Here is a 72,089-nt window from a genome sequence, read left to right as displayed (position 1 = left end):
TATGAGGTGTTGTCGGGAAAGGTTTTTGGTTTGGTTCTTGCCCCGGGTGGAAACCAGTCCAGTTGTGTCCCTGGCTTGCACGTGATTGGCAGAGACCTGCAAAATTCGCGGTTTCGATGGCCTTCAGGATAGACTCCACATACCCCTGTACACTCGGACAAATAACGCAAGTTCATTGGCTGCCGACTTGTAATTCGTCTCAAGCTGGTTTGTCTGTGATTCGATCCTTCTTTGGTTTAGGGTTTATAACTGGTTGAGATTCGTCCAGATGAACAGTAAGCCAATAGCAAAATTACCTAAGAGGTATATGTGTTTGAATTCTAGCCCATCACCGAATGAATCCGCGAATTTTGCAGGTCTCTAGTGATTGGGTAGCCAATTCTTATCCTTGTTTATGACTGGCTCGGGGTCGTCAAGTGCACTGCAGTCCAATCATGAACGTGGAGCAGACGTGCATGGGCTTCAGTTGCTTGACAGGGGGGGGGGGGGGGGGGTGAGTGTGAAAGTGGCGAAGACGTCGCCAGCGGTCCAAGTGGGGGTGGCGGGGCGGGAGGGCCGGGGGTGAGGGAACACGAGACGAGGCATTGTTATGGAGATGAGGGGCATCACGGGATCAGACCAGGCGGGCGGATGCTGCAGGCTTCTTACACGCGCTCTCCCCGCACCGGATGTAATTCGATGTGGAGGCCCCGGAGCGGGGAGAAAAGAACGAGAAATTTGATTACGCAGTCGCCCCTTTCCCCCCCTTTACCAACCCCTGTCCCACGTCCTAAGCCCTGCCATTCCTCGAGTCGGGAGTGGCTCGGAGGAAATTCGCTATCGGAAGTGTTAAATCTGGAACTGTGAATTGCGAGGTGGAAGGGTAAAAAAATAATTCCCCGGTTTGAAAAACACCACGAAGGAACGGGTAAGGAACGCAAAGTGATTGGTCACCTTTTATTCAAAAATAGGATTCTGAATCGACACTACAAAAGTTTGGCAAATTTAACACCGGATTTTTTTTTCTCATCATCTAAATTGAATTTTTTTTTTTTTTTGCTCCGGCAAAATGCTATTTTATTTTTCAATTCTTTACTCGTAGAAGGAATGAAATAATACGAAAAATTTGTAGGGGCCTACCTATATTTTAACTTATCTTCGATCATACGTAAGTTCTCTTACATAAAAATGTCAAAAGGTGTATTTATTATTAAAAATGGGAATTATTTTTATCTTGCGTATCAAATTTTTACGCTCGTGTTTTTAATTCTTTAAACCCCGATTTTTTATGCCTTCACGATATTATGAAATCTTTTTTTTGTATTTTTTTTTAAGAATAGGTGTTTCGAATATAGATATGGGATGGTCTCTATAATTTCGGTTCCTTAAGTTTGCCTTGTATTATTCTCAGTAATGGTCAAAACGTAGTATGACAGAATCTCTCAATTATTTTAAGCTACTACTTTATGTGAGTAGGAAATGTAATATCACATAGTTTTTTCTTCATACTTATATTTATGTAAACGTTTCTCTTTAATATCTAACTATATAAATAGTTACCTGCTAATGCTGAATGACTACGCATTGCTTCGACCACATACTGAAAATTTTGCTTTAATTTTTTTGTAATTAATAAGTTGAACTCAGTCAACGCAAGCAGATAAAATGTTATATTTTAGACCTCATCAAGTAGAAAAATTACTACCTTTAGTTTTTTTTAAATAACGATTTATAGATTTTTCAAGTTTCAATTTTTGTTCGGATTGGTTTTAACTTAATGTAACTGGAAGAGTGGATGTTTAGGGTATAAAATGCATGTACAGTATAGAAAATATCATTTGTTTAAATAATATATACTAACAGTTCGTCCTTTCAAAATAGTTTGCATTAAAAAGCAGAAATGTTATTTATGGATGAATGGTTGTAAATCAACTTCAGTGAGTGAGTCTGAATTACACTTTCCACCTGTTTAATGATGTTTTCCATTATGTTTTATACTGTGTAAATTTCAGTATAAGACAATGAAACTCCTTCAAATACCAGTGAACGTGCAGTTGTGGTACTGAAATAAGAGCAAATGAATAAATACAAAACCTGCTTTCTCGGATATCTATTCGGTTTTATTTTTAGTGTAGGTTATTCAAGCTTTGACATTCTATCGATAGAAAGTTCTGATAGAGAGAGGTAGCTTAAGAAGTCAGGGAGCAGGTGTGTGCATCTTTGCCATGTTAATAACTGAAGTCGAGAAATTATAACTGCCTTCCATCTAGACAGTAAAAAATTTCGCTTGGTTTTAATGTAGTTTAAGGCTGGTGTTTTTCTGATGGGTTGTTGGCATCTTTGTTTAACAATACTCACTTCATGGTTACAGTTTTACAATTCTACCCAGCTAGTTCCTCTCAAGCTATCAAACAAACTTGTAGCCAGGGGGTGGTCACCTCCGATTTTGTAGTGACAGAGTTGTTTCCATGTAAATATACGAATTTACAAATATATGTCATTTTAAATTAATATTTCTGATCCTTTATAAAAAAAAATTGGTTGTCTGTAAAGCAGACCCCCGACATCATTCTGTGGGCCCCGTTGCTAGAAGGTATGATGCCCCCCCCCCCATCCTTTTTTTTCTAACAGAGATTAAAAACAAGTTTTTCCTTTATGTATATTGTTTTAGTGAAAAAAAATTTTAAACCTTTCCACAATTATTTTTAAAACACATTAAAACTAATTTTAAATCAGTGTTTCGATTATCAAGGTAAATTGATTTTGAATATTGGCAAATAAATGAGTGTAAGTGTTCTGCACTGTCAACATGATGTCACGTCAATTGGTGGTGGTTTTGTTACGCACAGTTGTAGATTCAGACACGTTCTGTACGCACAGCATATTACGAATAATAATACTCTGGTGTGATATTTCATCGGTAACTAAATTTAGGCCTTACTATTTAATTGTTTTCTATGATTTATTTAAAATTGTCTACTTTTTTGTTTTATCTTTTTTTCCTTCGCAGGCCCCCTAGACCCATGGGCCACGTTGCCGTAGCAACGGTAGCACCGGCCATGTGGGGGCTCTGCTGTAAAGTCGGTTTACGGACGATAGTTTAACGTGACAACGTCATAGCAAAACATTTATTAAATGATTGCATACTTTTATGATTAAAATTGAATCATTTTTATTGAATTATCACTATTTTGTATGCATACAAAGGAGTGAAATGAAATCTACAATTTAATTGATAAAATTACTTTCATTTGCACTCATTAATTCAAATATGTTTATTACTTTAACGAACAGATTATTTTAACTATAAAACTTGTATACATGTTTGCTATTTGACTTCTTCCAATCTGTGTTATTCTGTTAAGGAAAGGACGATGATAGGAAAAGTAGGAAACGAATGGGAGTGTTTCAAGTTTAATGTGCCTCGAAAAAGTCAAATCGATGGTTGTTCCAATCGAGTGGAAGAGAGATAGATGCGGCGCAAGCGTACAATGAGCGTAACGGGACACAAGGTAACGGGACAATGAGCATAACGGGACACTTTTTTGTGCGTTGTCACGTCAAAAAAAATTAAGAGTTTGGCATGAAAACAGTTGTAACCAAAAAGGCGGGTCCCTGTTCCCATCGCTCCCCCCTCGACCTCGTGACGGTACAGTGGTTTATCAGGCGGGCATGTCGAGCACCTTTCCTTCTTGGCGAGCGGATAATCGCGCGGAGACATCGTGGGGACGGGGGGCAGAGAGGGGCGTTACTGCGCCGGAGCTGAAGGCGGCCGTGGTTCCTGTCGCGATAGTGGCGTGTGCCTGGTCGTGTTGCTTTGCTGTTGCTTCATGCATCTCGCGCTTCTCGCAAGAGAGCGGGAAACTAGCCGAACAACAGAGTAGTATATAATAGCCGGAACTAGATCAGGATGCAGGTAGTGGAGCCGGAGCCGGTGTCCGCCATCTTGGATTTGTGACGTCACGGCGGCAAAAATTCCTCAAAATTCCTCAAAATTGACTCAAAATGACTCAAAATTTCCCGTTTTAAGAAAAAATTTCCCGTTTCCGAGGGAAAAATTCCCGTTTCGAGGGAAAATTTCCCGTTTTATTCCTCAAAAATCCCAGCGGCTAGAAATGTCCTGATAGAGGCTTAAGCATCCTTAACTCAAGCCTCAGTTAAGCCTCTATCAGGATGTGACCTTGACCTTTGACCTTGACCTTGACCCCGACTGCCATTTTGGATGACGTCATTGTGTTCTCGAACATTCCGGCGATGTTTTATCCGCCATTTTGAATGATGACGTCACCGTTGCAATTTTCGTTACGTCCGCCATCTTGTAAATCCGCAATTTTTATGTTAGAAAATCGGGAAAAATTTTAAAAATCATTAAAAAAATTATTTAATCGAATAAATAATAAAAATCTTAAAAACCACTGTTGCAGTTATCGTTACGGTCGCCATCTTGGATTATATAAATGTTGCATATTTCGTTACACCCGCCATCTTGGTTAAGTACTATACCATCGTTACACTTTATGTTACGACCACCATATTGGATCCTATTAATGTTCCAATTATCGTTATGGTCGCCATCTTAAAATTTAGATGCCATCTTGAAAATCCATAATTTCAATGCTAGAGATTCGGGAAAAAATTTAAAAATCATTAAAAAAATTAACTAATCGAATTAAATAATAAAAAATCCTTAAAACCACCGTTGCACTTTTTCGTGACGGCCGCCATCTTGAAATCACCCGCTTGAGGTCACCATCTTGTTTTCATCCACTAGAGTGTGCTGATACCATGTTGGTATAATTATCTGGTCACCATACCTTTGTCCTCAACTGTTGACCTTAAACTTTGACCTTGACGTTGAAATTTGACCTTGACCTTGAACTTTGACCTTGACCTTGAAATTTGACCTTGACCTTGAACTTTGGCCTTGACCTTGAACTTTGGCCTTGACCTTGAAATTTGACCTTGACCTGGAACTTTGACCTTGACATTGAAATTTGACTTTGACCTTGACCTTGCAATTTGACCTTGACCTTGACCTTGAAATTTAACCTTGACCTTGAAAGTTGACCTTGACCTTGAAATTTGAACTTGACCTTGAACTTTGACCTTGGCCTTGAAATTTGACCTTGACTTTGAAATTTGACCTTGACCTTGAAATTTGACCTTGACCTTGAAATTTGACTTTGTCCTTGTCGACCATCATGGATCCGTCATTTTATGTTCAGTACATGCTACCAGGAGCGACCACCTGCTGGAGTACACCATCTTGTGTGTGTACTTGTATTATGGAGTACATTTACATCTGGATAATTTTATTCTAACCCGCTACAGCGCAGTAATCATTTATTACCGAGGTGCCCCCGCCATCTTGAAATTCGACCGCCATCTTGAAATCATGTAATAATGTAGCTATAAAAGCGAGAAAAAATCCAAAATTCATTAAATAAATCACTCATTAACTTACATATTGATTCGACCCGCTCCAGTCCTTGGTTCGATCCCTGAATGATGCAAAACATTTAATTTTATATAAAAAATAATAATTTCAATAAACCATGTTCAAAATTCTTAAAGAGGCTTTAAATCATCTACTACCATCATCCTATCAGACATCAAGACCACCATATTGGAAATTCGTAATTGTAATGCTAGAGATTCGGGAAAAAGTTCAAAATTCATTAAATAAATTTGTAATCTATATACTGATTGATTAGATCGACTAAGGTCCTTGGTTCGATCCCTGGCCGATACAAATCAACTTTAATTTTAAAAAAGTACCAGAAAAGTGTAAGGTTCGAGAAATAAAACACCTCAAAGTCTTTTACAAACATAATATTTATTACACAATTTCTATCCTACTACAGAATCACTTGCGAAAGCCAGCAATCTTATAAACATTTAGCCCTGCATAGACATGCAACGACTACTTCTTAGCTCCAAATGGCTCCAAATGCTTCAAAAGGCTCCAAATGCTCCAACAGCTCCAAAAAAAGGCTCCAAATGCTTAACACAGCTCCAAATGGCTCCAAATGCTCCAAACGAGCTCCAAATGGCTCCAACTGCCTCCAAATTCTTAACACAGCTCCAAATGGCTCCAAATGCTCCAAACGGCCTCCAAATTCTTGACAGCCTCCAAATGTTTGACAGCTCCAAATGGCTCCAAATGGCTCCAAATGCTCCAAACGGCTCCAAATGTCTCCAAAAGGCTCCAAATGCTTCAAAAGGCTCCAAATGCTCCAACAGCTCCAAAAAAGGCTCCAAATGCTCCAAATGGCTCCAAATGCTCCAAATGGCTCCAACAGCTCCAAAAGGCTCCAAATGCTTCAAAAGGCTCCAATTGTTCCAAGAGCTCCATCTTCAATTGGTTCCAACTGATTCCAATTACTTTTCTTATCGAACTTGGCATGATTACTGACATTTATTTTTTAGTATACATTTTGACTGGCAGTGGTAACGTATTTTGCACCTTCAAGTAACATGTGGCGACATCTGTTGTTGAAAAGCAGAACTACTTGCAACAAGTACCTTTGAATGAGATAAATTAATTCTCGCTGATGAAATAATTAAAAAATTCTATTTAAGTAATATATCTAATTTAAAACTCTTAGTTTGCATCTGGCATTAGTCTCAGTAACTAATATGAATCCTGAAACGAGATTTGTTGCTGTATCAAAACGTCATCACTGTAGAAACTGTAGCAAGGTGTTTACCTTGAGAAAGAATGATAAACGACATGAGAGAAGCGAGTGTAATTTGGGTCCTTGTCAAAAACCATTTCATTGCAGTCAGTGTCAGAAATCCTTTGGTAGAAGATATTACTTGGATAGACATTACAAGACCTGTACAATTAAGATGAATAAAGATAACGAAGACTGGGCTACAACATTGCGGAAGAGGAACGAAGGTGAAAAAGCTAATGCTAAAATTACTGATCTAGATCAAGATAATAATTTAAATTTTAAAACAAACGAAGGAAGTTGTAACCACACTAGAAATGAAAATATATTTACTCCAATATCTAGTCGTCTCCATGAAAATGAGAAAGATGGAGAACCATCTGAAGCTTACAAGGTCGAAGACTTTGATGAATCATCTGAAGCGGGCATGATTGAAGATTGTGGTGACACATCTGAGGCTGACATGATTGAGTACTCTACTGAAGCACCTAAAGCAGGCAAGATCGAAGACTGTGATGGCGGTCTGAGACCAAAACGATGGAAACGATGTAATAAAATAAATTATCCTGATCAAGTTTGTGGTGCTGACATGATTGAAGACTGTGGTGACACATCAGAAGCTGACATGAACGAAGACTGTGCTGACACATCTAAGGCTGACATGATTGAGTACTGTGCTGAAGCACCAAAAGCATGCAAGAGCGAAGACTGTGATGGTGGTTTGAGACCAAAACGATGGGAACTTCGTAATAAAATAAATTATCCTGATCAAGCTTGTGATAATCACTGGCACGATGAAGAAAGTGACCTTGAGGTTGGTGTTAAAACGATAGACACCAGAGATAATAATATTTATTATAAACATGCAAGGATGATGAACGCAGCAGAAGAGATTGATTATACCTCATGGGAAGATCCTAACATATTGGTTGACAGGCTACGACTACTACATGGATCGCTTTGTGCAGGAAACTATTCGAACATTAAAGAAATATCCTTCATACTCAAAGAACTGAGGGAAGCTGGCTACATACAATAATGGCTTAAATTAAATGTATGTGTATAAACTTGAAGATAAATTAATATATTGTATTTCCAAATGGTATCTACCATTTATAGAAATCTGATTTCTAAATAAAACTTATAACTTAAAGGTGCAAAATACGTTACCACTGCCAGTCAAAATGTATACTAAAAAATACATGTCAGTAATCATGCCAAGTTCGATAAGAAAAGTAATTGGAATCAGTTGGAACCAATTGAAGATGGAGCTCTTGGAACAATTGGAGCCTTTTGAAGCATTTGGAGCCTTTTGGAGCTGTTGGAGTCATTTGGAGCATTTGGAGCCTTTTGAAGCATTTGTAGCTGTCAAGCATTTGGAGCTGCTGGAGACATTTGGAGCTGTCAAGCATTTGGAGGCCGTTTGGAGCATTTGGAGCCTTTTGAAGCATTTGGAGCCTTTTGGAGACATTTGGAGCATTTGGAGTCCTTTAAGCATTTGGAGCCATTTGGAGCTGTCAAGCATTTGGAGGCTGTTGGAGCCATTTGGAGGCCGTTTGGAGCATTTGGAGCCGTTTGAAGCACTTGGAGCCATTTGGAGCTGTCAAGCATTTGGAGCCTTTTTTTGGAGCTGTTGGAGCATTTGGAGCCTTTTGAAGCATTTGGAGCCTTTTGGAGACATTTGGAGCCGTTTGGAGCATTTGGAGCCATTTGGAGCCATTTGGAGCTGTCAAGCATTTGGAGGCTGTCAAGAATTTGGAGGCCGTTTGGAGCATTTGTAGCCATTTTGAGCTGTGTTAAGAATTTGGAGGCAGTTGGAGCCATTTGGAGCTCGTTTGGAGCATTTGGAGCCATTTGGAGCTGTGTTAAGCATTTGGAGCCTTTTTTTGGAGCTGTTGGAGCATTTGGCGCCTTTTGTAGCATTTGGAGCCATTTAGAGCTGTCAAGCATTTGGAGGTTGTTGGGGCTGTTGGAGCCATTTGAAGGCCGTTTGGAGCATTTGGATCCATTTGGAGCTAAGAAGTAGTCGTTGCATGTCTATGCAGGGCTAAATGTTTATAAGATTGCTGGCTTTCGCAAGTGATTCTGTAGTAGGATAGAAATTGTGTAATAAATATTATGTTTGTAAAAGACTTTGAGGTGTTTTATTTCTCGAACCTTACACTTTTCTGGTACATTTTTAAAATTAAAGTTGATTTGTATCGGCCAGGGATCGAACCAAGGACCTTAGTCGATCTAATCAATCAGTATATAGATTACAAATTTATTTAATGAATTTTGAACTTTTCCCCGAATCTCTAGCATTACAATTACGAATTTCCAATATGGTGGTCTTGATGTCTGATAGGATGATGGTAGTAGATGATTTAAAGCCTCTTTAAGAATTTTTAACATGGTTTATTGAAATTATTATTTTTTATATAAAATTAAATGTTTTGCATCATTCAGGGATCGAACCAAGGACTGGAGCGGGTCGAATCAATATGTAAGTTAATGAGTGATTTATTTAATGAATTTTGGATTTTTTCTCGCTTTTATAGCTACATTATTACATGATTTCAAGATGGCGGTCGAATTTCAAGATGGCGGGGGCACCTCGGTAATAAATGATTACTGCGATGTAGCGGGTTAGAATAAAATTATCCAGATGTAAATGTACTCCATAATACAAGTACACACACAAGATGGTGTACTCCAGCAGGTGGTCGCTCCTGGTAGTATGTACTAAACATAAAATGACGGATCCATGATGGTCGACAAGGACAAAGTCAAATTTCAAGGTCAAGGTCAAATTTCAAGGTCAAGGTCAAATTTCAAAGTCAAGGTCAAATTTCAAGGCCAAGGTCAAAGTACAAGGTCAAGGTCAAATTTCAAGGTCAAGGTCGAATTTCAAGGTCAAGGTCAAATTTCAAGGTCAAGGACAAATTTCAAGGTCAAGGTCAAATTTCATGTTCAAGGTCAAAGTCAAATTTCAAGGTCAAGGTCAAAGTTCAAGTTCAAGGTCAAATTTCAAGGTCAAGGCCAAAGTTCAAGGTCAAGGTCAAGGTCAAGGTCAAATTTCAACGTCAAGGTCATAGTTCAAGGTCAACAGTTGAGGACAAAGGTATGGTGACCAGATAATTATACCAACATGGTATCAGCACACTCTAGTGGACGAAAACAAGATGGTGACCTCCAGCGGGTGATTTCAAGATGGCGGCCGTCACGAAAAAGTGCAACGGTGGTTTTAAGGATTTTTTATTATTTAATTCGATTAGTTATTTTTTTTTAATGATTTTTAAATTTTTTCCCGAATCTCTAGCATTGAAATTATGGATTTTCAAGATGGCGTCTAAATTTTAAGATGGCGACCATAACGATAATTGGAACATTAATAGGATCCAATATGGTGGTCGTAACATAAAGTGTAACGATGGTATAGTACTTAACCAAGATGGCGGGTGTAACGAAATATGCAACATTTATATAATCCAAGATGGCGACCGTAACGATAACTGCAACAGTGGTTTTTAAGATTTTTATTATTTATTCGATTAAATAATTTTTTTAATGATTTTTAAAAATTTTCCCGATTTTCTAACATAAAAATTGCGGATTTACAAGATGGCGGACGTAACGAAAATTGCAACGGTGACGTCATCATTCAAAATGGCGGATAAAACATCGCCGGAATGTTCGAGAACACAATGACGTCATCCAAAATGGCAGTCGGGGTCAAGGTCAAGGTCAAAGGTCAAGGTCACATCCTGATAGAGGCTTAACTGAGGCTTGAGTTAAGGATGCTTAAGCCTCTATCAGGACATTTCTAGCCGCTGGGATTTTTGAGGAATAAAACGGGAACATTTCCCTCAAAACGGGAATTTTTCCCTCGGAAACGGGAAATTTTTTCTTAAAACGGGAAATTTTGAGTCATTTTGAGTCAATTTTGAGGAATTTTGAGGAATTTTTGCCGCCGTGACGTCACAAATCCAAGATGGCGGACACCGGCTCCGGCTCCACTACCTGCATCCTGATCTAGTTCCGGCTATTATATACTACTCAACAGCCCGTCGCCTCTGTCCGTCATCCGTCCGTCCGTCCGTCACACTTTCGTCCGTCAAGCGATTTACAACCTGACTTCAACCGTCCGTAAGAATTTTTTTTTCCAAATTAACTCTGCCAAAAATACATGGTTTTCTCTCAGAGATTCATTTAGAAGTTGTTTGCTATTTATGTCGTACTTATGTAAGTATTGTATTAGCATTTTTTGGAAATGTCAGAGTCGTGATTAAGTTGTTTTGACATTAGTTTTAGGAACTGCAGTGTTATTATACAAAAACATCTGAACGACCTACACAAACACTAAAGGCCTGTGTTCATGTAACAATTGACTGCCGCGGCCGAAATCATAAATATAATCCGTCCGTCCGTCCGTCTATCGAAAGATAGCGCTTGCCAAGCTTTTGACGGACGGCGGATAGTATTTTTCGGGCCATCCGATTGGCTGCAGGTCACGTGACTGACGGACGCATGACGGACGGACGTAGGCGACGGACTATTGTAATTCCGCCTTCAATCCGTTTCCCTTCATTCACGTGGCCTCAAGCCAACCACAAGGCTCGTAAAATTCCATCCGACCGTCAAAATCTTCCCAAGTTTTAACTTTCGACGGACGAGCGGATGAAATTATAACCTCCAAGGAATCACCTTTAGCTTAGAAGGTTTTATAGTTTGTTTATTCGTTTAGCTGTTTTTGCTTCCATCGCATGTTTTGGAATTGCATTTGAAAACGCTTTGAAAATTTATATTTGTAACAACAATTTGACCTAGACAAACAAGAGTAATTTTAACGTACGGACATTTGAATACACATTGAAATAAATATTAGAACGAAAAAAAAAAAAGTGATTAGCTAACATGATCGCCAAAGTAAATTATCTTTAATTTTTCTAGTAAGTTGGAAAAATCCAAGTTGAAAAGTATTTTGACGTATGAACGGAGTGTTGTGAATCGGTCAGCTAGTTGACGGATGAGCGGATTAGCGGATTAACTGATGAAGGGCTGCCGGACAGACGCGACGGTCACTGAGAGACCACGTTTACCCTAAAACCCAGGAACTACCCTACCAGATCATCGAGATCATTAAGTACACCAGGCATTAAGTACACTGTCACATTCAAAACTAACATAGATTCGCAATTTTAAAAAAGTAACATTGAACATGGATCGTGCGCATATGATTTGACCGCCATGTTTTCGAACCTACTGATTCACAATAGCACATAAGACGGTCGTGTGCATGGGAGAGATCGTGCGCACAGGAGGGTAATGAATATGTTTTATTTCTGCTACGGAAGCATGGCGCAACAGCCATTTAAGACACTGTAGCATTTTGGCAGGTGTTGGGAACTGTCTGCATCAATCTGTCCTGGTGGAAAGTAATTGTAGAGATAAATGCATTACATTGCTCAGGTGATTTTGGAGTTAAAAATATGACATTTATATCGATAATATTTTAAGTTATTAAAAAATAAGTAATTCGTTCGTGGTTAATATTGTTTACAGAAATAACTTTACAAATCTCTTTAGTTGATCATTAGGCCTATGTGTTAAAAAAACAGTGTTTATAGACTGCTCGCTCGTTTTCACGAAATAATCAGTTCCAGGTAGTTGCGATAGATACTAATTTAATAACATTATCAACAGATGTCAGTCACACCGCGAAATTTCACTAGCGTAAATTAACGTATAATATTCTATTAAACCTTATTTTCTCACAGTTCGCGAGCACAGGCGTGTGTGTACCTTGATAGGCACTCGCTTGTGTTTTTATCATTGTGAACCCAGATGTGCCGTTGCGATTCCCTCTGCGTATTCCAAGACGTAATAAAGCATAATGCTCGGTGAAATCTCTACATTCAGTGGCACGCTATGACACACAGAATGACTACTGTCAAAAAATTAATAGATCTCGTTGATGACATTTGAATTTGCGAGACCAAATAATAGTTTAAACTTTTCAGAGGTGAAATGCGTGCTTAACGCAAAGCTGCAAAATTGATCACTTACATAACTAAGTTCCGGGGCACCTAATTTGTTGCCGTACATGACTGATCACAGTTCTGTTGTTGCCACTTTTTAATAATTTATTTATGAATTTCTGTTTTCAGGATCGACGGCAGCTGAGTGGAGTCGACCCTCCTCAGTGAAGTCGGCAACGCACCGGGTCTCGGTGCGGGGGCTCTGGGTTAGAGTACCGGGTAAGACATGGCTGTTACCCATATACCAACAGCTACAACAAAAACTGAAATTACACAACAACTCGGGGCTACATTTAAAAAAAACACTAAGGGGAGGGGGAGAAGGTTGGCTTACTGGTGACTATCGAACTTGTCACTGTGCCACTTATCATTGCAAATACGTTAAAGTTCATTCGCCTCCCGCCACGGGGTTCGAATCCCGGCACGTGTTTGACCCGGAATTTTCCCGTGTTGTAAACGTGGTGGACGTTTCCGTGAACGAGTGGGTTTTATCGGAGTGCTTCCGCTTCCTCGCTCATACATTACGTCGTTGCTCCAGTGTTCTATTCACCCATAGTCGTCTCTGATGACTCCGATGTTGAAGATACATTAGGCCTTAATTCCTCATCGTAGTTAATTTTTTTCCTTCTTTAAATTGCATTGGCTTTGCCTGCCCGGGTACACATACTGTGTGCAGAGCTTCATAAAAAAACCCACGTGATTTAAAAAGAGCTCACGATATCCGAGTAGTTTCTGTTTATGAAAATAATACGTTGAGGGTGGATCAATAGTTCTGTTTTCGTGTTTGCATTTCAAACTGAATGTTTAGAAGTGTGAAAAATGACTTAAACGTGTGTTTTCAGAATAACTCTTTGGCATGAAACTTTCTTGGAAGCAATCAATAAACATGCATTATACATTTTTTCCCGTCATATTATGTTATGGTTGCCACTCAAAACGCATAGTTACCTATGCATGACGATAAGAAAGCGCGCCAGTTCAAGGCCTATCGCTTGGAGGCGATGCCGCGCTAGAAGCACCAGCGAGCGTCGCACTAACGCACATACGACCCTGACTAGGTGGTGTTTCAGGGGCACTACGCAACCCGCGTTAACCTCATAAGATTCAATGCTATTTTCATTTTGCTTATAACTTATAAACTAATATAGATTTCGAAATGATGCTTGCTTGATATGTAAGACAACGATGTTCTTATCAAAGCCCTTTTCTACAAAAACGTGCATAAATTATGGTTTTATACTAATCTTTACTAATATGCATAAGTGTGTTGTCTAGGTTTGAACCATAATTTATGCACATTTTTGAAGAAAGGGGTTGCCATTGCTAAGCAATGGCGTATGTCCAAAAGCCTACATCAAGAAAGGAAAAGATGTTTACTAGTGTTTACTTGTCGGAATTTGAAAGATTTTTTTTCCGAAGTCTCTATTGTGGGGGCCCTCCGTTTGTGGGGGCCCTCCGTTTGTGGAGGCCCCGGGGCTTTCGCCCCGGTTGCCCTCCCCTACATCCGGCCGTGGGCGAAAAGATAAGTGCGACGCTCGCTGGTGCTTCTAGCGCGGTATCGCCTCTGAGCGATAGGCCTTGAACTGGCGTGCAGTCTTCTCGTCGTCCATAGGACGACTGTGAAATTTTAGCGGCTATCGTAACATTATATGGCATAGAAATGAAGTTAAAAGGTGTAATACAAGTCCCTTAATTACTTTCAAGAATCTTTATGTTTTTTTTAAGCTTAAAAATTACACCTTTTAGCCATTTTAACTCTTTTTAAAATACAGTTCAAAAACTAAATCCAAAATCATCAGTACATTTCGGCCGTCAACGAATTCATAATTGATTTTCATAAACAGATTTCACTCGGGTATCATTAGTAGTTTTCATGTAAATCGCGTTGCTTTACCTGAAGCTCTACAAACCGTGTGTGTGCCCGGGTATACGGGACCCTCGTACGAGATGTGCGTTCGCAGGAGTTTAAGGATTGTGTGCTGTTCGTCATACCGCGTTGTCTTATTGCTATTCAAGTAACACGCCATCCTGTTGTTCCGACTTGTTTCCATTTTGTTTTTCTTAACTTTCTCACTGATTTTTATTTGCCCATGTTGTATGCGAAAGCAAGTAATCCAAACGGTTTCAATGTATAATTAAAATAGTTTCGTGTGAATAATTTTCGTGTGGTGGTGTTGAAAATAACTTTATCTAGTTCCGGAAGCAAACGAAATTCCTTTCTTGTAAACTTGTGCGTTCGTAAAACGTTTTCAGCCATTCCGGTGTTCCAGTTTTAATGCTGTGAATTTTTAATTGTCCAAGTTTTGGTTCGAGGAAGTTTTAAGCAGATTTCGTATAAAATATGGCATTTTGGGTGGTTGGGCTTCGTTGGTGGAAGAGGGTAGGTGTTAAAGGGTTAGAGGGCGGAGGGTGACGGGGAAGGGAGGGGAGTGCGCGCTGCTATGTTCACCGAGTGTAGGTCAATTTTCCAGCGCATGGGCAAAGTGTAACAAGTTTCTTGTTGCCAGGGCAACGAGATACCGTCTCTCACATTCCAACACTGTTCTCCGTCCTTCTTTCTCTATACGCCGGCAGCAGAGCATTACCCCGAAATCCGTGCGTGCGAGGGAGACGGAAACAGCGAGGAACAGAGACGGCAGAAAGGGTAGATGTTTGGGCGAGGGGAACTCGGAGGGATGACTGAGAAGGAAACGAGAGAGAAACAAACACGCAACGGAAGAGAAATTCACATCGAGAACGGAGAGAGAGAGAAAGTTTTGAGTGTACGACACACAAGCCCAGACGACAAAGAGAGACACACGGTAAAAGTTTTTTTTTTAATATAATTCTTTCGGCATTAGTGAAGCAGTAAAACTTCTTTGTGAAAAATAACCCAGTATTTTTTCTTCTTCTGTTGTAAAGTCGTAGTGTATACACGCGAAACAGAAAGTAATTTAGTAAGTACTTTTTTTCTACCTTTCACACTCTCACGAAAATCCACCCTAGGTTTAAAATACAATTCTTTGGTTAGCAAAAAAAAAAGTCAATTTCTGAAGTACGAATTTTTTTTGTTTAGAAACCATCATAACCACGTGGTTATAACAATAAAACAAGTAGGCCTACCGAAAGTGACGAAAAACACATTTTTAAAAGCGTGTAAGAAAAATAAATATTTACGCTTGTTACAACATCAAAGCCGAATGAAAGAGCTTGAACGATGAAATGTAAAAGCCCAACACTGTTTTCATTTCACGCCATTCGTCCGTTCTCCTGATGATATATATTCATAGCCATCGTAAAATACTGTCAACACGACCAATATTTCCGGAATAATTGACTGCCCTTCTTCGTCAGTAACGTCCGAATGTTGTGGTACGATAAGCCAGAAGAGATATCTCTCTTTTAATGCCTGCTTATACTGTACGTAGGATACGACATAAGCTATTTATTTGTTTTTAATGCGATCACAGATAGTAACAGAATTAGTAATTTAACAACTTCCTGAGCACATATTCAACAGACATTTTTATAGATTCCAATAATTATTATGTTGTAAAGTTGTTCTATAGACCTAATTCCCGTTTATTTTCAAGAAAAAAGGACAAAAGGTTTTTAAAAAATTATTAATATAAAAAACTTAAATACACCGAAAACCTTTTTTTTTTCTATTCTAAACATTTTATGGGAAATATTCTAAATTTTTTGTGAGCATACATAGTAGATAGCCTACTCCATGGATTCATGGAAAATACCTTTAACATTATTATTGATTTCTTGTTAATCCTGAACCATTTCTTGCACTGTACATCTAACGTTACTCTGGACTCTTGTGTTTGAAATATACATACTTACGAATATACGATTAGTTATACATGTCAAGCTACCCAACCATTCAAACATTTTCAACAGAGTCCCAGTTAAGAAACCTAAAATTTATAAAACGTGCATTTATAAAAAGAGTATATTCTGTGTTAAACACGAAGTTTGGTAAAAACTAGAGAATTTTGATGATAAATAATTATCAATGACCTGAATTTTTGTACAGAAAAGTGTGTAGTAAATGTAAGTTTTTCTTTCTTATGTCAATATTGATTTTTTAATCGTGTATTTTAATGGTATTAAATGACAAAATAAATAGTTATAGTCAAACTACAGTTGGTAATTGTATCCAAAATCTAATCTTTTGAAAAAGTGGATCAAAATCCCATGAATTAAAATTACTTTTAGAAATGTACTAACTAAAACATAATTGTGGTCAGAGCAATGGATCGTCAAAATATGACATTGATAAGTCGACACAAAAATAATTTTTATTTAAGATAACAGTTTTCTTTGAAATTAATATTTCACATTTATCGCACAAATTTCTAGACGGTTCTCAGGTACCTTTTTTAATTATAACCCATTCATATTTAAATAAGGATGGTAATCCTTCCGGGTTTTTTTGTACGTTAGGGGATAATAGGAATGAAAGGGTAAACTGGATAATTTCACGAAGATAAAACACTTAATTTATTTTACACAAATGCTCATGGTCTGAAAATTATTTTTCGTTACGGCTTGTGAGACAGAATATTTCGGCCCTACATGAAGACTGGTGGTGTAGCTTCATACTTACCTACGATTTTCTAGTGGTTGCTATCGAAGAGCGATGTGTTTGAGAGGCACACTCGAAAAAAATCCCTTTCGGCACAGCCTACAGGCGTAGGTAGATTTCGAAGTACCTATTTCTTCTGGAAATGTTTTGGCGACTTCTATAAACTCCTGGAACATTTTAAGAAATTAATGTACATAACATTTTATTATGTTCGCCGATATTAAATAAATATCGAGTAAACATTTTCTTATATTCCATGCAGCAAATATTTGAATGTTCTTTAAGTCAAATGCATCCACCATTGAATGTCTTAACGAATTTTATATTATGCCTATCAAGGTAGTGATGCAATTGTTTTTGACTTTCAAATACTATTTTTCATCCCTTGAACTTATACGTGGTCGTATATTTTTTAAAAGTTTAAAGTAATATTAAGATAGTTAAAAATAATTTCAAACAATTTTGATACTGAGAAATTTTTAATTGTTAAAAATTTTACCCCAATTTTTTTTGTAACAGTTCGTTTCTACAAAAATTGTTTCAGCCAAAGTTTTTATATCAAGTTTAGGAGTTTTATAATATTTATAACGGATTTGATAGTATATCCATTACAAAAAGGAATTACTTCTTATTTTCACCCTTTTCAGTAATCGTTTGTTAAATAAAATTTAATTTACACAAAAGTTTTCAGAATATTTAAAAATTTAAGCAAAAATAAACATTAATTGGATAGAGCACATGATAAGGAAGTTTTATTTTCTTATTTCCACTCCAGGTTTCGATAATAATTATAAGATTTACAAACAATGTGATCGAATTTGATAGTGTCTCTACCAAGGGGTTATATATTCTTCTCTGGTGCGCTTCCCCTTCGTTCCCGGACGGACCAGACGGTGCGAGTTTCTCCTACTTCCGCGGGGTGGGAAGGAGGGGCGGTAGTCACGTGACCAGCCACGTGGTTACCCCCACCACTCCACTGCCTCAGACGAGGCGCGCGAAATGTAATGAGAAGCCTTGCCGAAAGGACAGGCCACCCGAACACGCAGATGTTCGAAAGAAGTAAGATCATCCAGGGACAAACCAGGTCCAGTCCAAGAAAAAAAAATCTTCCGTTGTAGGCCGCGAATAGCAACCGCAACACTGTATCTAGATACATGCCGTCTATATGGGTTGAGCGACAAAAAAAAAAAAAGGAGGAGAATGGTCGCTCCTCAAAGATTAAATTTGTAAACAAGTGTTTACTTGTTAGGTATTTTTTAGCATGGAAATGTAAGTGATAAGTTCTGTTGCCACGTTCAAAAGAGGCAGATGTATTGCAATAATGTAATGATATTATGTATGAGGATGGCAGAAATGACGTAATTGTTCTACGGGCTAAGGTTGTTGTGGTCAGCTTGACCACAGAACTGTTAAGGATGCCACCATGCAGCGGTGAAGGTTTGAAAACAGTTGCGGTTGGAAGCAGGGGCGCAACAACTAAATTTCCAAAAAGGGGGGGGGGGGGGGGGGGGAATATACCTTTTTATAAAGAATCATCGATCCCCCGGGAAAATTTGTATTTCAAGGTGGAAAATGGTGCTATTTAAGCAGTTTTACTATCTAAAAATTGATTACACAGCACTCTCTTTGCCCCCATTTGCCCCCCCACTTCAAGGTTTCAGAGGGGGGGGGGCAAAACACCCTTCCCCCCCCCCCCCCTGTTGTTGCGCCCTGGTTGGAAGTGAGAGCTCATGTGTGTTTCGTTCCGGAAAGAAGAAAAAGAAGACGTCTTAACCCTCTGTGGGTGCACAACCAGCCGGTAGTTATAGTCATCGGTGCGTGCCAGACCGCGCCTCGCAGTAGACGCGAAGTTCCGTGCAGCCGGAGGGGCAGCGGCAACCCCCTTTCATCTTCTGTCGACCCGCCGTCCGCCACCTCCTCCCCGCCCACCAACTAACACCGTCACCCCCTCCCCCCAGGGTCCAACCCCACCCTTGCCACGGAACACCGCGCCTCCCAGGATCTCCTATCTCCTCCGTAACTACTCCAGCTGGAACTGCTTCTTACTTCGCTGCATTGCGATCCCCGGCTGCCTAGTACAACACGAGACACGCAACAACGCGCAAACTTCCCATGAGAAGCACCTGAATTTAGATACATCCAAAGTTTGTTTGTCGTTCAGTGGCAACCATTTTTGGATTTCGCAAAACATGACGGGGTGGGAAGTAACACGAAAAACCCCGATAAATAAATAAATAAATAAATAAATAAATAAATAACACACCACGAAACAACTTATTGATTTAATTTTCAATTATTTTCATCACCGCGGACCAAAACAAATTTCTGCTGCTATTCCGATAGTCGCCCAATTCATACAGCCAGTCAACACTGACTTACATTGTACTATAAATCAACCTAAATGAGAATATTAATTTGAAGTTATTAAAATATACATTGTTAGGGTATAATTGGGGGCATGTATTTTTCGCGGAAAATTATGATCGTTCATTAAACTGCAATAAGATATGCCTACGCTAGCGATTGTTTCCTTGTAATTGGAGCCCGTCTTCGAGAGAAGCCATTGCCCAATTTGGCCGGGCCATTCAGGATGAATTTGCTTCCGCACTGGATGGCTGTGATTGGTGTGCTGACAGTAGACATGCACCTGACATAAACCCAGCCAATCACGAAATACACACAATGATACAAAGTTGTAACGCACAGCTGGCCTGGGAATATTTTCGTGAAAAATACATGGCCCTAGGTAAAATTCGTAAACATAACTTGAAGAGATGAAGGTTAATCCAAAAAAGGTATTTTTTGAATATGTTTTTACAAATCTCTCTCATAAATAGATCTTAAAATATTTCTAAATGCGTAATTTCAAAATGCTCATATTTATTTTATTCGACACTACACAGTTAAAAGTTACTACTTTACCTTTTCCATAATAAACTGTATGGCTTAAATATATTCAAAATAACTTAATAATAAAGTATCTCAACCCTTAAGCGCAATTACTTAATTGTGAATATTCGACCAGCATGACATATGTAGGTACATTTACAGATTTAAAATTGTCTAACCTAATCTCAAACATGCACTCATTGTTAACTACGGGCAGTTATAAATACATGAACAATGTTTCAGCGTATACCTACAGGATGAGTCATGTCTCCATACAAATAGTGAAAGCTGTGATTAATGTTAGTTTTATTCGTCAAATGGTATCTGTTTCGTACTGAAACTGTTACCAGATAACATGAAAGTCAAAACCGATAGCCGGACGTCCGATGACGCCGGTACCAGACGAACTACTGAGTCTTTCCTGATGGCAACCAGGATCGCTTGAGTTAATGGCAGCGAAATGGCGCCAAATTTGAATTATGAAGCGTCCAACACTTGGATTAGTTAACATAAATCTAGGGTAAGCACTATTTACAAATCCAACATACCGCCCACCAAAATGCATATTTTAAACATTTATTGGGCGGGCAACGGGCACAGCTTCACCACAGGCCGTAGAAAGGTGCCTCGTTGGGTCTTCACCTCAGCCACTCTCACGACACCATCTGAGCCAGGAAAAGTCTTCACAATACGGCCTAACTTCCAGCACAGTGGTGGTAGATTCGGATCTTTGATGAGAACCAAGGTGCCAACACTGAGGATGTCTTGGTCAGTTAGGCTCTTGGGTCGTTGCTGCAGCTGTTGTAGATAATCCTGGTGCCAGCGCTTCCAGAATGACTGATGCGCTTGCTGGATGAGTTGCCATCGAGACAAACGATTTAGCTTGAGGTGGGACAAATCTGGTTCGGGCACTAGTGCAGGAGGCCCCAAGACTAGAAAATGACTGGGTGTCAGAGCAGCCATGTCGTTTGGATTATTTGAGAGAGCACACAGAGGCCGTGAGTTGAGAATGGCCTCCACTTGTGTCATGAGAGTGTATAATTCCTCATAAGTGAGTACCTGAGCACCTACACTCTTTATGAGGAGAGACTTCACAGACTTTACACCTGCCTCCCACAGGCCTCCAAAATGTGGTGCTGATGGGGGATTGAAATGTCAGGTAACTTGGTGTTCAACCAGCGACTGAGCAAAGGAGTCATGTGTATCCTTGCTTGACATGAAGGCTCTTAGTCCAGTCAAAAAGCGACTGGCACCGACAAAGTTAGTCCCGCAATCGCTGTGAAGGTCAGAGCATCGCCCCCGACGAGACAAGAAACGGCGAAAGCAGCTATGAAAGCATCTGTCGTCAGATCAGAGGCCAGCTCCAAGTGGATTGCCTTGGTGGCAAAGCATACAAACAGGCACAAGTAGGCATCCTGGATGCGGGCCTTCCGCAGTCGGGACATGGTGATTTTAAAGGGTCCAGCATAGTCGACTCCTGTCTTGAGAAATGGCTTGGCTTGTGTGACACGGTCGACTGGAAGATTACCCATGGGTGGGTTTCGAGGCACAGGGCGAACTCGAAAGCATAAAGTAAACTTCTTCAGCCGTTGACGAATGAGGCCCCGAGCACCTACAATCCAGAAGTCACGTTGCACAGCAAACTGTAGTATGGTGGGACCACAGTGCATCAGATGGATGTGAAGATGGTCAATTACAAGGTCTGTCAATCTGTGGTGTTTGGGCAGTAGAATTGGATGTCGTTGGTTGTAAGCCAAGTCTGATAGTTCCAAACCTCCACCCACCCTGAGGATGCCAGCAGGATCCAAGAAGGGAGACAGCTTGAAGAGTGGACCCCGATATGGTTGGTTAGCTTGCAGAGCTTTGATATCAAATGCGAATGCTGAAGCCTGGGCTAAATGAACCCATACCATCATGGCATCTTTAAGCTCATTAGCATCTGGTGGACTATGGGGGGGAAGTTTCTTGAAGCGCAAACGTTGCACAAAGCGGAGACAATAGGCCGTAATGCGTTTGACCTTGCTTAAAGATGAGAACCTTTCCAGCAGCGTAGTGTCTGCCAGAGGGTTGACACTATGCAAGGTAAAGATCCGTTGTTCCATCACTGTTTCGTCCATGCTGTCCATCAAGCCGGTGAGTTGTGGCCATTCCTCTGGTGGCTTATACAGCCATGATGGACCGGTCCACCACAGCGAGTGGTCAGCTATCTCACTTGGAAACAAGCCCCTAGAGGCACAATCAGCTGGGTTGCTGTCTGACAACACATGATTCCAATGCTTTGCTGGGACAAGGTCATGGATTTGGCCGACACGATTTGCAACAAAAGTTTTCCATTTATGAGAAGATCCACGAATCCAGTGGAGGACAACTGTAGAGTCTGTCCAGGCAAATATTTGGTCTAAGTTCACATGAGGTCCATAATTTTGCAAGATTCTATGCATTGTGCGAGCAAGCAGCAAAGCACCACAGAGTTCCAGGCGAGGCAATGACACTCTTTTAGTTGGGGCTACCTTTGACCTTCCAACCAGAAGGTATACAGATACTGAGCCATCAGGTGAAGTGGCTCTGAGATAAACAACTGCCGCATAACCTTGCTCCGAACTATCAGAGAATCCATGGATCTCTAGTAAGAGTTCTCTTTGGGTCACTGGGACAAATCTTGAAATAGTGATGCTAGCCAGACTAGGAAGCTCTCGCTGGAACCGCTGCCACGTTGCAAGGATGTCGGCAGGAGGAGGGTCATCCCAATCTATGCATCGAATCCACAAGTGCTGAATGAGGCATTTTGCAAGCAGGACCACAGGTGACAGCCAACCTAGAGGGTCAAATATTCGCGCCAAGTCGGACAGTATGCTCCGCTTCATAGCTGTCAAGGAAGTAGGTTGAACATTGTAAGCGAATGCATCCACTTCAGATTGCCACTGCAGACCCAATATTTTGACGGTGGGAAGTCCACAAGTGTTGTCCAAGGGGAGAGCCTTGCTGCCCTGCACCAAGTCTTCGGAAAGCCAAGAGAGCAGAGATAAATCATTACTGGCAAATTTTCGCAACTGAAAACCACCAGCCTTGAGGAGGTCAATTAACTCTCTTTGCAATGAGATAGCATCACGTGCATTGGGTGCTCCAGTTACAACAAAATCAACATACGTGTCTTTTAGGAGGACTGATGATGCCCGAGGGAATCTATCTTTCTCATCTGCAGCCAGTTGATGGAGTGTGCGGATAGCAAGGTAGGGTGCAGATGACACGCCATAGGTCACAGTGTTGAGCCTGTACTCACAAACTGGATCATCATCAGATGGTCGCCACAGAATTCGTTGACAGTCGCGGAATTCCTCTTGAACTAGAATCTGATGGTACATCTGTCGTATGTCAGCAGTAAATGCAACTGCATGATCTCGAAATGAGAGAAGAACGTCAGCTATGTCTCTCTGCAGTTTGGGTCCCGTAAGTAATTTATCATTCAGAGAAGTTCCTTTGCTGTCCTTGGCCGATGCATCAAAGACCACACGTAACTTTGTTGTACTACTGTCTGGTTTCAAAACTCCATGATGCGGAATATAAAACGACGGTGTAGTCAACTGGGGTTCTTGAACCATTGACATATGACCCTGGTCAATGTAATCTGACATAAATTCTACATAGGATGCCTTAAAATGAGGGTTTTTGTTCATCTTGCGTTCAAGGTAGTGAAAACGCTTTAGTGCTTGAACACGTGATTCCTCAAAATGAGGTGAAGGCTCCTTGAAAGGGAAGGCCACACTATATCTACCATTCTCATCTCTTCTGCAAGTCTCGAGAAAGATCTGTTCACATCGAATGTCCTCAGAGGAAGGCTTTGGGGGTACAATAACCTCTTCCACCTCCCAAAACTGCCGAACTGTGTCGTCAAGTGTTGGTGTAATAGAATGAAGTGATACACAACTGAGCGATACTGCAGATGTGGGTACTCTCCCCATCACTACCCATCCAAAGACAGTGTCAATCGCTACAGGGACCTGGGTACTGAGACTTAGTGTGCGCCCGCTCAGCACATAGGGAAACAGATCTGCCCCAATTAGCACGTCAATAGGCCCAGGCTGTGCATAGTGAGGGTCAGCTAGTTGCAAATGGGAAAGATGATCCCATGAATGAGGGTTCAGTTGTGTTGTAGGCAGTGAGCCAGTGATCTTAGGCAAAATGAAGGCAGTGAGTGACAATCGCGGACCCTCCTGACCAACTGGTTTCACTAAACAGTCAACTACTCCCCTAGCGACATGCACTGGTACCTGGGAAACACCGTAGACTGGCAGAGCTGCCTTTCGATGTATTAAGCCTAGCCTCTTCACACAACCTTCTGTCATGAAGCTGGATTGGCTGGCAGAGTCCAAGAGTGCTCGAACTGTGTGAGTCCTGCCAGAGCTGACTGGAATTTCTATGAGTGCAGTGGACAGCAAAATCGTAGATGGACTATCTTGATTATGCAGTTCGGATGCAGACAAATATTGTCCAGGAGATGAAGCACACAACGCATTCACACCATCATGGTCTGGTGACTGTGGTCGCATGTCACTAAAATGAAGTAGTGTGTGATGTCGAGAGTCACAAGACCGACAATGAGAAGACGAAAGGCATGCACTTGCATGATGAGACGTTCGCAAGCAGTTCAAACAGAGGTTTCCTGACCTCACCATCTGATACCTTTCCTTTGGGGATGACTCAAGGAACTTGGGGCACTGATATATTTCGTGAGGTCCACTGCATATGACACACTTCACTGACTTGGAAACAGTGTTTCCTGCGAATGACTGATGTTGCACATATCTAGAAGCTGGCTTAGAATAAATAGACGACTTGCTCTTAAAGGTTTTCCCAGACGTCACTAACTGTGACTCAGCTGCACGGCGGTAACCCTCTAAAAATAACAAAAACTCGGTAAGCTTGGGTAAATCTGCTCCCTTGTCATTAATAAACAGCTCCCACTGGTTACGCAAAACCTTATCCAGCTTAGCTTCAATGATATGCAGCAACAGCGGGTCCCATTTTTCAACATTGACATCCAGCACTCGCAATGCCGCAATGTGCTCTGCCAGAAGAGACATCATCTTATTCACTGATGCTGGCGCCTCTAATGATACAGATGGTATTTGCATAATTGCTTCAATGTGCAATGAAACAATCAAGCGCTTGTTACTGTACCTCTTAGACAGTAGTTCTCAAGCAATACTATAGTTCGAATCAGTCAAGGGTAATGCCTGAATTACTGCCAATGCGTCACCAGACAAAGATGACTTTAGGTAAGATAGTCTCTCTACATTGGTGAGACTTCTGTTGTCTACAACTAGAGCCTCAAACAGATTTGAGAAGCTGAGCCATTCTGTTGGATTACCCTGAAAGTGGGGTAAATCAATAGCTGGCCGACGGGGTGACGACCCAGCTGCACATTGATTACGTGTTTCTTTGTTCCGGTTCTTAGAATCCTGCACTAATGTGTCCCAGATTGCATTAACTTCATAATAAAGATCGTCGAAGTGATTTAGCCTACTTGTATGCCTTGTGTCATCAAAATCAACTTGCTCCTTGCATGCCAATTCATAAGCCAAATGGTCATCTTCAAACCCATTACGAAGCTGAGATAAGTCCCGACAGGTTGCAAAGAATAATGACTGCTTGGAAGTGTCTGTAGTAACCCTTTTGGCCAGATCCGCGGCACGCTGTAATCGGTTTTCGGCACGCTCCAGACATCGCTCCAGAGCTGAAACACTGTCAGTCATGGTTGTGTTTATTCTACTTAAGTACACTCAGTCAAAAATGGGAGCACCAACTAAAAACTTTAAATGTAAACGATTTTTCAGCAAAAATCGATTCTGAACCGAGTGGTGTTTATAAAATCGATTTTATAACTAAATCGATTCTAAACCGAGTAGTTTGAATAATCGATTTTCCATGTCCTGCGAATCGATTTTGTATCGATATGTGTAGTAATGCCGAACAAAGACTTGGCAAAATCTATGTTAACGGTCTACTTAATAATTCAAAGTCATATTTCACCGCCAGTCTTAGAAAACACGCAATCTTATAGCAGACCGGTCATTATCAGTATCTGGTTACCGTGGAAAGATAAGAAATAATAGTGCGGCACGACACAAAAGGCTTCGTCAGCACCAACACCGTCAGTGTGATAAAGGCAGTTCTTATCTTCCCTTACGCACTCAGTTCTTATCTTCCCTTACGCACTCAGTTGTTATCTTCCTTTCCACGGGGAAACTAATAGCACATTAAGATGATAACCCGTTCACGTTTTTATGGCGGGGCAACGACGGACAAAGGAGACTCGGTACAATGAACGACGCAAACAAACACTCCGAATCTCTCCACGTAACTAGAACTGAGCCCGATAGCTCAGTAATCGCGGTTAGCGGATTGATCCGGCCCGGAGGACCAAATGTTTCGTACTGAAACTGTTAACAGATAACATGAAAGTCAAAAACGATAGCCGGACGTCCGATGACGCCGGTACCAGACGAACCACTGAGTCTTTCCTGATGGCCACCAGGATCGCTTGAGTTAATGGCAGCGAAATGGCGCCATATTTGAATTTTGAAGCGTCCAACACTTGGATTAGTTAACATAAATCTAGGGTAAGCACTATTTACAAATCCAACAGTATCATATAGTTACAGGATACAATATGACAGTCGTTCTAAAAAAATTTGGAAATACGTGACAACGTCTTCCAGATCTAATTGCATCGGCAACGGAAGCTGTCCTTTTGGATTTCTTGATACCTTTTCTCATGGTGTCATGGGTTATAGGTAGAGACCTGCAAAATTCGCGGATTCATTGACCTCTAGGATAGACTCCACAGTCCTTTAAATACTCGCGGAAATGACACCTGTTCATTGGCTTACTGACGCGTGAGACGTCTCAACTAGGCTGTCCGTAATTCGGCACTTTCTTGGTTTAGTGTTTCCCATTGGCTCACAGTTCCCCGGATAAAATGTGGGCCAATCTCAGAAGCGGTACGAAGATATAGTTGTTTTGATGCTAGCCTATTGCGAAATGTATCCGCGAATTTTGCACGTCTCTAGTTATAGGTAGAGACCTGCAAAATTCGCGGATTCATTCGGTGATAGGCTAGAAGTCAAACACATATACCTCTTAGATAATTTTGCTATTGGCTTACTGTTCATATGGACGAATCTCAATCAGTTATAAACCCTCAACCAAAGAAGGATCGAATCACAGAAAAACCAGCTGAGACGACTTACTCGGCAGCCAATGAACTTGGCGTTATTTGTCCGAGTGTACAGGGGTATGTGAAGTCTATCCTGAAGGCCATCGAAACCGCGAATTTTACAGGTCTCTAGTTATAGGCGTTTGTGCGTTGCATTGAATGTACGCGTTTCATGATGGGTGGTACCTCTTCCAGTCAACAAAATAATGTCAATCCATTCTTTCTTCGTTGGTGGTATCTCTTTTCAAATGATTCATCTCCCTGAAAACGAAAAAAAAAAAAAAAAATTATCTCCGCTTTCACCATTTGTAAGGGGACTTATGACTCACTCTATATACAAATAAATTATGCACTTTTGCAAAAGATTACTTTAACAACTATTTGCCAAGATATAGTTTTTAATACTGCAAGAAAAATATTGTAACTTTGTACCACACATGACTGTGGTTATTTTTACATATATGAAATACGTTCTTCGAGATAATACTGAGTATTTCTTACAAAAATTGGTGCATAAATTTATATTTTTATTGACGTTTAATTTAAGAATATTTTTTTTAACCCATGGAAACGATAATTAAAAATTCAGATAATTGGGGCTTGTTTTGTTATATTACGTACTTGAACAACACAAAGCATAAATGGCCGGGTAAGAATCCGAAACAGTATTACTTCGAACGTTATTATTTAGTGAGATGTAGCTGTTTTCAAGTAAAAGTACAGATTTAAAAATATCATTCACAAAAAAAAAATAACAGTGCAATCAGTACACAGATGCATCGTAATCAGTCCTGACAGTCCCGTAGCCGCTAGATCCAGAGTTGTATCTCCCGCAGGAAGCAAGATGGCGCAGTGGTAAAAGTCAATGAACTCGCGTTCCTTTTAGACCCGAATCCGAATCCTAGTTCGGCCGTTCTGATTTCGGTTTCCCTTGGCCACTCGAGGATAATCTAGAGACTGCCGTGTCCTAACCTTCACCCCGACATCCCTGACAGGAGTGGTTCTCTGAGGGCCGTGCCCACAAGGAGACACGGGAAACAATCCCCTGCAACAAACAAAAAACACTCCCATACAGCGAGATTCTGAACGTCGACAATGGCGGACAAGTATTCCTTTCGAGAAAATAATATTGTTACGAACGCGAGAGACAAGACCGCGATGCCAGGTTCGGAGCTGGCTGGCGGCCACGCACGGCCACTGACGTCACGCGTCGTCCACTGACGTAAGGCATGTCATGCATGCCTGGTAGGATTACAAAGGGTCCTCGCTACCCATTCCCCTCCGCCCCCCCCCCTCAACGTCCCGTCATGGACTATTATCACTGACACTTGAAGCGGCCTGGAAATTCTGCGGGTTTCCCGAGGCCCCGTGCGCGGAGTGGTGCGAATAGACACCGCCTTTCTGGACTTTTCGGGCGTCGGGTCGGCCCAGGATCACGCGACACATCACAGCTGCTCCCGTCTTTTCGAGAAGGATGCCAAAGGTATTTAAGCAGCAACGTCTGCCTCCGCGGGAGTTCCGAGCGATTTCCGAGAGTTTGGAGAGTTCTGCAAGTGAAGGGAAGTGCGGCATCGGCCGGCAAAGAGGGTGAGAGACCCCCTCGAGAGTCGTGCGACGTGGAGCGACGGAATCGAGAGAGTGCGACCGAGTGGCACGAGACTGTGTGTGTGGACAGGCGCGAGGTAAGGGGCGAACCAGAGCTTAGCTCCAGTGAGGAGTGCGAACTGCGGATCTTGAGTGACTTGGGAATAAACAATTTTTAAGTGCGAGTGATTGGTGATGAGACATCTTAAGTACAATCGTTTATTAGTAATGTAAATATTAGCAATTAATAAAACTGTAATAAAACTTAATTGGGTTATCCCATACGAACACAGTTCTCCCCTCATTATACTCGTTACAATATATAATTTTTTTACAACAATATAACTAAAATGGTTACGATGCTACTATGATTCTAATTAAAAAGGATTAAAGTAATCAATAAGTAAGAACATATGAGAAATAAGTTATCTGTCATTAAAAATCAAATTTTAGAACACATTTTTAACTAATTATCGAACATTATTTGCACCTAAGCAACAAATCTGCGAATGATGTTTATTATAACATATGTAGATCTTGCTTGTGAGAACAAGGTTTACATATCTATTCCGCTTCGTTGAAAGTGGCCCAAAATTGTTGAAACGTAGTTTTTATAACTCTTAATTTTATTTAATTTGTTACGCAATTACGCACTGCGTAACTATACGACTACCAGACAGCGCCCCTGCCTATCTGATGGATACCACCCGCAGCACAGGGGCGCGCAATGTTCGATTCCTGCGCGCCGGACGGCAATGCATCGGGGCCGCTCGGGCTGCTTCAACTCCGCCCGGCTTCGCGGGCTTCGTCCGGAACTACCAACGATGACGTACTTCCGCCGGCGGGTATCCAGACTGTTCCTCGGTCGGGCCGCAGCGGACTATATAAACCGGCCCAGCCAGCGCTGGAACTGTCTCGTGAAGGTCACGGGATAAGCAAATGTTTGACTGGTGTTGAAAGTAAAACGGCAGTGGGGCAGTGTGTCAAGTGACGGAGGAGAGGTCGAGTATCCACATAACGTAAAGTGTCCCAACTTGCAATACGTTGAGGCTTACCGTAACGTAACCAACTGACACGTCCGTAACCAACGTAGCCTTTACGTAACGGGATTAGACTGAACTGTTATAAGTTCCCGAACAACACGATCAATGTAACGAGCACTCCTGTGTGAACTTCAGTACGCAGCTACTTCGTAGAACGACTGACGAGGCGAGTAAAGATAAAGACGGCTCGCCGCAATATTGGCGGGGCACCACGGAATACCGCTGTCAGTAATCAGGAGACATTTGAATACGACTCGCTGACTAAAGGTGTGTGTAAGAACGTAAACATTTTAAGAGTCATAAATGGTGTTATTTGAGACTTACACCAGAAACACTGTTTAATAACTTTAAAGTAATCAGAACACTATGAGAGAGAATGTATTTCTGTTTAATCGATATTTCTTTATTATCTGGGTAAACTAGTTACAGATAATATTTAACTGTAATATAAGCGATTTCATGTCAGTTCTTGATACTATTCTTTAGCTTTTCCTATTCTCTAATTGTAAATTGAATTTGTTTGGCTAATGTTAAATTCATGTTAGTACAGATATTGAATGTAATATTGAATGTGCCAAAAACCAAATAATTTGACGATCATAATTTAGCTTGCTGTTTGCTTTATAAGGCATTACTTAAATGTGTGTAAAATATATATGTGATCCAATATTGTTAATTATATTATTCTGTTCACAGACATCGTGGGCACTTGCTGTAATCATCAAAATAAGAAATCAGATGGTTGTAATATCTGATCATGCGTGTATTGAAGGATGTGATGTTGTTATTACAAGTTTTGTTAATAAAAGAACTTTTGTTCACGAACTTTAGAACCACTTTCTGAGATTCTAACCATTGTCCTCCCGCCCTTCCGGACTGGAGGTAACAAATTGTCTATTTGCGTTTAATGCCTGAGCCTAAATCTCCAATCATTCGAGTTTTCATCCATGCAGGAAAAGCATAGTCCATGTCATGTAAATCTTCTTAAATTTGACAGTTCTGTAAAGTAGTATCAGTAATCTACCTATCATTCTGCCTCTGTTGTCATGACAACAGTGTTTGTAAACATCTTCACGTGTTTTCTGTGTTCGTTAACAAACATAATGTTGAGCTTGGCAAGAGGCAGTCGGAAAATGGGGTACTAATGGGATTACTTTTGGAAGGTGTAAAATTTGAGACCTGTCACGTGACCATGCCAGACTTCAGCAGGCATAATGAGCTTTGTCTGGAGATTGGCCAGCTGTGGCAGTGGTCTGGGTCGAACCGTCGCGACAGTAGTGCTGGCCGCAACTGATCCTGGCGAACAGTCACACGGGTTACGCAACTGTTAAGAAGTGGACGAATCGGGACGGAAGATGCACCAACAACGGTTCAAGATATTATTTACAATGTAATACGGTGATCATACCATAGTCTCGATCGCTAAGTATAAATACAATGTTACACATGCAGCTCATATAAAAACTTTTACGTTTGCCCAGTTAAAGTTTACAATTAAAAGAATTAAAGTTTGATGACTTTCTAACCAGACTTCTAATAAAAACTTTTTTTTTTTTTTAGAAACGGCTAGCTACTATTTTCATCGAAAATTTTTGTTAAGTCATCGTTCATTACGTTATGGGCGATTTCACCACATTGCCTCAAATTTATAACCTCTGTAGCGTTTCTATCGCAACTAAGTCCAACCCATATTAGACATAGCGTATTTACATGGAAGTGGTTAGTTTTCAAGCCAAACCTCACTAAGCTCTATGGAATAAACTGGAAGTTGATGTCCTTTATTTAAAAAAAAAAAAAAGAGATTACCTACACGTTGCCAGAACTAATATTTATTAATTCATCGTCTTGTGGTATATTGCAAACAAAAGTTCATTTTTCTCACATATAAGTTTATCAACGTTTTAAATTCAATATCTTAACATTCTTCCGTTATTTCTGTGAAATGGCCCACTGGTGACTGGTTGGCAAGCCCAGTTCTTTGAAAAACCAAGTAACTTATTTAACTGAAAGTGATAATCAGTTGTAAATGAAAGCTAATATCTGACATGGATCTACAATCTAATCGGTAATGGGATAGACTATACTGATATTTTATACTTAAGGCTCGGTATTGTGGCCACCAGGCCACATTTATATTATTTTATTTTGGCTTTATTGATTTTACTCGTTTATTTCCATTTTAAATTACCCTTTTAATCTGTAAAAGCCAGTCGCTGTATTTTTTTAAATTATTTAATTATTGTGATTAGTTCTTTTATTGGTTAGTCTTTGTTTGGTTTCTTTCAAGTATCGTAAATTCTTTATATATCGATTTTGTTTCTATGGCCGGCTACTGGGAGCAGTAACTTCGCTTTGCGGCTGACGTCACTAGCGCCTGAGTGCCGCGGAGGAGTGAACTGTGTGCCGCCGAGTGTGTTGGACTGCGAGTCGCCGCGCGCGGACATGTTGAGGAGCTCCGCCGCGAGACAAGTCGGGATCAGCATGCATGGGCCCGTGCTGCCACGCTACCGAAAACTACGATAAGGTAAAGAGGCGACTCGTAGTATTTGTTTTCTGGATTTGGGACACGAAACGAATTTTCGTAAGAAGCATACATTTGGAACGGGCTCTCATCTATGAAGCACGATTACAGTTGGCATGTGCTGATTAGACATACTTGTTTGATATGCTGAACATATAACGAGTCTACGATCCCTAGTATGACGTTGAGTAACTTTAAGTGCTGCCGCAATTTTGTATGACTTTACGTCAAGATTAATTGCAATTTAAACTTTGATTTTGCATTTCCTTTTGTCCACGGAACTAAACATCTTGTAGTGTGGCAATATGCGGCGCTTTTGACTGCACTGTCATTTATTCGTGAAGGTCATGGCAATCAGCTGTTCGTCTATAACCAGGAAGACGATAAACCGTATACTTGCGTGTGCAAACATTTAAATCCGGCCCCCAGTAGGACACTTAAACTTTTGTAATTTATATATGTATGGTTTTTGTCTTATTTATTCATATGGTATCACTAGGTATTCATTTTGTAATCAGTGCTGACTTATAATGCTTAATGATTTTCTATTACTTTATATTTCCGTAATATAAATTTTATATTAGAAGCAAGTAACTGCTATAAACGTATCTCTACAACTTTATATGAAGTTTCGAGATGAAATTGGCTCTATTAAAACTCTGCTTAGTATTACTCTGCTTTTTTTCATTATTTTTTGCCAAAGACTAGCCTTTAATTTGTCTGAATATAGTCCTATTTTTTGCTCGACCACTTGGGTAGATTTTCTAGAGCTGTTTACGTATTTCAGGTATTCCTTTTTTTATTTTTAGCTACCCAAGGTGTGTCGGGAATGAGACCCACCTTCTTTTTTGGTCGGAAGGCGGGTTACAGTATCACACGCAAAGTTGGTTATTTCATTTCCTCTTGTCATTACAATTGAAATGGTATTTTCTTGTAAATCTACTCCGATAACTCTCTTTCACAGGTTTTTGATGGACCACAAACTTTCTTACCAGATATCTACTAAAATATATTTTCGAGTTTTGAAAGGTCACGCACGCACAGAACCTAAAATACACAAGAGCTATTGAGATAAATTTTCAGGTAAAGCCCTAAAATAATAGTAATGACAAAGAAAAGGATAATGGCGTGTGAGACCAAATATTTTAATGTGAGACCAAGCCTAAATATTAAAAATTAATATCCTGTTAAATTATTACACCGTATTTATTTCTAAATGACAGATAAATATTTATGTAAAATTACAAAATAGTGTTCGCAGTAATTTTGGATTCGGATTATTACCCGGGCATTTATGCTTTGTGTTGTCCCAGTACCTCTACTAGTTAAAGTTATTTGTAATCCGTTTACTGAATATCTTTCCAGTAATAACTGCGCACATAGTAAGCATTTACAACAAAAGAATGTCAAATTATTGAATATTCTATTGTTTTAAACATTGTTTTAAAAAAAATTGCTTGAAAGAAACATCAATTAAAATATATAATTATGCATCAATTTTCGTAATAAATGCTAAGTATTACTTATAAAAACGTATTTCATATATGCAAAAATAACCAGAGCGGTGTGTTGTATAAAGTAACAATATCTTTCTTGTAGTAATACAAACCATTTCTTGGCAACTAGTTTCCAAAGGAATCTTTTGTAAAAGTACAAAAAACCTTCTTTTTTTCCTGGTAGTAAGTAACATGCATAGGTTTTCTCCGCTGGCAAGATCTGCATTAGCAGTAATCAAACCTTAAGTCAACGTTTATGTTCCGTTCTTTCTGCCCCATCGTCCGCTGAGACTCGCTTCTCGCCTGGCGAGTGGAGTAGCCGCAAGAGATTCGAGAGACGAAGTGTGGGGAAAAGAAAGAGTGGGAGGAAGAAAAAAAAATACGGCGGGGGCGAGCTACACCTCGTAATTAATCTCCATTTAAACGGCAGTCGCTTTAAAAGCTTTCTAATGACGCATTTTTTCCCCAATGAAAATCTGCGCGCGGCAGATATCGACTGCGCCCGTGGCTTTCCATTCTTCTTCCAGCGCCGCTCCTCTCGCTCCACCCCTTGTCCTTCTCTTTCTCTCTCTCTCTCTCTCTCTCTTCTTCCACCTCCTTCGCGAGCCAGCTGCTCGACGACCCAGCCCCCGGCGTGTATCTCCGGCCTACCAGCGATCCTGTCAGTCGCTGTCCGCGCTACGCGATCTGCGAAGTCGGCGGGTGTCCCTCAAGGTTCCTGTGATCACATCACCAGCCCCGGAGCAGTTCCACTCGAGCCTCGTCCGACACCGGCACTGCTGCCGAAACGTAAATCGTTTAACATAAACAAACAATCACTGGCATTTCAATCCACTATAGACACAAGAGAAAAAAAAGGGGGGGTTTCTGTAAAGTCGGTTTAAGGACGATAGTTTAACGTGACAACGTCATAACAAAACATTGATGAAACGATTGCAAACTTTATGAATAAAATTGAATCATTTTTATTTTAATAATAAAGGAATACTTGAAATTATACTAGTAATCAGATTTTTAAAATGCAAGAATAATTAACCTTTATTGCCGAAATTGTTGTTGTAATAAGCAATGAAAACCACATTAACTTTTCACTTCGCTTTATAAACAGTCGAGTGGAAGAGAGATAGATGCGGCGCAAGCGTACAATGAGCGTAACGGGACACAGCGTAACGAAACAATGTGCGTAACGGAAAAATGTGCGTAACGGAACAATGTGCGTAACGGGACACTTTTTCGTGCGTGCAGCCGGCGTTCTTCGATTTATTAGACGTTGTCACATCAATTAGTTGATTCTGTATACTTACGATGAAATCAGTAAAGTTCTAAACGTTTGCTTTAGTTTTACCGTCAATACGGGATGAGGTAGAAGTATTTTAATTATTTAATTTTTTTATTGCAATCTTACAATCTGTCTTATAATCACGCCACTTAAATAACACATCAGACGATAAAAAAAACTAGCGAGTTAACCACTCCTGGGGGCCGTACTTCTTTTGTTCGTCGTAAATGATTTCATATACACGTGTAAGTTACTAATTACGAAAAAGGCTATAAAACTCTGTAATTAGTTGAAAAACTTCATAATCCCTCAAAAATAAGATTACTTAATTGATAGAGTAAGTGTAATGTAACTAGTAGAATATAATAGCCGGTCCTGCTACAGGAGAAGGAGAGGTGTGTATAGGGTCAGAGACCGATCGACCTCTACCGTCACGGCGGCCATCTTGAACTCAAAATTCCTCAAACAAAACTAAACATACCTATCAAATGACTCAAAATATTAAAAAAAAAAAAAAAAAAAACAATCCTATTTCGAGGGGAAAATTCCCATTATAAGGGAAAATTTCCCATTTTTAATCCAGAAAAAAAAAAATAAAAAATTCGAAATGTTTCCACTAGACTTGAATTCCCAATGGGCAAGCCTCCAGTAAGAGTCTTCGGGGAACTTTCCAAAAAAACTTGAAGTTATTATAATTCAACCAAACCAATCCCAAAAACTTATACACATATATATATATATATGCTTGCTTCAAATGTTTAGTTATCGAATCCATCTCAGTCCTAGGTGTGATTCCGGGTGAGAGTAAACATATAATTTATGCATAAAAATTAAAAATTATTCTTAATAGAAGTTTAAATAAAATTTTAATAAAAATGCTTACGTCATGCCAGCCACCACATACCACGCCTGTAGCTGGACCGGCTATTATAAACTACTGTAACTCATTTTCTACATAAACACGAAATCTTTGAAACTGAATGCACAGAAAAACAATACCACGTAAATTGATTAACTCATTTACTCTTTCAACTTTAAAAAACTTTTTTTTTCAATCTTTCCTTCACTATTACGTGTTACTTCCTTAAAAGATGTGGTTTGAAAATAAACCATCAAAATGTATGATTCCACGAAATTTGCTAAAATTAGTTTCTTATTATAATATATTCTAATATTTTTAAAACAAATCATGGAAAAAATATTCTCGTAGTGGATATTTCTTGTAAACAAATTCTAATTATTAGGTTAACTAAGTATAACTAAGTACAATTTTAAAAGTTTTCATAATCAACTTACGAAGAACGCTGGTTACATTATCCAAGGATCTTCGTAAATTTACTGACACCGAGTTTTTTTACGTTGAACCTAAATTCAATAGAATATTCTTCGTATATTAACAAAACATTCAAAAACTGGTTAAAGTCTACAGAAATAACACTATTGCTTTGTCCACGTGTGTATTTACATTTTTTCAGAACAAAAATTGCCAATCGGAAGTCGAAATACGACTATTTGAAATAACGAAGAATTTTTTTTAGTTACTTTTTTCGTTGAAAAATCCGTAAATTTATTGTGATTTATAACAGTGTAGGTGCAAAACGAAAAGCAATAGCTTAAAGTTTGACACTAAATTTTGCGTGCAAGAAGGCTATTATGCTATCAGCAACCGAATAAAATATTCATTAAAATCCATGTGCAGGTGTCTATGAGTATCGATGTCGTTTAAAATATCGAAATCCTTTCTTGGCGAAAGATCGTGTGTGACAGTCCCTATTAACACGTTTCTTTTCGAGTGATTAGCTCTCATACACGTCACGTCAACGAGATACGAGGCAATTATTTAGCTATGCAATAGCATTCAGCTATCGTTCAGTGGGTAGAACGATAGCAGACTCGTTAGAAAACGTATAAGATAACGATAAATCTATTTCCTGTACGACACTGTTCAGAGATTTATTTACAACGTGTAACTCCTAGGTTGCACATTCTGTCAGGTCTCAACTCTGCATAGTGGTCATGTAAGTATAGTCATGTCCGTTAGTAATCTGTAGAGACCTGCAAAATTTGCGGATTCATTCGGTGATAGGCTAGAATTCAAACACATAGGTATACCTCTGAGATAATTTTTCTATTGGCTTACTGTTCATCTGGACGAATATCAACCAGTTATAAACCCTCAACCACAGACAAACCAGCTGAGACGACTTACATGTCGGCAGTCAATGAACTTGCGTTATTTGCCCGAGTGTACAGGGGTATGTGCAGTCTATCCTGAAGGCCATCAAAACCGCGAATTTTGCGGGTCTCTAGTAATATGTTAGGTACTGAGCGTGATGACGCAGTGGTAATGCGCTGGACTCGCAATACAAGGGAAACGGGTTAGAATACCTGTCATAGAGGTTTACTTGGTCTCACTGGAATTACTACACTGTTAAAATTTTCCACCTTAATTTTACGAAGAACGCTGGTTACAAATTATCCAGGGATCTTTGTTAATTTACGTTATCTTCGTAAATATTGGCTAATGATTTCACTTACATTGAGCACGAATCTACAACAATAATCTTAGTACACTACAAAAAAAATTAAAAACTTAAGTCAATAGCACCTTACCTTACACCTGCCTGTTTACCCTTTTCAAAGCGGGTCACAAGATCTTGGAATTTGGATTATGGTGTAGTTGTTTATGAAGATTCAGTTATTTGAGATTACGAAGAGCTCTCTGTTTATTTCTATAAATTTCTTCGTTGAAAAGTTCGTTAAGTTTACTGTAATTGCAAACAGTGTACAGGCCAATATTGAGATGGATCATTGCAACATGACATGTCTGATCCCGGTCACAACATCCCTGATATGTGCTGTTGTGTGTTTTTGTCTTACGCCATAATATTAATAACTCATGGGAGGAGAGCTTAACAATTCGCGTTATTTTCTTGTACCAGGATGAACTCCACACTATTGTACACAAGTAAGTGGGTGTTCATTGGCTGCTGTCACATTTAGCCTTCCTGTCGGATTGCATGTGATTGGATCATTTGAATTCTGTGATGTTATTGGTCTCTTGACCTTGGAGGCAGGTAAAAACTACCTACGGTCCAACGAGGAAGCATTCCAAGTGAATAATGGTAGGCAGACCAGCCTTTCTCCAAACAATAACGTGAATTTTTCAGGTCTTCAAAATCACATTATTACAAACACCGATTGATTATGACTGCCAGTCAAAAATGACCATGTGATAAATGAGTGGTTTAATAACCAAATTTTCTCATGTATACTGAAGTAACTTGGAAACTAGCGCTTAAATTTACATTTTCTATAATATATTTTAATATATAAAATAATTTAATTCTTGTATCATAATAAATATTTTTGATTTTGATAATTTGAATAATTTAATAATTGGTCTGAATAGCTTCCTGTCGAAATTTAAATTCTAATAGTAAGTTAAAAATATAAATAAATTGCAACTATAAATAGTTTTTTTAAGGAGAGGTGGGTGATTAAACTGCATTAAGCGCTTTGGAAGTAAAATATGCTTAAAGATTATAAGGTGCACGGTACATCCTTCCTAAATGCAGATATAAACTCTTCTAATTATTTTATATTTTTCAGGTCGTGGAAGTTGTGCGCTTTGATACTTCAGTTGTACTGGACGTCTACACATTCAGACGATAAGCCAAAGTAAGTTATTTTCAAATTCATTACTGACATGTCTACCTTATTTTTTACTTAAGAGGAAAGAGAGAGACAATTAAGACGCCTTATATGCGTAAACAGCTTTAACACAATTACAGTTGCTTTTTTTTATCTTTTAATATTACAGATAATTTCTTCATTAGAGCAGTGATAGTCAAAGAGTATAACATAAGTTTCTATTGATATTATTACAGTTGTAAACATTTCCAAGAGAAATGCCCTTCACAGGTGAAGATCATTTCTAGCAGCCAGTTAACTATTGATTTCAGGCATCCCACTAAAGACGTAATTACAATTGCCTGTCGCTTACGCCTGTCCGTCATCCGTCCGTCAGTCATGTGACCGGTTGACAATGGGATGGACCGAAAAATTCTATCCGTCCGTCAAAAGCTTTGCAAGCACTAACACTTAACGGACGGACGGACGGATTATATTTATGTTTTCGGCCGCGGTATTACATTGTTACCATAACCCAAGCCAGTATTGTTTGTGTAAGTCGTTCAGATGTTTTTATATGATGATGTTGAAGTTCTTAAAAATAATGTCCAAACAATTCATTCACAACTCTGACATTTACAAGTAAAGCCTAATACAATACTTACATAAATACGACATAAATAGCAAACATCATCTAAATAAATCTCTGAGAGAAAACCATGGACTGTTAGCAGAACGTATTTGGAAAAATATTCTTACGGACGGATGAAGTCAAGTTGTAAATCGCTTGACGGACGAAAATGTGACGGATGGACGGACGGATGACGGACAGAGGTGACGGGCTGTTGCAGTTCCGCCTTAAGTTATATATGCACTATTCTTTAATGAAGCCAAATTTTGGCAAATGAAACGATACTAAGATGTCCTCGTTTCCTGTCCGTCCCTACTGAATCTATCATTGCACAACTGCAGACACGGCATGTTGTATGTTCCCTCGTGTTGCAAGGCTCTACAAGGACGAAGAAGAATACTTCTTGAGATTCAGCTCCCACAGCAAACGGGAAGAGTACCTGCAGTGCATACTCAAGAAAGGAACCAACGTCATTTTCTACGGCAACTACACGAACTATGGCCACATCCTCCGAACTCACAGCGAGTGCTTCAACCAGTCAGAACTGGACAGCGTATGGGACTTGAAGCGTGAGTGACGATACATTAGGGCATGCATTTTTCGCGAAAAAGTCTGAACGCCTATTAGACTGCAACAAGGTTTGCCCGTACCAGCGGTTTCTTCGTTGTGATTGGCACCCCTCTGCGAGAGAGTTACTGTCTTATTTGACAGAGCCGCATTCAAGACGCGTTTGTTTCTACACGGAATTACTGTGATTGGTGCTGTAACAATCGACGTGTACCTGAAAGAAACTCACCCAATCACGTAACAGAGACAATGCTACAGTGTTTAAACTTTCAGCGAGTCTCGAAATGTTTTCGCGATACATTATTTGCCCTGGGACTGCAGTTGTTTGTAGCGCAGTCGGGTGCGCGTTGGCTTGCGGTGCGAATGGGTTCTGGGTTCAAGTCTCGAGTAAAGAATGGCTGTGAATTTGTGTCTGTTATAAACTGTCACAAATATGCCATATAGTTAGACACCCAGAAAATTCGTGAATTATTTTGGCACCGGGCTAAAATTCAATAACTTAGGTTTTCTGTACCAACTTTTGCTTACCCATTGGCTGATTCCTAAGTGAGAACCTTTTTTATTCCTTTTAATCGGCACTACCTGATTCACTTATTTCTCTCCTAGCTGAGTATCGTTGGTTCACGGTCGTAGAGGGGCGTGTCCAAATTACTGCGGTCCAATCATGAACACAGTGCGAGAGTGTGAAGATTTGCATTCTAACTTGCGATTAATGAATGCACAAAATTTACGTAGCTCTAGTTATAATTCTTTTGATTTTATTATTTAGTGGTTTTGTGCATGATTTAAAATAAATTATTAAAATAACTATTTTTAATTGCTTATAAAATACTTTTTTTCTACTAAGCAAGTTTTTATTTATGTTTTTTTATGAACTTAAAACTACTGAAAACATGAAATCATGTAGTGTACAGTTTTGGATTATCAGTTAGTATATAGCCTGCGTCGTAAAACTTTTTAGTTTTAGTATACATTTATTTAATATATAAATTAAAATTAAGTTTCGTCAAAACTGTGGAAACCTGAGTTTTTTAGGGTTTTATAAAAACCTAATTATTTATTAATTTAATGAATGATGCATGCGTACAGGCAGTACCGCATGAGATGCATTGTCAAGCGTCGCTCTCTGAAGTCTCCATCGAACCCGTGCTATCACTCGCACAAGCTGTGTAGCTGTGTGGTTCCCGAACCCGCCACCTGGGGCGCTGCTTAACACACCACTGGATGACTCGCGAGCAGTTGCGCGTGTTTGGTGCTCGCCAGTTGTTCGTCTCGCTGGTCGAAACTGCCCGTGGCCAGCAGGGGTCGCCCGCGCCAAGAGCTTCTCCTTGGAGAATTGCCTAACTGTTGCGTACGAGCGCTCATTTCTACACGCTGCCCGAAGCGATCATCTACCATGTACCAGAGTGCGTCCTCGAACCTTCAAATACCGTCCATTATTTAGTTTCCGAAGGATTTGAATTTTAAAAAAATAGTATTTGAAGAAAAATATTTAAGAAAGTGAAATTCAGAAATTCAAACACTAGCACCTGTGTAGTTGAAAAGTACTACATTATAGATCTCTAATATCAAAAAAAGTTTGTATCTGTCACCAAATATAACGCTCTAGGAATGTTTGTTTAGCACAAAATTATATATATACATATATTATATATACACATATTCTAAACATGCGTGTTTTTTTATCTTAAGAACAAAATCAAAATGTGTTCACTGATTCTTCAAATATTAAATAAGTGTATATTATTGCTATTTATTATATTCCTGACTCTTTTGAGATCTACAACCGGATTCCAGGCAAGTTTTTTTAGAATTAATTCAAGATTTGTATTTGCGAAAATGTATGTTCAAGTCGTCACTACAGATTATTATTTCTTAGAAAGATACTTCGACAGTTGTTTAGCAAATACTTGATTTTTTTTTCTCAGGAAAAAATTTAAATTACTTGGAAAAATGTATTGGCATAGCCTGTAAGTATATACGTTAAATATTTATTATAAGCAAAGACATGATAAAAAGTTGAACTAAAAGCTAAATATTAGGATTTATTTATGTACGTGGAACATAATATTTGAAATGTATTAATGCTACATATGCTAAATAAAATTAGATGCATAATGGTATTTGCGTACTTGTACGGAAATAAGTTTTAAAGCCTTTTTCGTATATATTTGCATGGGTGAACAATGAAAAGCCACAACTTATTTCTACCTTTTTTTTCGTTCACTGGTACTACTAATAACCTGCAATCGGGATTTCAGCGCAAGAAAAGTAAAGAGTTGCAAAGGGACATGTCATAATTCTGTTTGGACAACCATACAAGCCTCTATCTGGCATATTTGTTTAATTATATTTTTTAATTTAATCTGAAGTTCATGTTCAGGTGTATAGCTTCACCAGTGGTGTATGAGCTTTGGTAGTCTTGCGATTTATTGGCTATGTGCTACTTCGAACTTCCATTGATTCATGGAGTTTCAAAATAACGTCACTCTAAGCATGTGTGGTCAGAACCTACTCATTTGTTGGCCTGTATGTATACGGAAATTTGATTTTAATATTAACATTAATTTTTTTTATAATTTAGGTATTGATTACTTAAGGATATCTTTAGAAGTAGCTTTCTGCTTGGTCTTGAAGACATTCGCTAATACAATGCTCCTTAGTTTCCACCTCTTCTGCAATTAGTTTTTATGCAGTGACGGGAGGAGGAATAAGTGAGGTTACTTGCTTAAGAAGGAGATATAGGGACAGAAATTTTAGTTTCAAACATTTTTAAGTATAACTTGGGATATAGGTATATTTGACAGGAGTAATTTTGTGAATGAAACGGAAATGTGAACAAAAGTTCTTAAAGCCAAAAGGAAACTTTATAGTATTAACGGTTTTATAAATTTGAAAAAATATGGGCAGTATTTTAATAAAATTCCTTGTCGAAAATCAGGTCCAAGACAGAGGTTTCGTTCTTTTTTTCCACTATTATTCGCTTTTATCGTAGCCATTTCATTTTATAGTTTAACATTTCTATCTGCAAGTATAATGATTCAATAGTCGACGTAGCTGCTCCGGCAACGAATTCTAGCGGCGGGTGCGGAAACCAGGTGTGATTCGCGTCAAGAAATATAGTTGAAAACCCAATTTTCTTATGACTAGTTCTAAGGAAAATGATAAAAATGAATTTTCAAAATAAAAATATATATAATTTGCTTTAATTGACAACTTTTGTATAAAATACACAGTACACAAGTGCCTTACCTCAACTGACTATGTGGTCGCCAACATTTCTCTCAATTTAATTGAAAATAGTATGGACATGAAAAATATCAATTATAAGGGAATGATTATATAGGTGAGGGAAGGAGGTTTTTTATATTATTGCTAAATTTACATTAAATTCAAATAAAAATCAACTTTTTCTTTAGTCATGAATTTTTTTTGCAAAAAAAAACTTTTATTAACATTTGAATAAATATATTCCTTTAAATTTACTGAGATCTTCAATATTTTATTGTTATTCCCTCATAAATTCTCATTCCCTCATTAATAATTTTGATGCGGGGATTATAGTGAGATGATGATAAATTCGAACATAGCCTACAAAAAATGGTTGTGCATAGCCTCAAATTAAATTGCAACTTAAGGCAAGTTGTTTACTCTTCAAAACATGTAAAACAATATAATAATTATTGAAAAATAAAATAGTTACCTTGTTCTAATTTGAGGTGAAGGAATCATACATAAAAAATGTAAAATTTAAATAATGAAACGAAAATTAGTTGACTGCAATACATCTCTTCGCGCCGTACAACAATGCTGATCTTGTTACATTAGCAGTACTGCCAACTACAAAATGTTATATGCATGGCAATATACTATCTAATTCAAAAGTACAATGCAAGTGTTAATAAATAAGTGAGGGAATATTTTTTTTGGGACCCAGATAAAAATTAAATTTTTTAATGATTTTGTCCTTGGTATATAATTGAAAGGATATTTACTGTAAAATACAGTATTTTTAAAGAAATTAATGATATCAAAATAGTTATTTTCATAAAACAAAATAAATTAGTGATATAATATCATTGTAATATTGAGAATGGGACACGATGAGGGAATGATATTTAAAGTATTCAGTCAACTGCCATTTTTTATTTTGAGATTAATTCACTAAAATTATGTATGGTTCGAGTAGCTATAATGGTACAGTTTTCATAAAAAAAATACGATACGTATGACATAATGTTTATAACACATAAAACTGAGTGTGGACACGTTTTTCGTAAATTTCTGAGAACCAGTCTTATATGTATATTTATCAAGCTCGGCATAATTTTAAAGAGTTCAGCATTAAATTTCGTGTCCGAGTTTTGTATTATAAGTATATTTGAAACATGAGAGCACATATATTTTCCCGTTACCGAGGCTAGATGAACACATCATTGGCGAGTAATGGATGACTCGCTCACATTTTTTATGCCGTAATTTTAGTTGTTTAGTATGGTATACTTTTTTCCGTCGAGATAGAGTTTCAAAGACCATAAAACAGTGTATATCAACAGTATTATTGTAGATGTGGAGTTTCCCAAAACTTAATCCAATAATAAATATCAACGACTTCACAGCGGAAGCTATTTGTTGCAGCCAGTAACTATTAACTTCAGAAATTCCACTTAATTAAATACTAGGCTTTAGCGAACCTGAATTTTGAAAATTAAAGATATGACATGTGTTCTATTGTTTTTTTGGGTTATCTTATTTTTCTCAGTATCCTGATTTTTCAGTCCTTGTACAAGGATAAACTTACTAAAATGATTCTAGTGCCGAGAAGCTCTATGGTTAGTTAAAGTTTTTATTTTATTATTTATCTGAGCTACACATTTAAGAAGAGGGAAACTCCCCCCCCCCCACCCTGAAAATGAGACGTGACAGAAATGGCTACACTCTGGCTCATCGCTGTTGGTAGTCATCTCACAATATTAATAAATCAATAATAAATAATGTTTATGGTATGTAATATGTTGGAACCAATTGTATTCCTTTTCCAATATCTCCCTCTTAACGTATTCAGGCATTGTTTCCAAAGTATTTATATTGGAAATAAAGTATTGCGTAGGGTGCATTATTATTTCATACATCAAAAAACTAAAATAACATGAGTATTTGTTTAATTTTGGTTCAGGTGTGTTCAGAGATTACGAGACCTTGCAGTACTACATGGACGGCGAGTATCACGACTGCAACAACGGGACCGAGGCGACCCTTCAGACGAGCCTCACCGGCATGGACACTGATTTCCACGTCAATGTCCACTGCATGGACGCCTTCAGGGACCGAGTGGTCAACTTTCAAGGTACTTTAGTTACTTTCGACGTGCCATTTATACTGTGCATAGCTTCCCCGTGAGATGAAAACACTCGAGCTAACTATAACCTCAGCAATTAGACAGTTTCGTGTGCCATTACACAAGTTTTTGATGTTGTAGTTGGTGAGTAATCCTTTCGATTTTAGATACACCAATTTTTAACTGCCAATAAGCATGTGCGGTATATATAGTTACAGTGAATATGTAACTGATTCGCGTCCAAACCTTAAATATATTGTCGTGCGGGGTTTAAATAAATAATTCAATTGTGGTGGTTATTAAATAAATAAATTTTATCAAGGAATTCGTTGGTTTTACCATCAAATTTTGTGAGTTACTGGCCATAAGAAAAACTGCATAATAATCATCTCTTTCTCAAAACTTAGGGGTAAACGTAGACTCATAATTCTGCAATCATTCGGTAGAGCCAAAGTTTGTGCAAGAGATACTTACCAGGTCGAATTTTCCTCGTTCTTTACAGGACGTTCTCTGAAGGAAGTTTAACCACTTACATCAAACTCAGAACATGCTCCCAGCCCGTGACGGGTCAGCAAAGTAAAATACCTCCATCTTCCTCTGCCACTCCACCATTACCATTCCTCCTCTTTCACTCTATTCCAGCCTTCTACTCTCTCCTGTACTTCTTTAACTATCTGCTCTTCCTACTTTCTCCTTGATCTTCCTTGGGGTCTGGTCTAGCAATTGGTTAAATCATCATGCAAAAATTATTAAATGAATGTCGTTCGGATTTCGAACTGAGGTAGCCCATACAATTAACAGCTATTTTATTTTAAATCTCGAAATGTAAAGAATGAATTTGAAATAGAGAATATTTAAATTTAAGTGTTATATACGAAGCGCATAACACTTAGCGTTGGAATTCAGACATACGAAGAGCTACGAGAATTTTATAACCTCAACAACGCTACATCCGCGTCCGTCATGACACGTATTCGACCGTTGCATTGGCAAATTGACCGTTATTTGTTGGCCACAGAAAAATATTAACTGTGCAGCTTGAGCGCGCGGTTTAACAGCAATTGTTAGACCACGGTCAAGAGCCCCGCCTAGTCAGGGGTGTATTTATTTAAAGTGAGGCGAGATGACAAGGTCGACGCTCGCTGGTGTTTCTAGCGTGGTATCGCCTCAAAGCGCAAGGCTCTGAACTGGCGCGCAGTCTTCTCGTAGTGCACGGGGCAACTATGAAATTTGAGTGGTGACCATAACATTAGATGGAGCAGAAATTAAGATAAAGAAGTAATCCATGGCCCTTGGATGCTTTCAAGAATATTTACAGGGCGCTTAATTTATAAAACAATTACTCTGAGAACATGAATGTTAGCGTGTTTCACTGTTCTAAAAAAAAATTGTTTAAAAGCTTAATACGGAAACAAAATTACCCATCCGCCCTCAGCGCATTTTCTAATGCTTTCCGTAAACAGGAGCCACTCGGATAACTCTAGCAGTTTTCAAATGGCGTGGTTTCTTCTGAAGCTTTGCTCACCGCAAGTGTGCCCGGGTAGGCGGGAGACCTTAAGAAGAGAATACCGCGGTAGCGTGTCTCGCCAACTGTATTGTCGTCACAGCCTCGTGGTCCGACTGCCAGCACCCGGCGTCGAACCCAGACCGACGGACTGTCGCCCAATTACATCAGTAAGTGATATAACTGCGGTAGAAATACAAGTAATTTTGATTGAAGTGTAATTGAGCGGGGTACCGCACGGAAACGGGGCGGGAAATATGTTAATGATAATTGCACTGTAAATGTTTGTTTTTTTTAGTTATACTTCTGTAGGCGCGTTATGGGAAAATGATGATGGTGAATTTTTACGATGCGCGCGCACAAAAAAAAAGATTAATTTTTACAGAAAGATGGCGGACGGGCCTGTATGAACATAAACCCATATATAATTACTTTCATAAAAATTAGGGGACATTCCAAACGTATTGGTGGGCCAAGTTAAACTTTATGATAGTGAAACTACCCTGCGATACATTTGGTAAACTAAAATAGTCATAGTAATGAGTATTTTTATTTAAAAAACTTTAGGATACTGGTATTGCAAAAATCATCATTCATATTCTCCTTACAATCTTCTGTCAGGCTACGTAGTGCAGTAGTTATAGTTCGCAGTTAATTAGTTAAAGTAACGTATCTCAAATCTCGACAGTGGAACCTTTTTTTACTGGACCTGCATTCCCCTGCGTCATCCTGCATCCCCCTGCGTCGCTCTGCGTCACCCTGCGTTACCCTGTTTCAACCTGGGTCACCCTTCGTCAGCCTGCACCATTCTGTTTCACCCTCCGTCATCTGTGTTACCCTGAATTAGCCTGCGTACTCCTGCGTTGCCCTACGTCACCCTGCGTCACCCTGCAGACTCAACTTGCACCTGGCCTGACTGCCTCAGGGTTGCCAATGGCGTGGCAAGAGCACTGCAGTCCAATCATCAGCGTGAAGCAGATGTGTAAATACTTCATTTATTCTTTGCTACGCAGTTAATACCAGAAACAATCGCGACTCAACTTATTAGCAGAGACATGGACCTTTCGCGGATTCTTTTGGATGTAAGGTGAAATGAAATAAAATGTTTACCTAAATGTTTTTTTATGATTAGATCACAATTGTTTGGAGTTTGCTATCTATGATTGTGTACCAGTCAACTACCAGCTAGCGGCAGAGTGACAGAATCGCATCGACACATTAGAAGAAGGGGAGTTTCTACAGTAAGGAATCTGCCAATAGGAAAGCCTTTGTGGAAGGGGGGGGGGGGGGGGTAGAGTATACATAGAACTATGAATTCCAGCCTCTGCGAAATTTACAGATCTACCTGTATTAGTAGTGGCATGTAATTTTCACGAAATAATTCGTTCGCTCATTAGACTGCAACAAGGTATGCATGTGCTAGCGATTGTTTCCTTGTAATTAGCGGCCGACTACAAGAGAAGTCATTGCCTTATTAGCCGGTAGCCCGGGCCATTCAGGTCCGGACCCCGGTTGTAGTTGTTGTTGCTGCCGCAGTGAAGAGCTACCCGTGGGTGATGGGCTTCGAGGTGGCGCTGCTCACCGTGCTGCTGGCGCTGGGCGTGCCCGCGAACAGCTCCTAGTTGTTGTAGTTGTTGTTGCTGCCGCAGTGAAGAGCTACCCGTGGGTGATGGGCTTCGAGGTGGCGCTGCTCACCGTGCTGCTGGCGCTGGGCGTGCCCGCGAACAGCTCCTAGTTGTTGTAGTTGTTGTTGCTGCCGCAGTGAAGAGCTACCCGTGGGTGATGGGCTTCGAGGTGGCGCTGCTCACCGTGCTGCTGGCGCTGGGCGTGCCTGCGAACAGCTCCTAGTTGTAGTTGTTGTTGCTGCCGCAGTGAAGAGCTACCCGTGGGTTATGGGCTTCGAGGTGGCGCTGCTCACCGTGCTGCTGGCGCTGGGCGTGCCCGCGAACAACTCCTAGTTGTTGTAGTTGTTGTTGCTGCCGCAGTGAAGAGCTACCCGTGGGTGATGGGCTTCGAGGTGGCGCTGCTCACCGTGCTGCTGGCGCTGGGCGTGCCCGCGAACAGCTCCTAGTTGTTGTAGTTGTTGTTGCTGCCGCAGTGAAGAGCTACCCGTGGGTGATGGGCTTCGAGGTGGCGCTGCTCACCGTGTTGCTGGCGCTGGGCGTGCCCGCGAACAGCTCCTAGTTGTTGTAGTTGTTGTTGCTGCCGCAGTGAAGAGCTACCCGTGGGTGATGGGCTTCGAGGTGGCGCTGCTCACCGTGTTGCTGGCGCTGGGCGTGCCCGCGAACAGCTCCTAGTTGTTGTAGTTGTTGTTGCTGCCGCAGTGAAGAGCTACCCGTGGGTGATGGGCTTCGAGGTGGCGCTGCTCACCGTGCTGCTGGCGCTGGGCGTGCCTGCGAACAGCTCCTAGTTGTAGTTGTTGTTGCTGCCGCAGTGAAGAGCTACCCGTGGGTGATGGGCTTCGAGGTGGCGCTGCTCACCGTGCTGCTGGCGCTGGGCGTGCCCGCGAACAGCTCCTAGTTGTTGTAGTTGTTGCTGCCGCAGTGAAGAGCTACCCGTGGGTGATGGGCTTCGAGGTGGCGCTGCTCACCGTGCTGCTGGCGCTGGGCGTGCCCGCGAACAACTCCTAGTTGTTGTAGTTGTTGCTGCCGCAGTGAAGAGCTACCCGTGGGTGATGGGCTTCGAGGTGGCGCTGCTCACCGTGCTGCTGGCGCTGGGCGTGCCTGCGAACAGCTCCTAGTTGTAGTTGTTGTTGCTGCCGCAGTGAAGAGCTACCCGTGGGTGATGGGCTTCGAGGTGGCGCTGCTCACCGTGCTGCTGGCGCTGGGCGTGCCCGCGAACAGCTCCTAGTTGTTGTAGTTGTTGTTGCTGCCGCAGTGAAGAGCTACCCGTGGGTGATGGGCTTCGAGGTGGCGCTGCTCACCGTGCTGCTGGCGCTGGGCGTGCCCGCGAACAGCTCCTAGTTGTTGTAGTTGTTGTTGCTGCCGCAGTGAAGAGCTACCCGTGGGTGATGGGCTTCGAGGTGGCGCTGCTCACCGTGCTGCTGGCGCTGGGCGTGCCCGCGAACAACTCCTAGTTGTTGTAGTTGTTGTTGCTGCCGCAGTGAAGAGCTACCCGTGGGTGATGGGCTTCGAGGTGGCGCTGCTCACCGTGCTGCTGGCGCTGGGCGTGCCCGCGAACAACTCCTAGTTGTTGTAGTTGTTGCTGCCGCAGTGAAGAGCTACCCGTGGGTGATGGGCTACGAGGTGGCGCTGCTCACCGTGCTGATGGCGCTGGGCGTGCCCGCGAACAACTCCTAGTTGTTGTAGTTGTTGCTGCCGCAGTGAAGAGCTACCCGTGGGTGATGGGCTTCGAGGTGGCGCTGCTCACCGTGCTGCTGGCGCAGGGCGTGCCCGCGAACAGCTACTAGTTGTTGTAGTTGTTGTTGCTGCCGCAGTGAAGAGCTACCCGTGGGTGATGGGCTTCGAGGTGGCGCTGCTCACCGTGCTGCTGGCGCTGGGCGTGCCCGCGAACAACTCCTAGTTGTTGTAGTTGTTGCTGCCGCAGTGAAGAGCTACCCGTGGGTGATGGGCTTCGAGGTGGCGCTGCTCACCGTGCTGCTGGCGCTGGGCGTGCCCGCGAACAACTCCTAGTTGTTGTAGTTGTTGCTGCCGCAGTGAAGAGCTACCCGTGGGTGATGGGCTTCGAGGTGGCGCTGCTCACCGTGTTGCTGGCGCTGGGCGTGCCCGCGAACAGCTCCTAGTTGTTGTAGTTGTTGTTGCTGCCGCAGTGAAGAGCTACCTGTGGGTGATGGGCTTCGAGGTGGCGCTGCTCACCGTGCTGCTGGCGCTGGGCGTGCCCGCGAACAGCTCCTAGTTGTTGTAGTTGTTGTAGCTGCCGCAGTGAAGAGCTACCCGTGGGTGATGGGCTTCGAGGTGGCGCTGCTCACCGTGCTGCTGGCGCTGGGCGTGCCCGCGAACAGCTCCTAGTTGTTGTAGTTGTTGTTGCTGCCGCAGTGAAGAGCTACCCGTGGGTGATGGGCTTCGAGGTGGCGCTGCTCACCGTACTGCTGGCGCTGGGCGTGCCCGCGAACAGCTCCTAGTTGTTGTAGTTGTTGCTGCCGCAGTGAAGAGCTACCCGTGGGTGATGGGCTTCGAGGTGGCGCTGCTCACCGTGCTGCTGGCGCTGGGCGTGCCCGCGAACAACTCCTAGTTGTTGTAGTTGTTGCTGCCGCAGTGAAGAGCTACCCGTGGGTGATGGGCTTCGAGGTGGCGCTGCTCACCGTGCTGCTGGCGCTGGGCGTGCCCACGAACAGCTCCTAGTTGTTGTAGTTGTTGTTGCTGCCGCAGTGAAGAGCTACCCGTGGGTGATGGGCTTCGAGGTGGCGCTGCTCACCGTGCTGCTGGCGCTGGGCGTGCCCGCGAACAACTCCTAGTTGTTGTAGTTGTTGCTGCCGCAGTGAAGAGCTACCCGTGGGTGATGGGCTTCGAGGTGGCGCTGCTCACCGTGCTGCTGGCGCTGGGCGTGCCCGCGAACAGCTCCTAGTTGTTGTAGTTGTTGTTGCTGCCGCAGTGAAGAGCTACCCGTGGGTGATGGGCTTCGAGGTGGCGCTGCTCACCGTGCTGCTGGCGCTGGGCGTGCCCGCGAACAGCTCCTAGTTGTTGTAGTTGTTGTTGCTGCCGCAGTGAAGAGCTACCCGTGGGTGATGGGCTTCGAGGTGGCGCTGCTCACCGTGCTGCTGGCGCTGGGCGTGCCCGCGAACAGTTCCTAGTTGTTGTAGTTGTTGTTGCTGCCGCAGTGAAGAGCTACCCGTGGGTGATGGGCTTCGAGGTGGCGCTGCTCACCGTGCTGCTGGCGCTGGGCGTGCCCGCGAACAGCTCCTAGTTGTTGTAGTTGTTGTTGCTGCCGCAGTGGAGAGCTACTGGTGGGTGATGGGCTTCGAGGTGGCGCTGCTCACCGTGCTGCTGGCGCTGGGCGTGCCCGCGAACAGCTCCTAGTTGTTGTAGTTGTTGTTGCTGCCGCAGTGAAGAGCTACCCGTGGGTGATGGGCTTCGAGGTGGCGCTGCTCACCGTGCTGCTGGCGCTGGGCGTTCCCGCGAACAGCTCCTAGTTGTTGTAGTTGTTGTTGCTGCCGCAGTGAAGAGCTACCCGTGGGTGATGGGCTTCGAGGTGGCGCTGCTCACCGTGCTGCTGGCGCTGGGCGTGCCCGCGAACAGCTCCTAGTTGTTGTAGTTGTTGTTGCTGCCGCAGTGAAGAGCTACCCGTGGGTGATGGGCTTCGAGGTGGCGCTGCTCACCGTGCTGCTGGCGCTGGGCGTGCCCGCGAACAACTCCTAGTTGTTGTAGTTGTTGCTGCCGCAGTGAAGAGCTACCCGTGGGTGATGGGCTTCGAGGTGGCGCTGCTCACCGTGCTGCTGGCGCTGGGCGTGCCCGCGAACAGCTCCTAGTTGTTGTAGTTGTTGTTGCTGCCGCAGTGAAGAGCTACCCGTGGGTGATGGGCTTCGAGGTGGCGCTGCTCACCGTGCTGCTGGCGCTGGGCGTGCCCGCGAACAGCTCCTAGTTGTTGTAGTTGTTGTTGCTGCCGCAGTGAAGAGCTACCCGTGGGTGATGGGCTTCGAGGTGGCGCTGCTCACCGTGCTGCTGGCGCTGGGCGTGCCCGCGAACAGCTCCTAGTTGTTGTAGTTGTTGTTGCTGCCGCAGTGAAGAGCTACCCGTGGGTGATGGGCTTCGAGGTGGCGCTGCTCACCGTGCTGCTGGCGCTGGGCGTGCCCGCGAACAACTCCTAGTTGTTGTAGTTGATGCTGCCGCAGTGAAGAGCTACCCGTGGGTGATGGGCTTCGAGGTGGCGCTGCTCACCGTGCTGCTGGCGCTGGGCGTGCCCGCGAACAACTCCTAGTTGTTGTAGTTGTTGCTGCCGCAGTGAAGAGCTACCCGTGGGTGATGGGCTTCGAGGTGGCGCTGCTCACCGTTCTGCTGGCGCTGGGCGTGCCCGCGAACAACTCCTAGTTGTTGTAGTTGTTGTTGCTGCCGCAGTGAAGAGCTACCCGTGGGTGATGGGCTTCGAGGTGGCGCTGCTCACCGTGCTGCTGGCGCTGGGCGTGCCCGCGAACAGCTCCTAGTTGTTGTAGTTGTTGTTGCTGCCGCAGTGAAGAGCTACCCGTGGGTGATGGGCTTCGAGGTGGCGCTGCTCACCGTGCTGCTGGCGCTGGGCGTGCCCGCGAACAACTCCTAGTTGTTGTAGTTGTTGCTGCCGCAGTGAAGAGCTACCCGTGGGTGATGGGCTTCGAGGTGGCGCTGCTCACCGTGCTGCTGGCGCTGGGCGTGCCCGCGAACAGCTCCTAGTTGTTGTAGTTGTTGTTGCTGCAGCAGTGAAGAGCTACCCGTGGGTGATGGGCTTCGAGGTGGCGCTGCTCACCGTGCTGCTGGCGCTGGGCGTGCCCGCGAACAGCTCCTAGTTGTTGTAGTTGTTGTTGCTGCCGCAGTGAAGAGCTACCCGTGGGTGATGGGCTTCGAGGTGGCGCTGCTCACCGTGCTGCTGGCGCTGGGCGTGCCCGCGAACAGCTCCTAGTTGTTGTAGTTGTTGTTGCTGCCGCAGTGAAGAGCTACCCGTGGGTGATGGGCTTCGAGGTGGCGCTGCTCACCGTGCTGCTGGCGCTGGGCGTGCCCGCGAACAGCTCCTAGTTGTTGTAGTTGTTGTTGCTGCCGCAGTGAAGAGCTACCCGTGGGTGATGGGCTTCGAGGTGGCGCTGCTCACCGTGCTGCTGGCGCTGGGCGTGCCCGCGAACAACTCCTAGTTGTTGTAGTTGTTGCTGCCGCAGTGAAGAGCTACCCGTGGGTGATGGGCTTCGAGGTGGCGCTGCTCACCGTGCTGCTGGCGCTGGGCGTGCCCGCGAACAGCTCCTAGTTGTTGTAGTTGTTGTTGCTGCAGCAGTGAAGAGCTACCCGTGGGTGATGGGCTTCGAGGTGGCGCTGCTCACCGTGCTGCTGGCGCTGGGCGTGCCCGCGAACAGCTCCTAGTTGTTGTAGTTGTTGTTGCTGCCGCAGTGAAGAGCTACCCGTGGGTGATGGGCTTCGAGGTGGCGCTGCTCACCGTGCTGCTGGCGCTGGGCGTGCCCGCGAACAGCTCCTAGTTGTTGTAGTTGTTGTTGCTGCCGCAGTGAAGAGCTACCCGTGGGTGATGGGCTTCGAGGTGGCGCTGCTCACCGTGCTGCTGGATCTGGGCGTGCCCGCGAACAGCTCCTAGTTGTTGTAGTTGTTGTTGCTGCCGCAGTGAAGAGCTACCCGTGGGTGATGGGCTTCGAGGTGGCGCTGCTCACCGTGCTGCTGGCGCTGGGCGTGCCCGCGAACAGCTCCTAGTTTTGTAGTTGTTGTTGCTGCCGCAATGAAGAGCTACCCGTGGGTGATGGGCTTCGAGGTGGCGCTGCTCACCGTGCTGCTGGCGCTGGGCGTGCCCGCGAACAGCTCCTAGTTGTTGTAGTTGTTGTTGCTGCCGCAGTGAAGAGCTACCCGTGGGTGATGGGCTTCGAGGTGGCGCTGCTCACCGTGCTGCTGGCGCTGGGCGTGCCCGCGAACAGCTCCTAGTTGTTGTAGTTGTTGTTGCTGCCGCAGTGAAGAGCTACCCGTGGGTGATGGGCTTCGAGGTGGCGCTGCTCACCGTGCTGCTGGCGCTGGGCGTGCCCGCGAACAACTCCTAGTTGTTGTAGTTGTTGCTGCCGCAGTGAAGAGCTACCCGTGGGTGATGGGCTTCGAGGTGGCGCTGCTCACCGTGCTGCTGGCGCTGGGCGTGCCCGCGAACAACTCCTAGTTGTTGTAGTTGTTGCTGCCGCAGTGAAGAGCTACCCGTGGGTGATGGGCTTCGAGGTGGCGCTGCTCACCGTGCTGCTGGCGCTGGGCGTGCCCGCGAACAGCTCCTAGTTGTTGTAGTTGTTGTTGCTGCCGCAGTGAAGAGCTACCCGTGGGTGATGGGCTTCGAGGTGGCGCTGCTCACCGTGCTGCTGGCGCTGGGCGTGCCCGCGAACAGCTCCTAGTTGTTGTAGTTGTTGTTGCTGCCGCAGTGAAGAGCTACCCGTGGGTGATGGGCTTCGAGGTGGCGCTGCTCACCGTGCTGCTGGCGCTGGGCGTGCCCGCGAACAGCTCCTAGTTGTTGTAGTTGTTGTTGCTGCCGCAGTGAAGAGCTACCCGTGGGTGATGGGCTTCGAGGTGGCGCTGCTCACCGTGCTGCTGGCGCTGGGCGTGCCCGCGAACAGCTCCTAGTTGTTGTAGTTGTTGTTGCTGCCGCAGTGAAGAGCTACCCGTGGGTGATGGGCTTCGAGGTGGCGCTGCTCACCGTGCTGCTGGCGCTGGGCGTGCCCGCGAACAACTCCTAGTTGTTGTAGTTGTTGTTGCTGCCGCAGTGAAGAGCTACCCGTGGGTGATGGGCTTCGAGGTGGCGCTGCTCACCGTGCTGCTGGCGCTGGGCGTGCCCGCGAACAGCTCCTAGTTGTTGTAGTTGTTGTTGCTGCCGCAGTGAAGAGCTACCCGTGGGTGATGGGCTTCGAGGTGGCGCTGCTCACCGTGCTGCTGGCGCTGGGCGTGCCCGCGAACAACTCCTAGTTGTTGTAGTTGTTGCTGCCGCAGTGAAGAGCTACCCGTGGGTGATGGGCTTCGAGGTGGCGCTGCTCACCGTGCTGCTGGCGCTGGGCGTGCCCGCGAACAACTCCTAGTTGTTGTAGTTGTTGCTGCCGCAGTGAAGAGCTACCCGTGGGTGATGGGCTTCGAGGTGGCGCTGCTCACCGTGTTGCTGGCGCTGGGCGTGCCCGCGAACAGCTCCTAGTTGTTGTAGTTGTTGTTGCTGCCGCAGTGAAGAGCTACCCGTGGGTGATGGGCTTCGAGGTGGCGCTGCTCACCGTGTTGCTGGCGCTGGGCGTGCCCGCGAACGCGGCGCTCCTGGCGGTGCTGTGGCGCCACAAGGACATGCACACCACGCCCAACATCTTCATCGCCAACCTGGCGGCCGCCGACCTCATGAACATCCTGGTGTACGCGCCGCTGTCCGTGCTCAACTACGTGCGCTACGAGTGAGTCGCGCTCGCGTAACCCCGCGCGTGTGAGGGTCCACGACCCTCGCAAGTACTTGGCTCAGCAGCTGTGGGTTAGCAATACGCCACCGGCTCCGTATCTGTGTTGATTAAGAAGCAATCACTTTTCATTTGTCCTAGTTTGACTCTGGTCTCCACAGAGTTGTACCTAGAACTTTAAAAAAAAAGACATATCCTGGAGGAAAAAATATTCTTCTAAAATGTAGTAAGTTAATCTAAAATTTACTAAAAAAAAAGTAATCATTCCAATTTATCTTTTCTAGTAAAATTTTGTGTTAAAATAATTACACAGGTGACAAGAAAGAAAGAAATTTTGCCTAGTATTTTGGAACTGATTTTAGCTCTACTTTTTTGTAAGTAAAACCGCCTGCTTGACCCAAGCCACTTCATCACAGGAATAACCCAGGATGGGAATCCCATTTTTCATTTCAATAATAATAGTATATATTAATAATATTTGTATAATATAATGATATTTGTATAATATAATATTTGTGTATTTTAATAATAAGTTTTTTAATGTAAAATTTTTAGATCTGATTCATCGATTTAACCTAGAATAACGTAAAACGTACATTTCACTAAATTAGAAATTTGACCTCCAAGATAAAAAAGAATGCCATATTTTAATTCAGTGCACCAAATTCATATTAAATCAGCTCCAAATACCCCGGCACCAAAACTATTGTTTGCCTGTGTTATCTTTGACTGTCAGGGGCATATACTTTTCGTGAAATAATCTGATCGCTCACTAAACTGCAGTAAGGTTTGCCCGCGCTAGCGATTGTTCCCTCGTAATTGGCGGCCGTCTGCAAAACGTGAGGACAATTGTGCTTCCGCACTGGATGGCTAAGATCGGTGTGCTGACACTAGACATGCAACTATAAGAAACCAAGCCAACCACGAAACACAGGCAACGCTACACTCTTTCCACACAAGTTCTGGGATGAATATCTTTTCACCAAAAGTGCATGCCCCTATCGATTGTGATTTAAAATAATGTTTTTTTCTTCCTTTTTTTCTCGAATCAGTGAGAGCTACGGCGACATCATATGCAAGTGCATTATGTCAGCATGTGACCTCTTCATGATTGTGTCTGTCTACACCTTCATCTGTATGAGTGCTTACCGGTACATGGGAATCAGGTATGTCATCATTTTAAGGTACCTATCTAGTAAATGGTTTTTGAAGTTACACTTCTTATACGAAGTTCTCGCGTTTAACGTTTGTATTACTTTATAACGATGCCGTGGAAGGGAAAAGAGAGAGAGAAAGAGAGAGAGAGTTGGTGAGTGATTGATTGATGCCGCGGGATCGCTGATGTCAGCAACAGCGTATCATTTCATACACTGCCAATCACTTTTGTAAACGTTTACATACTTTCCCATACTTTCGAAACTCGTAATTCGCAAATCTAAACTGTCAAATCTGAGGTTGACCCGGTGTTAACATTAAAAAACGTGAACTCATTAAATTAGGGTTATTAATCATATTTTTAGCTATCATAAACCCATTGATTAATTCTTAGATCCAATTTAAGACATGAACTAGTAAAAGTCTACTTTAAACGCATGATTACGAATTGTTAGAGTAGGTACTCTAACAATTTCCTATCCTTATGTGTGAAGTCGCTCTTCTGACGTACGTAGCGACCATGCACCATTGTAGTTTATAGAATTTAAAATCATACTGCCACTATAATATGTACCAAAGTAGTTTACATTTGCTCGGTACACACACATAAAGAAAACTGTAAATAACCATCGGGGGAACGATACATCGCTAGTTAAACACACCTACTAGGTCCAGATAGTTAACATTAAGTTACACGCTGGGTTTAGCTGACGACGAGCACAACAAATTACAACAAAATTGTCTAGATCGCATTTAACATTTACCGCCGTGTCGGCGCAACTTCCCGAGTCCATTTGATTGAATTTATATTTTACCAACCGTATTGTACTATCTTTGCAGTCCTTTTATTGTTTTATTTCTATTAATTATTTGCATGCACGCCAAAAAAAATATAACTTCTAACGCGCGTACAGTAGTACAAGCACCCATTTTCTTTTATTTATTTCCTGACCTAACTAAAACTAAGTGTATTTATAGGAGCGGTCTGGGTAAGGGAGGCACCTAGGTGCGTCTCAGGCCGAAGCCTATACGCCTAGTCACGCTGGGATTAGCTGTGCAAGACTAGAGTCACATGCATCACGTGCTTTGTTCGGGGATTGGCCAGCCATGGCAGTGATTGGCACCGTGACTAACTCCCCTATCTTAAAACTATTTTAAAACAATTCTAAGTCAGGACTTTCCTATTGTGTGGTGTCTTAGTTTTACATAAACATTATTTTTACATAAATTTTACTTCAGGTAGAGGTAATGTAACATAAATTATAGGCATTAACAAATGTTTATTCAAGTGTTTGTATGCTGCATATGGTATAAATAAGATAAAATAGGTACTTAGATAATTTTTGTTCTCCTTTTCCAATGCCAACAAGTATAGTAGAAAAATCAACAAAATTATATGAAAAATATCTTGAAAGTTTATAATCACATACTAATTACTTGACATTATCAATAAAGTGCCTGAATTTTAAGAACCTATTTTATCATTACTGTACATAGGCGCCATGTAGATGGAATAGGACACTGCGGTACACTAAAGGTGGCGACTTCAATGTCGACAGAAACGTCGTGGGATATTTACCCCCTTAAAATATTTTCTTTGTATACGGCCGAATGTATAAAATTGAGCTGATGTAAGAAATGTATGCTTGGTTTGTAAAAAAATTATGACCCAGCAAAGCAGGGATGTTTAATATATACAGGATGTCCGAAAAGTCTTTCCCTGATCAAACAAATTAATAACATCGGCTAGAAATAAGATAAAAATATGAAACTGGTGACAAAATGTTGAGAAACTATCCAATTTTTTTTTCAAACATCAGTAAACTTCCACATGAGCACCTTTGGTAGTACGTAGCACATCTATTCGATATTCAATTTCCGTCTACACATTGGCCAAAATCATTGGATGGATCGATGCAATGACTCTGGTTATCCGTTTTCGAAGGGTTGAAATATCTGGTACATGCGTTCGGTAGATCTCGTCCTTGACATAACCTCATAAAAAGAAGTCTAATGGGGTTATGTCAGGAGAGAGTGGAGGCCATAACGTTGGTCCATCACGACCGATCCATCGACCAGGTAAGGTCATAACAAGATAGGCACAGACCTCCAAACCTCAATGTCTTGTTGAAACATGACATCGGAGTGATACTCAAGCAGCTGAGGAACAGCATAAATTTGTAACATGTACAAATATACTGGAGATGTGATGGTTGCCTCCAGCGAAGAAGAATGGCCCGATAATTCTGTCATGCAATAGCGCGCACCAAACATTCACTTTTGGACTTCCTCTGGTACACTCCATCACCTCGCCAGGGGGCAGTGAACCCCACATGCGCACGTTATGGCAATTCACTACTCCACTGACAAAATAGGTCGCCTCGTCAGAAAAGGCAATTCGTTGGAGATAGCCATTATCGTCCTCCATACGTGATAACATTTCCACCGCAAATTCATTTCGACGTATACTGTCATTGGGCAACAGAGACTGAACGATTTGCACTTTGTATGCACGAAACATTAAACGTTTGTGTAAGATATCGTGGAGAGAGCTTTTTGGCATCTGTAATTCACGTGAGGCCCTTCGCACCGATTTCTTCGGACTTCGCAGAAATGACTGTCTCACAGCTTCCACCCTTTCAGCTCAGGTTGATCGTCGACCAGACTTCGGAAGTTCAGCAACCGATCCTGTGGTCTTGACCTTCTCATACCACATCTTAATGCTCTTGACATCAGGGGAAATCTTTCCATATGTGGTCTAGAAGTTTCTCTGCAATGTTATTGGAGATCGTGTCTCGTGGTACCACAGGACACACTGCGTTTTCTCCTGATTGGTAATCATGTCCGGCTTCCTGGGCACTACACCTCAGACACTTCACAACTACTGCGAACCTATATAAAAAAATTGAGTTATAACCTTACATTTTGACACAACTTTCATATTTTTATCGTACGTCTAGCTGAAGTTATAATTTTGTGTAATCAGGGAAAGACTTTTCGGACATCCAGTATGTTATTTTAACGAGATATACCTATATTTTTTGCAAAAGTAAATAATTAAAAAAATATATATTGGTGTTTACTTTTCGTGAAAGCGAGGTCATTATAGGTGGTAACACACCACTATACGGATTAGGGATATTGCGGGACAGGAATAGGAAATTTCCTTGGTCATTCAAGATTTTTTTCATGTTTGTTTAGTTGTGTACCATCAAATACTATGCAAATATGTGCTTTAAACTTCTAAGTTGCATAGTTTTCGGTAAAACGGACGCACAAAATGATAGGCTACTAATTAAATAAGTTTAGGTGCCATGAATATTCAATTTTTTGGGTGAAAATTATAGAAATATGCCATTTCAGATATTTTTTGTTCAGAGAATCAAGGCTGTCAAATAAATAAAGTATGTAAAAACGTACAGAACAGATAAAGCAATCAAGAGTAATTATATTCAAAGTAAAACAAGTAAACACCTTATTGAATTACATTAACTGTAATTTTATTGTAAATGGATGTAAAATTATCATGTAAAATACAAATATTTGTACTTCTGAACATTTACATGACAAAAACTGTATTGCTAAAAAAAAGTTCGCAGTAATACTGCGTCCGGATTCTTGTCCAGGAATTCACAGTTTGTGTGGTCACAGTGCCTTAATTAGTTCAAGTTATTGATAAACGTTTCTTGAATAGCTTTTCAGTATTAACTAGGCACATTAATAATCATAAATAAACAAAATAAAGTAAAATGTTAAATATTCTATGATTATCTTTTACATGGTTTTACAAGTGTATGATTGGATCAATTTCAATTAAAATTTAAAATTATTCGCCAAAATTGTTTCCAGAAACGTATTTCATGCATACAAAAATAACCACAGCGATGTTTTCTAAAAAATTACAATATTTTTCTTGCAGCGTTACAAACTATTTATCGGCAACTAGTTTCCAAAAGAATTCTTTGTAAAAGTGCAAACATTTTTTTTTTTTTTCTGTGAGCGATGTAATGAAACTTTGAGTGTCATGGATTGTAAATATGCCTAACTACAGCTTGGTTTTTTGGGTCGAGGCCAAGTGCGTTGAAATGATGGCGTGCCCGAAATAACGGCAGTCGAAGGTTGACGGAAACAGACATTTCTCTACCGTGAGAACCCCGCTGGGAATGTGTCCAAACTGTCAGAAATTGCAGTAAATGTATGGACTTTCCAACTACGAATGCGCTTCAAATAAACTAAGCGAGAGTTCTGCGTTATTTCAGACAGTTGGATCTTGGTGGAAACTACTCCGTATTTCTAATTACAAATTAGATACTTTTTTTTATGAACAGGGTAATCGCGTACGAGGTAGAATTAAGCGTGCTTCTGCACGAGTCCTAGCCAGTTTTTGAATGTCATTCTTATACACCACAAATATTCTTCTGGGTTCATTTCATATTGTGTTAACTTAGTGCTAGTAAATTTGCGAAGATCTCTTGATGATTTGACCCCAGCGTTTTTCCGTAAAGTTGTCCGTAAAGTCGTGGTGGACTTTCGACCGGTCACAGGCCTGATCCGTGGTGTAGCGTCATCACCTGCGCGCGCACACCGATGCACATCACGCATAACACAATGGTAGCACGGCTGAATGGCTTAATGACTGTCGTGGGGGAGAAACTCTAATTACCGAGACTAAGACCTAGGTTTTTTGAAGTAGTTATGGGTACGTCCGCTAGACAGTAGTTTTCATAATATATTGCTGACGTAACTACATTAATTTATTAGGAGAAGTAATGTATAAGCTATTATCAGGCAAACAAACCAGTAAAAAATTCACAATATTTAGGATCGCCGCTAATTTTGTGGTGTGTAATAAGTACAATGAGTTTTTTCACCTCCAACTCCTTTATTTATTACATGACGGTTTATTACAAAACAGCATTCAGTATTTTCGCATCGATTAAATTAGTTTTGCGCCGTCAAGGAGATAGCTTAATATAACCAAAATAATGTATTAACTCCTCACACAAATCACCTGCCCCCAAGGACTTGAATGTTGGAAGGGACAAAAATGTGTGTATCTTTAATTGTAAATACCTTAATGTAAGTGTATCAGATGTTTTCTTCCATGTTTTTCTATTTGTATTCTCTTTTTTTTATAATAAAGATCTAATTTTTGGTGGGGTGGACCCCCTGGCGGGGGTCCCCCATTCAAAAAAAATTAACTAAAAAAACTTTATATGAGAACCTCTATTCCGATTTTTTATTTGGTGGTAGTTATGGGCCCGCCCAACAGATAGCGACACATGGTTTCAGTTCCCACTGTGCGAGTCCTCCTTGTTCTGTGCACGGCTGTCCAGGAGCCTGGTGGCCCGCGGGGGCGAGCACCCCCGCCTCACGAGGCGCGGCGCCGTGGCGACGGTGGCGCTCGTGTGGGCCCTGGCGGCCGCGCTCAGCGTGCACTCGGCCCTGGACGCCGGCCTCGTCGCCAGCCACTGCTTCTTCCGGCTGAGCCGCGGCGGCTACGCGCTGCGGCGGAGCGCAGAGATCCTGCTGGTGTTCGCGCTGCCCTTCGCCGCCATCGCCTACCTGTGCGCCGCCACGTCCGTGCTGCTGCGCCGCAGCGCCGCCAGCATCCCGGGCGAGCACCAGGGCGCGGCCATCGCCGCCAGGTACCCCGACCTCCGTCCTCATGATCACGGCGACTGCGCACCATCTGCGGTAAACAAGCCTGCGCCGTGTTTCTCCAGAACCGCAGCAAACAACGACGCGTCAGCTGGCCTGGCCTGGCTGAAACTCGGTCACGCCTGCGCCCCCAGACAAATACGTGCAAGACTCGCACTCTCTCAGCCCCGCGGTGACCCAAATTACATCAAAGGTGTTACAACACCCCAGCTTGAGGGAAACCAAGTCCTGGCAAATAAAATAATTTATAAATTAATTATAACAATTTTTAACCACGTGACAATATTATCGGAAGAAAATTCCGATACAACAAAAATGTCTACTTAAAAGTATCGATACATCATCGTCGATATTTTGAAAATGGATGATCGATATCGACACGTTGCGCCGTGCTGTGTGCAGGCGCCGCTCCGCCAACGTCCCCATCACGCTGATCCTGCAGTTCTTCGCCTGCCACGTGTTCCGGCTGGGCTTCCTGGTCGCCGACCTGTGGGCGCGCCACTCGCGCTACTCGGCTGTCGACCACGGCCTGTTCTGCTTCCTGCTGCTCTACTTCGTGTTCTCCGCCTTCCTAACGTACCTGCACTCGTGCCTGCCGCCCGTCATGCTGCTCTTCACCTCGTCCAGCATCCGGGGTCACTTCCTGGCAGGCCTCGGCTGGCGCGCCAAGAAGGGCGCCTGAGCCCCGCCCGGGAACTATACCTTCAAACTTTACACTGGGCCACTCGAAACGCGCAAGAACTGTCTCGATCCACTGTGAACGCCCCACTCCGTCACATTCCCAATCACCAGGGACCTGCAAAATTCGCGGTTTCGGTGGCCTTCAGGATAGACTGAACATACCCCTGTACACTCGGGCAAATAACGCTAGTTCATTGACTGCCGACTTGTAAGTCGTCTCAGCTGGTTTGTCTGTGATTCAACCCTTCTTTGGTTGAGGGTTTATAACTGGTTGAGATTCGTCCAGATGAACAGTAAGCCAATAGCAAAATTATCTAAGAGGTATATGTGTTTGAATTCTAGCCTATCACCGAATGAATCCGCGAATTTTGCAGGTCTCTACCAATCACTAGGGACCGGAATAATTCGCGGGTTCAATGACCTGCAGGATGAACTCCATAGTTCTACGTACACTCGGTCAAATCTCACCCACTCATTGGTTGCTGTCGTGTGAGACGTCCCAACGTAGCAGCCTGTGATTCGATACAGCTTTGGTTGGGTGTTTCTCAATGGCTCAGAGTCATCCAGGTGAGTTTTGAGCCAATAGCAGAGGCAGCACTGAGGTATAACTATTTGTATTTTAGCCTATCGCGAAATGAACTCGCGAATTTTTTCGGTCTCTACCAATCACCAGTACAAAAATGGATTTGGGGGGAAGCAATAGCATTTAAGTATAAGTACACTTCTTGAATGGCCTACAACACCACAAGTGTTTTACAATCATCCTGCTACTTCTTGGCCGACCTATAATACCACGAGTGTTTCACAATCCATCTAACTACTCCTTGGTCTCTGTGTTGAGGCCTGTTAGTGACCCTTGAAGATGGCTGCAACAAGGAATGCCGAGACTTCGGCCGCGATATCATTTCAACGGTCGTGGCCTCAACCCTAAAGCAGTAGTTATTTACAATCCACGTAAATGAAATTTTATATACATTGCACGTAATCAAGGTTTTTTTTGTTACAATAACTTCTCTTGGCTTTTTTTATCTGTTCTGTACGTGTTTACTTAATTTATTCAAAAACACTGAATAAAAAAGATATTTTAAAACGCTCTGCAATGGCGCATTTCCCTAATTTATGCAAACGAAATTTCGTTTATTAGTAGCCTATCGGTTTTCCCGCTCATTTTACCAAAACCCGTTCCACTTAAGATTTTTAATCACGCTTTATCTGTGTATTGTGAAATTCTTAGTTATTTGTGTAGATAACTAATTTTCCATTTTAAGCAAATAAAGCTTGCTGTTTAAAAGAGAGTTTTCAAACTTTTTCCTCGCATTTGTAATGGGGAGTAATAAATTATGTTAGGGCTCTTTCTGCTACTTAAATTAAATACATATTAAAATTAAATGCAGCCGTAAAACATTACGCTTGAATTAATTAAACAAGTTTTAGTCATATAAACTCATCTCCGGTTTTCCTGCGACAATCACAATGGTACTTCGTGTTTGCTGGATTTAATCTTTTAGTGTGGAAGTTGTCTCCGCACGAATAGAGTGACTGTCAGCGCAGTGATATGCGAGGTTGAAAAGAGCTCGTTTCCGTAGGGCAATCATAGATATACGGTAGCACCAATCATTTCATGGGCAACTCAACTTTTAGCTCCAGGTTCAAATTAATTTTTTTTAACCATTTATGATACGATCTTGCACACTCTAAACGTTTTTTGTCTGCCACGAATTATTTCGTCAGTATAGATGTACCTGTATATCTTGCAGTGACAGAAAACATGTTTTGAAAATTGAAAAAATATAAAGGGAGTGATCTAAATGCTTTAGTTGTCATTTGAAGTCACGCAGGGTGATTGGCAGTGTTTTTTTTTTTCATTCGGTTGAATTAAGATAATAACATTATTTGCATTCTTTTGTGGATTCTATCTTCTTGTGTCTCTGACTGAAATGTAATGACGTCTTTCGGGGCAAGTTTAAAAAGAAGCTTATATACTTATTATTGTGTCTTAACTTGCACCGCATGATTTTCAAAACTGACGCTTTTGTTAATGCTGCTTGTATTTAATCTTTATATTAAAGTAAAAATTGTAAGATATTGTAAAAAAAAACAATATGAGGTGAATAACAATAATGAAATGCATATCATTAATAATAATGTACTATGTGTAATAAATGTAAGTTACTTCTGACGTTTAGGGTCATTATTATGAAAGCTTGAATGCAATTAAATAATAACAAGCCCAGAGGTACGATGTCACTATCCAATGCAAATGGTAAATGACAAATGACAAAATATTCCAGCAGTTCTTACGAACTGATATATTTTCAATACATAACTGGAGTTTGGAACATAACTTGCGGGCAAAACAAAGCAATTGAGATTTTGAAGAAGCTATTAAATAAATATCCTCATGGCGACCAGTCTGGAATAAATTTAAAAAAATGGGAAGAATAAATCATTTATGTAAAAAAATAATAAGATATAATATATTGCAAAAGGTGGACGTAAAATTTAGAAATAACCCTCTTACACCATACTGAAATTTTGTCCAAAGATAGTGGGAAAGATTGACTTTCAAAAGAATTTATAGACTATAAATGCGATGAACAATACTAATAAAACCAAATCGTTATTTTTTTCTCTAGAAATATTATAAAATTAGCTAAACCTTTTTTCATTCCCTTTTTTTTATTCGAAAGTGTTAGCATTTAATTTTTATATATACTTAACAAAACATTGTTACAGCTGTATTAATTTTTCTCACTGAGAATCAAATTAAGAGACCTCACTCAGGCTAATAATTTTTTTTACTTTATTTTTATCTCATATCTTTAAGTGTTTGGGTTCCCATTATTTCCCATTATTTCCATGTACAGGATGCTTATATTACCACGGTGCGAGACTAATTTCCCTTTTAGAAGCTAAGGGCAAATTGAAGTAACGAGTCACACTTTGGGAATAAGACACGCGCCTTTATTAATGCAGTGATTGGGCCATTCGATGCTCTTCGGAAACAAAAACGAAGTCTAAAACTGACACTGTTTCGCTCAATATAACCCTTTCTTTTATGTAATCCTCCACTACTAACGAAATTTAAATCATGCTACAAGGGGGGGGGGGGTGGTTCAATAAAAACAAACAACGGAAGTTTATCAGCTAAAGTAACACTTCCATTCTTTCAGAAATGTTTTGTTGCAATTGTGATGCTAATGGTTCAATTAAATATTTTGGTTCACGTCTCATTTACGAATAACACAATTCAGTAAAGTAGTTGATTTCATGGAGATTTCCTCAAGTCTTACTGTAAATGTAATATTTAATCTACATTCTCTTCTGCCAAAATACAAAAACTGATAAACCGACTGACTACAACTTCAATCGAAATTTATCCAATTTTAGAGTGCTACACGTCCACAGGGCTATAAAATGTTCCACTGCCAACTTTTGGGATTGTCAAGCATAATAAGAAACTGGTGAGGAAATCCACGTGGGAATATAATCGATAATACTTCATTAATAACAAAGTGTGCTGGAGAATTTCAAACTCCACATTGTCCATAAAAGCAGTAGCTTAAGGCTTTTAAGTACTAATGTGGTTCACGCAATTAAGGCGACAATTTATCGCAGGACGGAACGCCAGAAACTTAATTAGTAACATTTCACTTTTATCATAAAACTGCGGAGACAATTTTTGTCTCCCTGTTCGTTTCGAAAAAATAAAATTCTTTCTTTACTCAAAGTGGATAAACGGAAGAAATTTAAAGCCAAGGGAGAAGTATTTTTTTCCTCCTCCTTTTCTCTTTTGATAAATTGGAAGTAACAAAGAAGCAACAGGAACTTCGGAGAGGACTACGTCTTTGCAAAAAAAAAAGTAAGATACATGACTAAATACAAAATGGAAATAAGGCACGAACAAAAAGAACTATTATATAAAAATCTAAGGATCTTCCTTTGTGTTGCAATACATTCCCACAGATTGGAAAATTTAAAAAAAATTGTCGCTCCGAGAAAATTTACTTGAGGAAAATAATGGATCAACGCTTTCTTGCTTTTGGAACGTGGGTTTGAATTTCTGCAGTTCACGTATAGAGAGAGATATTTTCAGACTCAAACCAGCTTGGGGAAAGAATCCTACAACGTGCAATCCTCTATTTACTCATACTGGTTACTATGTTGGAGACTTAGGCTGTTAGGGTGTCATAGAAAAATTTTTCCTCGATTTTTTTTTTTCATCATAAGTTTGTGCAACGGAAAAAAACTAACCAAAGAATATATTTATTGGACTTGAGGTATTATGCCAAGCATTAGATATATTCAAGAAATAGATCAAATATATACCATACACATTGAATTTAGGTATAAAAATATGTATTCACGATTAAATCAAGTAAACGAATATCATTTGATAATTTAATTTAACACAAAAATAAAAAAGGACAGGTAATATTACTATTACATTTTAATACTTTTCATAAGCGCAAGAGAAACATAACCACGTGACTCTGTCGTATTGAGATACACCAAGTAGAAAAAAATGATTTTTAATGCTAGTGCAAATATTTTTGTACAACAATTGATTAGGCAATTAGGTCAGTAGCTTAAGCAGCCATGAGAGTTAAAATATTGGAATAGTGCTCGAATTAAACAAAATAATACAACTGCAAAAAAAGACCTCGAAAGTTAGGGCATAGCACACATTTTAACCTACTTTAAATAATGAAATAAAAGTATTAATATAAGCAAAAATAATCAATGTGATCCAAACACTAAATGGAATCATAACCTAACTTATTTGTTACATTTACCAGCTAAAACATAAATTACATGAGAACCTCTGAGTAGTTTTTAAAGAAAAGTATCGAATAAAAAGTATCGAAAACTTGAGGTAGCGATAATTTTCCTTTAATTGAGCGTTGATTTTTCACAATAAATAATAAATAACATAACAAGCTATAAATAATTAATCATTTATAAAAAAAATCCGTTAAAAAACATGAAACACAACACAAAATTATGAAACAGATTATCAATTAAACTGCGAAATTATTGAAAGTCCTAAAAATAAATGTAAACGAAGGAAAATCCTATCTACAAGCTTTGCACTTTCCTCTGTACAATGACTAATAATATAAAAATTAAAAATTAAAATATATTACTTACTCGTTTCGTAATGTCCTTTTTCTTCTTTTTTTTGTGAAACTGACTAATACAGGAATATTTTGAATAAGTTCCAAATTAATTTTACTAAAAATATTATATAAATGAATCAATAATTTATTTATTATTAATCTACACAATACCTGCCCAAAGGACTCGTAAGGGTAAAAGTAGGTATCTCGGTTAAATCGAGTACGAAAGTATCGGTATCGGAAGAAAACGGCTCGATTGTAAAGAAAGAAAAGTACTGAATTGAAACATAACTATACATATCAAAATGAAACAATCGACATAATTTGAAACAAAACAAATGGAAATAAAATGTAACCAAATGAAATGATTTGAATTGAAACCTAATGAATCAAAAAAATTGAATTGAAATCAAATAAATTGAATGTAACCAAATGTAATTAAATAAATGAAAATAAGTAAAACTAAATAAAACTGAATCAAAAGAAACCAATTTAATGAAATGCAGTGAAACTACATGAGACGGAATCGAAAGAAACCAATAAAATAAAACGATGTCAATTGAAACGTGGGCTCCGAACCACTTGGCAGCACGGGCCGCTCGAACCCGCGAACGAGGCCTAGCGTCTCGCTGACGCCGAGGTCATCTGGAGAAGATGAGGAGGGAGTGCAGCACTGGCGTGGTGCATGGTTCATGTGGCCGCCTGGCGTTCCTCGGTTTCGTCTTTAATGTGTAGCTTTATTTTTGGGCAGTGAAAAAAAAAAAGGGGCTAAAAATGGATGTTATCACGGAAGATTTCAGGTATGGAAAATTATGAACACAGTTATTGTAAGTTGTATACTCCAGCACAAAAGTTACCGACGCGAAGACTGGCTGGGGCGTAGAGCCGGTACCGCCCTTGTGAAGGCCCTTGAATGAGGGAGGGGAGTGCGGGAAGGGGATAACCCGGAGAAAACCCACCGGCGTCGGACGACGGCGACGACGTCGACGACTGCGCCTTCCTTTCCTCGCGCAATCCTTCGCCTCTCCTCCTTCCTCCGCGGAGGACTGGCGCCGCCCGAGACTCGCCGAACCGCACGGTAAATAATTTATCTCGCCGGGGATGACGAGGGGAGGAGGTCTCATTCCAGGAGACCCGTGTAAATAATACATCACTCTCTTCCGAGAGCGCGCGGGGGTCGGCGCCAAACTTCAGCAACCCCTCCCCTCAGACACGCGCGCATCGCTGCAGGGCGAGGGAGGGCAGGGCGCTGAAGGCTTAACGCGAGGTAACCTTGCCCGCACATCGATTTTCCTTCCACTTCCTGCGAGACTCGGCCCCCACGTTTACGAGAGGTGAAACCTCTGTAACTCTCTCTCTCTCTCTCTCTCTCTCTCTCTCTCTCTCTCTCTCTCTCTCTCTCTCTCTCTCTCTCTCTCTCTGTCCTCCAAGAGTTGGCGCGGACAGACGGATAAGGGGAAGAAGAGCGGACGGCAATAAGGAACGGGCAAGAGCGGCAGGCGGTCTAAGAGGGCTAATTCACTCCCACTCCGCCAGAGTGCGGACTTGGCGACCACTTGCTTTCGAGCGACAGAGGGGGCGAGAGAGAGAGAGAGAGAGAGAGAGAGAGAGAGAGAGAGAAGAAAACGAAAGCAGAAGTGAAAGTTATGAAGCGCGATGTTAAAGGCTCAGTGCAACCCAAACATGTTCACTGCCATCACAGAGGAACAGTTGTGTGAATGACTTGACACAAAATCACCTGCTGTAAATAAACCACCAATAAAAAAAAAAGTTTTATATAACTTGTATTTCTGTGCAACCACTAGCGCAACAGTTTACTGCGAACAGTGAAAGAAAGTACATTAAATGTCGTCAAAACACACATTTTACTCTACAATCCTAGCAAAAACTAACCCGGAAAGTTTGTTAAATCGTACATAAGAATCTTTTTAATAGTGTTTAATTAATAAGGCTCTCAAGCATTTTTGTTTATAATATACATTTTGTGATGAGCAAATAAGGGGAAGTTGGAGGATTAAAAATAAAAGCTACAGAAATAGTTGGAGGCCTAGTACGAAGGCATTTTACGACATGTAAACATCAACATCAACACGAAACCACTTTAACGTGGTCAAAATTGACATTTCCGTACGCTTCTTTGTTCGCACACTTAAAAAAAAAATAATAACTATCCCCTTAAATGTACGAGCAATGCTGGTTACAAAATAACCAGTTAATTTACTTAAATTTGATATCATCTTCGTAGATTTGGGGCCACTGAATTTACTTGATTTAAACCTTTATTACGGACGATAATCGAGGAGCATCAAAACCAAACTCTAAACAAAACATGTTGAATGTGAAGCCAAATGAATGCTGTCCTTCCGCTTGCACGGCCGCCCTGTCCACAACAAGGCACGGAACTGGGGCGTCGCGCTCCAGCGGGGTCCCCACGAGGCACGAGTCGAGGCCCACGCGACGGCCATTTCACCACCGAACCTATATTCGTTTGAAATGTTTGTCATCTAATTTAAAATCCATAAACATCATCTCACATTAACGTTACTTATTCTAATTTTTAATAAGGATAAAATTTCTAAAGATAAACTGGTAGGTATAATTATAACAAGTTTCATTTTGATTATTTACAACAAAACGTGCATCAAATTTAAAGTAAACTAACCTAGTTTTTTTTTTTTTTTTTACAAATGTTTAGTTTATCCACCTTCAGTTATACGGAACGCATCCAACCTTCCCACGCTTTGGTTAACACGTCCGGAGTATTGGAAACAATCGCCTCTTCAATTCTGTGTCTCAACTCTGGCGGAGGAATGTAGACACGATATTTTATAAAGCTCCAAAGTAAAAAAAAAAATAAATCTCATGGCGTTATGTCAGGTGAACGTGGAGGCCAGCGAAAAAGAGCTCTGTCGTTTCGACCATTACGACCAATCCAACAGTCATCTGGCTTTAAAGCATATAAGTAGCAAATGTAACCGGTATGGACTTAAAACGAAACGCGCGTTGAACTGAAACCACCTATTCACAAAATTGCTTAACACAAAACGCTCTACGCTCAGGAGTCGCCATTTTGCGGAGGCGGCGTTGAAAGCGAGAAAAAAACAACAAAGCAGTACTCGCGCATGCGCTTAACTAAAACCGTTTCAGTTATTCTTTAAATGTGACCTTGAACCAACACTCTACAACGCTCACAGTTGAAACTATTAAAATTTAAAGCTGGGTCATTATTTTATGGACATACTGTACTAGATGCGCTTCAAAACGTTTTACTGAATGCCCTTAAATACTTGTTTTCTCTGGAGGCTATTCTTTACCTTCTCAGGCCCCAGTATGGTCCTTCAACAAAATGTTTGTGCTCCGCAAAAATAAATGGCCCGGGGCCTCGCAAGGTCTAGGACCTGCTTATCGGAATCTGCGAAGAACTCTTAGCTTATTTGAGTAGCAGTCATCATTGAAAAGTCGGGCAATTTACTGCAACCTTAGAA

The 72,089-nt window shown here is 41.6% G+C and overlaps 2 protein-coding genes across 5 annotated transcripts; both read left to right on the top strand.

The window, feature by feature from the left end:
• The first annotated feature begins 37,198 nt into the window (after nucleotides 1-37,198).
• On the top strand, nucleotides 37,199-50,833 carry LOC134534726 (uncharacterized). Of its 4 annotated transcripts, none has more exons than XM_063373217.1 (5): nucleotides 37,199-37,298; nucleotides 38,893-38,961; nucleotides 39,920-40,113; nucleotides 45,288-45,458; nucleotides 49,084-49,430. In XM_063373217.1, coding segments are annotated over exons 1-5 (603 nt in total). In that variant the 5' UTR covers nucleotides 37,199-37,296; the 3' UTR covers nucleotides 49,251-49,430. The 4 variants fall into 4 exon arrangements, with proteins under 4 accessions (XP_063229287.1, XP_063229290.1, XP_063229289.1 ...); XM_063373220.1 differs by lacking the exon at nucleotides 49,084-49,430 and adding an exon at nucleotides 50,723-50,833 and having other exon boundaries at nucleotides 37,200-37,298; XM_063373219.1 differs by having other exon boundaries at nucleotides 37,200-37,298; nucleotides 49,052-49,152.
• Nucleotides 50,834-55,434: 4,601 nt separating this feature from the next.
• LOC134534725 (neuropeptide CCHamide-1 receptor-like) lies at nucleotides 55,435-65,663 on the top strand. Its single transcript, XM_063373215.1, has 4 exons — nucleotides 55,435-55,987; nucleotides 57,040-57,153; nucleotides 62,479-62,790; nucleotides 63,206-65,663. The coding sequence occupies exons 1-4, from the start codon at nucleotides 55,791-55,793 to the stop codon at nucleotides 63,483-63,485; spliced, it is 903 nt and encodes a 300-aa protein (XP_063229285.1). The 5' UTR covers nucleotides 55,435-55,790; the 3' UTR covers nucleotides 63,486-65,663.
• The last annotated feature ends 6,426 nt before the right edge of the window (nucleotides 65,664-72,089 follow it).

The sequence above is a fragment of the Bacillus rossius genome, chromosome 8 (genome assembly GCF_032445375.1).
Source record: "Bacillus rossius redtenbacheri isolate Brsri chromosome 8, Brsri_v3, whole genome shotgun sequence".
Lineage (NCBI taxonomy): Eukaryota > Metazoa > Arthropoda > Insecta > Phasmatodea > Bacillidae > Bacillus > Bacillus rossius.
This window is presented reverse-complemented; position numbering and strand designations above follow the sequence as displayed.

Excerpts from the sequence above, each read along its gene's own strand:
- LOC134534726 (XM_063373217.1), top strand. Across the intron at positions 38,962-39,919 it reads CATTCAGACGATAAGCCAAA|GCTCTACAAGGACGAAGAAG; the intron begins GTAAGTTATTTT and ends TCGTGTTGCAAG. Across the intron at positions 45,459-49,083 it reads CCGAGTGGTCAACTTTCAAG|GTGGCGCTGCTCACCGTGTT; the intron begins GTACTTTAGTTA and ends ATGGGCTTCGAG.
- LOC134534725 (XM_063373215.1), top strand. The coding sequence starts at position 55,791 with ATGGGCTTCGAGGTGGCGCTGCTCACCGTGTTGCTGGCGCTGGGCGTG. Across the intron at positions 55,988-57,039 it reads CTCAACTACGTGCGCTACGA|TGAGAGCTACGGCGACATCA; the intron begins GTGAGTCGCGCT and ends TTCTCGAATCAG. Across the intron at positions 62,791-63,205 it reads GGCGCGGCCATCGCCGCCAG|GCGCCGCTCCGCCAACGTCC; the intron begins GTACCCCGACCT and ends TGCTGTGTGCAG.